A 72,089-nucleotide genomic window follows, 5' to 3' on the forward strand; every position below is an offset into this window, starting at 1 on the left:
AGCCAACAGGAAGCCCAACCCCCTGGCAGTATATATTAGCTCAAATATAAACATAATAGACAGGTCATGTGACTGACAGCTGCCGTATTTCCTATATGGTACATTTGTTGCTCTTGTAGTTTGTCTGCTTATTATTCAGATTTTTATTTTCGAAGGAAAATATCAGACTTGTGTGTTTTAGGGCGAGTTTCATGTGTCATATTGTGTGTGTCGAGTGTGGCGACATGCTTGTAGCGACTTTTGTGAGATGAGTTTTGTGTGGCGACATGCGTGTAGTAACTTTTTGTGTGGTGAGTTGCATGTGACAGGTTATGTAGCAAGTTATGTGCAACAAGTTTTGCGCATGGCGAGTTTTATGTGTGGTGCGGTTTGAGTATGTGCAAGGTTTGTGTGAGGCAACTTTTGCATGTGTTGCAACTTTTGTGCATGTGGCAATTTTTCCGCGTGTGCAAGTTTTGCGTGAGCCTAGTTTTCCATGAGGTGAGTTTTGCATGTGGCGAATGTTTCGCGGTGACTTTTGTGTTTCGACTTTTATGTGGCGAGGTTGGTGTATGTGTGGTGAAATGTGTGCTGAGGGTGGTATATGTGTTCAAGCATGTGGTAGTGTGTGTTGCATTTTGTGTGTGTTCATATCCCCGTGTGTGGGGAGTATCCTATGTCGGGGCCCCACCTTAGCAACTGTACGGTATATACTCTTTGGCGCCATCGCTCTCACTCTTTAAGTCCCCCTTGTTCACATCTGGCAGCTGTCAATTTGCCTCCAACACTTTTCGTTTCACTTTTTCCCCATTATGTAGATAGGGGCAAAATTGTTTGGTGAATTGGAAAGCGCAGGGTTAAAATTTCACCTCACAACATAGCCTATGATGCTCTCGGGGTCCAGCCGTGTGACTTTGCAAAATTTTGTGGCTGTAGCTGCGACGATGCAGATGCCAATCCCGGACATACACACATACATACACAAACACACACATATTCAGCTTTATATATTAGATATATTTTTAGTATATACTGTATATATCTTCTAACATATATTCTTTGATGGATCATCATGCACACCATGGTTTTATGATTAATATTTGGTGCTGTTTTTTTGTATGAATTTATATCCTTTTTTTTCTTCATTTTTTGTGTCCGTCCAGTTATCTTTATTATATTATATATTTTTTTTATATTTTTTGATGTATATGTATTTACAAATTCTCCAAGTACAGGCACATTATGCAGTGTCATTTTGCCAATAAATAAAGGCATTTTATACCCTAATATGCTTTGGCTTTAATCTTTTTATTATCTTATATTTAAGTGGTATATTTGATTAATTTCCATTTCTGTTTTTTTTTTTTTTGCTTTTTTAGCACCGTGAGAAAAACTCTGCTGCTCTGCATTGATGCTTTGCTGTGTTATATGTTACATGGGACATTGGTCCCTGGGATTATGTGTATACTGTATTTACTTGTCATGAATATGCATATGGCTGTTGTAGTCTGTTGTGACACATTTATTTGCATACACTAGGCACTTTATGTTATCTATTTAGACACATTAATGTGTGAGCACTAGGCACTTTATGCAACCTTTACTAATCACATGCATAAATTTGTATATACATTTAGCAGCTTCTATTCATAGCTCTAGTAGGTTCTGGCCTCTATTAGACTACTGATATATTTTTTATGATGACTATCAGATTTATAGTGTCACCTAGTTCTTTAGGAGTGTTTTATTCCTACTATATGTATGAATATATTATTTAATTTGTATATTCTGTACTGGATAGGCTTGTAATTTCCTGGCAAACATTAGGAACTGATATATGCCTCTGGTAGGCAGTTTTTTTGCAATTGTGTCTGTAATTTTATATTTATTTTAGAATCATTTTTGAATAAAGAATTTAGTATTATATATGGTTTATGCTTCCTTGCTCTGTTTTGGATTGTTACCAATTTTTTTTGCAAGGGTAACAGGAAAAAATGGACCCACAAATTTGTTCTGCAATTTCTCCTGAGCATACCAATACCCCATATGTTTGGGTGCACAGCAGAGCTTGGAAGGGAAGGAGCTCTATTTGATTTTTTGAATGTAAAATTTGCTGGAATAATTAGTGGATGCCATGTCGCATTTGGAGAGCCCTTGATGTGCCTAAACAGTGGAAACCCCCCACAAGTGACACCATTTTGGAAATTAAACTCCTCAGGGAACTTATCTAGATGTGTGGTGAGCACCTTTAACTCCCAGGTGCTTCACAGAAGCTTATAACGTTGAGGCATCAAAATTAAAAAAAAAAAATCACATTTTTCCCACAAAATGTTTTTTAGCCTTAAATTTTGCATTTTCACAAGGGCAAAGGGAAAAATTGCACCATAAAATTTTTTGTTCAATTTCTCCTGAATACGCCAATACCCCATATGATGGGTAAAACTACTGTTTGGGCAAAAGGCAGGTCCCAGAAAGGAAGGAGCTCCATTTGACTTTTTGAATTTAAAATTTGCTGGAATAATTAGCGGACGTCATGTTGTGTTTGGAGAGCCCCTGATGTGCCTAAATAGTGGAAACTCCTCAGAAGTGACACCATATTGGACCACTCAGGAACTAATCTAAATGTGTGGTGTGCACCTTGAACCACCAGGTGCATCACAGAAGTTTAAAACATTGAGCCAGGAAAATAAAAAATCATATTTTTCCCACAAAACTGTTCTTTTAGCTGGAAACATTGCATTACCACAAGGGTAAGAGAAAAAAATATAACCCAAAATCTGTTGTGCAATTTTTTTCTGATTACACCAATGCCCCATATGTGGGGAAAAACTACTGTTTGGGTGCACGGCAGAGCTCAGAAAAGAAGGAGTGATGTTTTGGAACACAGACTTTGATGGAATGGTCTGCGGGTGTCAAGTCGCGTTTGGAGAGCCCCTTGATGTGCCTAAACAGTGAAAAAAAGCACAAGTGACCTCATTTTGGAAATTAGACCACTCACGGAATTTATCTACATCTGTGGTGAGCACCTTGAACCCACAGGTGCTTCACAGAATTTTACAACATTGATCTGTGAAATTGAGAAAAAATATTTTTTCCCACACAAATGTTGTTTTAGCCCCAAATATTTTTCATTTTCACAAGGATAGCCGGAGAAAATGGACACGAAAATTTGTTGTGCAATTTCGCCTGAGTGCGCCGTTACCCCATGTGTGTTCAAAAACTACTTTTGAGGCACAGTAGATACAATCAAGTTTTACTTCTGGTAGGGTACAAAAAAGTATTAAATCAATGTTAATGATATACTATACTGGTGTTGAATTGGAGTACCCATATTGGACTGTAATACGTTCCACGCTATGGCATAGCAGGATCATATAAGAGAATACAAGCGCACAAGAAACTGATTGTATAAAAAAACAACAATTTTTATTTTTATTTACACATACAGACTAAAAATCTTCAGAGGGATACAGAGGGTGGATAGTGTCTGTGAGCCAAATGCATTGGGGAAAAAAAACAGGTATTTGTAGATTTGAAAACCATTTTGCATAGAATGAAGTCAGAATAGAAACAACTACAATATTCTTGGTAATACTGTGATATCAAAAGACTAAAAAATGGCAATAAGTATGAAATACAGTTGTGTGAAAAAGTGCCCCCTTTCCGATTTCCTATTCTTTTGCATGTATTGCAGCTACTGTTGCCCTGCAGACCATCTGTGAATTCGCTTTTTTTACACAGCCAAATTGAAATTCTAAAATAGGTCACATAAATGTTTTTGGTTGTGCAACTTGCCTAAGACTTCCCGACACTCGACCACAGTCCTAGCCTGACGTTGCATGATAAAAACTCAATTACGAGAATTGAAGCAAAGCATGAGCTGAATAGGGACAATGATTCATTTATCAAAATCTCTCAATTGCTGCCATTTTTCTTTTTGAAGTGTGACATTTGATCTGGGTCTACATCCTTGAGTGACATTGTTATTAAGGTCCCTTAGTTATGATTTTAGAAATGCTGGCATGCAATCAGTATGGCTGCCATCTTAGATTGCACAGTATTTTGCTAACGATTTGATTAATTTTCCTAATTATGCAAGAATGCTCCTCTGCTCTGACTACTGTATGGCACACATGAAAAGTATGATTTTTACATACAGGAAAAACTGGGTGATTGTGGTTCTATGGTGGCCATAATGGTTGGCAAGTTTTTTCAGAAAAATACAAGGATCGTAAAAATCGGAGAGGAGGAGGGGTTTGTCTCTATGTAAAGTCTTGTCTAAAGTCCACTTTAAGGGAGGATATTAGCGAAGGGAATGAGGATGTCGAGTCAATATGGGTCGAAATTCATGGAGGGAAAAATGGTAACAAAATTCTCATTGGGGTCTGTTACAAACCCCCAAATATAACAGAAACCATGGAAAGTCTACTTCTAAAGCAGATAGATGAAGCTGCAACCCATAATGAGGTCCTGGTTATGGGGGACTTTAACTACCCGGATATTAACTGGGAAACAGAAACCTGTGAAACCCATAAAGGCAACAGGTTTCTGCTAATAACCAAGAAAAATTATCTTTCACAATTGGTGCAGAATCCAACCAGAGGAGCAGCACTTTTAGACCTAATGCTATCTAATAGACCTGACAGAATAACAAATCTGCAGGTGGTCGGGCATCTAGGAAATAGCGACCACAATATTGTACAGTTTCACCTGTCTTTCACTAGGGGGACTTGTCAGGGAGTCACAAAAACACTGAACTTTAGGAAGGCAAAGTTTGACCAGCTTAGAGATGCCCTTAATCTGGTAGACTGGGACAATATCCTCAGAAATAAGAATACAGATAATAAATGGGAAATGTTTAAGAACATCCTAAATAGGCAGTGTAAGCGGTTTATACCTTGTGGGAATAAAAGGACTAGAAATAGGAAAAACCCAATGTGGCTAAACAAAGAAGTAAGACAGGCAATTAACAGTAAAAAGAAAGCATTTGCACTACTAAAGCAGGATGGCACCATTGAAGCTCTAAAAAACTATAGGGAGAAAAATACTTTATCTAAAAAACTAATTAAAGCTGCCAAAAAGGAAACAGAGAAGCACATTGCTAAGGAGAGTAAAACTAATCCCAGACTGTTCTTCAACTATATCAATAGTAAAAGAATAAAAACTGAAAATGTAGGCCCCTTAAAAAATAGTGAGGAAAGAATGGTAGTAGATGACGAGGAAAAAGCTAACATATTAAACACCTTCTTCTCCACGGTATTCACGGCGGAAAATGAAATGCTAGGTGAAACCCCAAGAAACAATGAAAACCCTATATTAAGGGTCACCAATCTAACCCAAGAAGAGGTGCGAAACCGGCTAAATAAGATCCTGCTTAACCCAGCAGGAAGTGCGGCGGCGTCTAAAAATCACTAAAATTGACAAATCTCCGGGCCCGGATGGGATACACCCTCGAGTACTGCAGGAATTAAGTACAGTCATTGATAGACCATTATTTTTAATCTTTAAAGACTCCATAATAACAGGGTCTGTGCCGCAGGACTGGCATATAGCAAATGTGGTGCCAATATTCAAAAAGGGAACAAAAACTGAACTCGGAAATTATAGGCCAATAAGCTTAACCTCTACTGTGGGTAAAATCCTGGAGGGCATTCTAAGGGACGCTATACTGGAGTATCTGAAAAGGAATAACCTCATGACCCAGTATCAGCACGGGTTTACTAGGGACCGTTCATGTCAGACTAATTTGATCAGTTTCTATGAAGAGGTAAGTTCCGGATTGGACCAAGGGAACCCAGTGGATGTAGTGTATATGGACTTTTCAAAAGCTTTTGATACGGTGCCACACAAAAGGTTGATACACAAAATGAGAATAATGGGGATAGGGGAAAATATGTGCAAGTGGGTTGAGAGCTGACTCAGGGATAGGAAACAAAGGGTGGTAATTAATGGAGCACACTCGGACTGGGTAGCGGTTAGCAGTGGGGTACCACAGGGGTCAGTATTGGGCCCTCTACTTTTTAACATATTTATTAATGACCTTGTAGGGGGCATTCAGAGTAGAATTTCAATATTTGCAGATGACACTAAACTCTGCAGGGTAATCAATACAGAGGAGGACAATTTTATATTACAGGATGATTTATGTAAACTAGAAGATTGGGCTGATAAATGGCAAATGAGCTTTAATGGGGATAAATGTAAGGTCATGCACTTGGGTAGAAGTAATAAGATGTATAATTATGTGCTTAATTCTAAAACTCTGGGCAAAACCGTCAATGAAAAAGACCTGGGTGTATGGGTGGATGACAAACTTAAATTCAGTGGCCAGTGTCAGGCAGCTGCTACAAAGGCAGATAAAATAATGGGATGCATTAAAAGAGGCATAGATGCTCATGAGGAGAACATAATTTTACCTCTATACAAGTCACTAGTTCGACCACACTTAGAATACTGTGCACAGTTCTGGTCTCCGGTGTTTAAGAAAGACATAGCTGAACTGGAGCGGGTGCAGAGAAGAGCCACCAATGTTATTAGAGGACTGGGGGGTCTGCAATACCAAGATAGGTTATTACACTTGGGGCTATTTAGTTTGGAAAAACGAAGACTAAGGGGTGATCTTATTTTAATGTATAAATATATGAGGGGACAGTACAAAGACCTTTCTGATGATCTTTTTAATCATAGACCTGAAACAGGGACAAGGGGGCATCCTCTGCGGTTGGAGGAAAAAAGGTTTAAGCATAATAACAGACGCGGATTCTTTACTGTAAGAGCAGTGAGACTATGGAACTCTCTGCCGTATGATGTTGTAATGAGTGATTCATTACTTAAATTTAAGAGGGGACTGGATACCTTTCTGGAAAAGTATAATGTTACAGGGTATATACACTAGATTCCTTGATAGGGGGAATTTTTTTCCCCAATGTGGAGCTTACTCTTTGCCACATGGGTTTTTTTGCCTTCCTCTGGATCAACATGTTAGGGCATGTTAGGTTAGGCTATGGGTTGAACTAGATGGACATATAGTCTTCCTTCAACCTTAATAACTATGTAACTATGTAACTATGTAAATCTCCGGGTCCGGATGGCATACACCCACGAGTACTAAGAGAACTAAGTAATGTAATAGATAAACCATTATTTCTTATTTTTAGAGACTCTATAGCGACGGGGTCTGTTCCGCAGGACTGGCGCATAGCAAATGTGGTGCCAATATTCAAAAAGGGCTCTAAAAGTGAACCCGGAAATTATAGGCCAGTAAGTCTAACCTCTATTGTTGGTAAAATATTTGAAGGGTTTCTGAGGGATGTTATTCTGGATTATCTCAATGAGAATAACTGTTTAACTCCATATCAGCATGGGTTTATGAGAAATCGCTCCTGTCAAACCAATCTAATCAGTTTTTAGGAAGAGGTAAGCTATAGGCTGGACCACGGTGAGTCATTGGACGTGGTATATCTCGATTTTTCCAAAGCATTTGATACCGTGCTGCACAAGAGGTTGGTACACAAAATGAGAATGCTTGGTCTGGGGGAAAATGTGTGTAAATGGGTTAGTAACTGGCTTAGTGATAGAAAGCAGAGGGTGGTTATAAATGGTATAGTCTCTAACTGGGTCGCTGTGACCAGTGGGGTACCGCAGGGGTCGGTATTGGGACCTGTTCTCTTCAACATATTCATTAATGATCTGGTAGAAGGTTTACACAGTAAAATATCGATATTTGCAGATGATACAAAACTATGTAAAGCAGTTAATACAAGAGAAGATAGTATTCTGCTACAGATGGATCTGGATAGGTTGGAAACTTGGGCTGAAAGGTGGCAGATGAGGTTTAACAATGATAAATGTAAGGTTATACACATGGGAAGAAGGAATCAATATCACCATTACACACTGAACGGGAAACCATTGGGTAAATCTGACAGGGAGAAGGACTTGGGGATCCTAGTTAATGATAAACTTACCTGGAGCAGCCAGTGCCAGGCAGCAGCTGCCAAGGCAAACAGGATCATGGGGTGCATTAAAAGAGGTCTGGATACACATAGTAACATAGTAACATAGTTAGTAAGGCCGAAAAAAGACATTTGTCCATCCAGTTCAGCCTGGATGGACAAATGTCTTTTTTCGGCCTTACTAACTATGTTACTATATTCCATCATAATAAATCCCCAGATCTACGTCCTTCTACAGAACCTAATTGTATGACACAATATTGTTCTGCTCCAGGAAGACATCCAGGCCTCTCTTGAACCCCTCGACTGAGTTCGCCATCACCACCTCATCAGGCAAGCAATTCCAGATTCTCACTGCCCTAACAGTAAAGAATCCTCTTCTATGTTGGTGGAAAAACCTTCTCTCCTCCAGACGCAAAGAATGCCCCCTTATGCCCGTCACCTTCCTTGGTATAAACAGATCCTCAGCGAGATATTTGTACAGAGGCAGTATAATGCTCTCATCATGTGTATCCAGACCTCTTTTAATGCACCCCATGATCCTGTTTGCCTTGGCAGCTGCTGCCTGGCACTGGCTGCTCCAGGTAAGTTTATCATTAACTAGGATCCCCAAGTCCTTCTCCCTGTCAGATTTACCCAGTGGTTTCCCATTCAGTGTGTAATGGTGACATTGATTCCTTCTTCCCATGTGTATAACATGATGAGAGCATTATACTGCCTCTGTACAAATCCCTAGTTAGACCGCATATGGAGTACTGTGTCCAGTTTTGGGCACCGGTGCTCAGGAAGGATATAATGGAACTAGAGAGAGTACAAAGGAGGGCAACAAAATTAATAAAGGGGATGGGAGAACTACAATACCTAGATAGATTAGCGAAATTAGGATTATTTAGTCTAGAAAAAAGACGACTGAGGGGCGATCTAATAACCATGTATAAGTATATAAGGGGACAAAACAAATATCTCACTGAGGATTTGTTTATACCAAGGAAGGTGACGGGCACAAGGGGGCATTCTTTGCGTCTGGAGGAGAGAAGGTTTTTCCACCAACATAGAAGAGGATTCTTTACTGTTAGGGCAGTGAGAATCTGGAATTGCTTGCCTGAGGAGGTGGTGATGGCGAACTCAGTCGAGGGGTTCAAGAGAGGCCTGGATGTCTTCCTGGAGAAGAACAATATTGCATCATACAATTATTAGGTTCTGTAGAAGGACGTAAATCTGGGGATTTATTATGATGGAATATAGGCTGAACTGGATGGACAAATGTCTTTTTTCGGCCTTACTAACTATGTTACTATGTTACTATGTTTTGTTGATAACAGCTCAGCAGCAGCAAACAGTGTTGGACAAGAGCCCACCAATAACATTGACTTTGGGGGGGGCACACTTTTTACCTGCATACAAATATTATACTACCTTTGTTCACAAATTTACCTATATCTCTATATAGTAATAAACTGGGTAGCGTGGTTAATGAATGATGAGATGCTGCTTTTTTTCTGTACAGAGTGAATCAAGTGAATTATGTGAAGCACTGCCCATACAGTGGGGTTGAGGGTCCAGATCTACACAGGGGCCCACCGGGGGATTCCCCTGTTACTCTATGGGCCAGTCCGAGCCTGTTTGTTACACGTGGAGGAAAGACAATTATGGCAGCTAAATAGGAAATGGTTCTTTACAGTAAGAGCAATCAGACTGGAATGCCAAGCACAAGAGCTAGTAATGGCAGTTACTATAACAACATTTAAAAAAGGTCTGGATGCTTTTTTAACAAAACATGACATTGTGAGTTATAAATAATCTAGCAATATAAAATATATAACTTTGAAGATAGGTTGAGCTTGATGGTCCTAGGTCTTTTTTCAACCTATGTAATTATGTGAACTGTACATTAGGTAAATGCTTGAAATGTAATTCCCTATAATATTATTTTACAAGTAATTTCCCGTTATTTTCTTAAGTGTAAAGTGCTAGCTATAAATCCAATCTCTGGATTTAAAAAGTGCAAAACACTCCTGAAACACTTGCACGTTTAATCTGTATTTCTTATTGTGCCTAAGGGAAGCCATAATGATAGGCGCCTGCTTGGTAACAAGTGCAGCTATTTGCCTCTATAATGAAGTGAATTACCAATGATGAAAGGGTTAATACTTGGGTCCTGCATCAGTAATAGCCCATGCAGTAACCATGACAACTGTTATGAGGTCATAAACAAGTGTGATAAAGAAGATTCCATAATAGAAGGCTGCGCTGCCACGATCAGTGCCATTACTGATGCGCCTAAGGAGGTTGAGCTTAACCACCCCACGTAATGTGCCGACCTTGGTGAAATTTGGAGGTTCTAGCAGGGAAAGGGTTTGTCTGCTTTAGACAACCCCCAGGGCATGGGAAGGTAACCGAGGGGGGTCCCCAGCACAGGATCCCCTTCTGTTACCCTCTACAAAGAGCTGCTCTCCTTTGGGAGTTCATGGAAGCACCTATGACTTTAATGGGTGATAAATTGGGATGGGAGAGGGGTGGAGGGATGTATTTCTTCTATTAGGAGTTATCCATTGTGATCAATTCCTGTAATCAAAAGTCTAAATTTATGAGAGGTGGACCTGGATCTGTAAGGAAGAAATGGTTCAACCATCTGGGCAATCAGATCATCTAAATTGGGTCTAACAACCAATGTGGTGACCGATATCGCAGCCAGATGTCTCCCACATCCGGTTTATCACATTTATAGTCTATATTTGTTATATCGTTCTCTGTAAATCTGGTAACATGTACAAATGTTAAAACTTGTTACATCTATTACATATCGGCACTAACTCTCTAAGCCCAAGGGAAGAGCGATCCTCCAGCCATGGTTTCCTAGAGGTTTCCACCACAGGGGGTTTTTCCTCTCCTGAGTGCTGGAGGGTGACTTTTTGTGAGTCGGAGGTTGTGACATTTTTAGTGTCATGTGAAAGTAAATAAAATTGAGAACGTTTGACATCTAATTACAATGCTTTGTGTATTTTGTGTGCGTCTGTGTGATTCATTTTGTTTGGGAGTCGGGGTCCATCACATGTCACTGTGTCATAGGGCCGGACATCTGCCGGTCACAGCTTTGCCCCAGGTGTTGCTTCTGTTCTGCTGAATATCATGGAGCAGAGAAGACAAGCAAATTGTGCACTCATCATTGGAATAAGGACTTGTATTACAGCAGGATTACAAGCAGCTTCCTCGCCTCATTCACACAGTGAGTATTTTGGCCAGTATTTTACATCAGAATTTGTCAGCTAAAAAAAACAGACAGGAGCAAATACAAGAAAAATAATAACTGAATGACTTTCACCTCTTCTGTGTTTTGGATCCGCTTCTGGAGTCTGTTAACAAATACTGATGCAAAATATCGCCATGTAAAAGTGCTGTAAATCCTTACTGACTTCATCATTACATCGATGACAGCGCTGCAGTCAGTAACTTAGCTCAGTGACTCTGAGCTAAGTTATTGAGCTCACTAATTATCTGCAGCGCTGTCGATGTGAAGTCAGCGCTGCAGACAATAAGAGATACCATGGGTGGCACCAGAGATTCAGCCCTGGAGAAGGGGAAAGTGTGTAAAGTACAAGGGAATAGAGATTTCACTTTCTGAATACCCTTCTTAAAAACCGACGCATTTCGAACCAGGACTAAGAACGTTGTAATGTTTGAAACGTGTTGGTTCTTATAGAAAGTGTTTCACTTCAACCTTTTGCAAAGTTTGTATATTTTTTCACTTTTTTAATGGAGTAAATAAAAAAATTATATTCTGGAAGCTGGATTTTTTACCGTTCTTGGACTTGTTTACTTTTTTTAATACTACAAAAATTGAGGTGTGTTGAATTTTTGAAATCTTGTGAATTATATGTGTTTTATTTGTGAGATTTCCCCACACATTTTAATGAGATGCCGAATATTTGCATATAAAAATTCATATGGGTTTTTATTACATTTCAGCAGTAAAAAAATGGATGTAATCCACATGCACACATAACATTATCAATAAAGCATTATCAAAGCTCACAGCAAACAGGAAGTTTACAAAACAAATTAATTTTAATTAAAAAATTATATTCAAAAAGAAGCAAGAGCAAAACTTGTAAAAAACAGTCAAAAGGCAATGAAGAATCACAAATAACCTAATCTGGCAAGCTGAAGAATGAAATTCTGCAGGAAATCTACATCGTCAAAATTTCACCAAGTACTCATCGTAGAAACATAGCCTAAGGCTATGTGCACACGTAGGTTCGGGTCCCTGCGGGTTCTCCCGCAGCGGATTTAATAAATCTGCAGGGCAAAACTGCTGCGGTTATCCCTGCAGATTTATCACGTTTTGTCTTGCGGTTTCCGCTGCGGGTTTTACTATTGATGCTGCATATGCAGCATCAATAGTAATGTTAAAAAAAAAAATGGTTTATACTCACCCTCTGACGTCCCGATCTCCTCGGTGCTGCAGGCGGCGGTCCGGTTCGAAAGATGCTGTGCGAGAAGGACCTTCGTGACGTCACGGTCATGTGACAGTGACGTCACAGTCATGTGACCGCGACGTCACCACAGGTCCTGCTCGCATAGCAAACCTGAGACCGGACGGCCGTGTGCAGCGCTGAGAGGTGAGTATATCATTATTTTTTATTTTAATTCTTTTTTTTTTACCACAAAAATGGTTCCCAGGGCCTGGAGGAGAGTCTCCTCTCCTCCACCCCGGGTAACAATCGCACATTATCCGCTTACTTCCCGCATGGTGGGCACAGCCCCATGCGGGAAGTAAGCGGATCAATGCATTTCTATGTGTACAGAATCGCTGCGATTCTGCACAAAGAAGTGACATGCTGCGGGTTGTAAATCGCTGCGTTTCTGCACGTTTTTTCCCGCAGCATGTGCACAGCGGTTTGTGGAAACTGCTGCGGACTCGCAGCATCAAAATCGCTGCGGTTCCGCTGTAAAAACCGCAACGTGTGCACATATTACCCAAAAAACCCCAAGAATATTATTCAGGGCACAGAATGTTTAGTTCAAAACATATACATTTTATTAATCCATAAGAACAACTCTAAAAGGACACATATAATACAAAACATTGTACAGGAACCTCTAATCCAAAAACAACCATTGATGTGTGCTTAATAATTACGCCTGACCTTAATGCTGACCTTAATTTAAGACCGTGTCTTGGGTCAGATTATTGCATAAAAAATGCTATGCAGGCCCTAATTTCTTATTATAAGGTGACTGCTTTAATATGAGCTTTCTAAAGTGCCAATGTGCTTAAGTAATAGTCTGCGTGCTGGGATTTGGCTGCCATGAAACCACTATGGTACTATCAATAATTATATACAAGAGTAGGATACAGCACTACTTCTATGGCTCATGCCCCAATAAAGCATCCCATTTTACTGCGCACATGCCTATTTTACAGTTTTTACAGATGGTAAATATAGGGCACAAAAAGCATATTCACCTTACTGGAGCACACTCAAGGAAACCCCTACGCGCGTTTCGATCGTATCTTCATCCGGGGGCGTATATTATGGAGAGGAGGCTGGGTCTATTTAAATCCACCACCGCCCAATCACCGCTGTACTACTATTATCCAATAGCCGTTCTTGTATTTAGAATTACACTCCATTTCCGGTATGTTGTATCAGTGTCTCAGGCAATATCCCTACTTTTTTAACATCATAGTTGCTTTTTAATATAATAGCTGCTGTATCCGCCGACTAGCCTCTATTTTAACACCGCACACCGATCATCATAATAACCAAGGGGACCGCTATATAGGTCGCAAATAGCTGAAACAAAACGTTGCTTAGCAACATGGTGTATAGAACTGCGCAATTCCGGAAGTATAAGCTAAGCTCGGCTCCGGTAATGAAATATTAAATATTAAACAGGCAGCCACTATATTCTAAAGGGGGACATAACCGCTGAATCCACCGACCGGCCTCCATTTTAACAACGCACACCGATCATGGTAATGGTCAGGGAGACCGCTAAGTGAATCGCAGTAGCTGAAACAAAACGTTGCTTAGCAACATGATATATAGAACTGCGCAATACCGGAAGTAAAGGTTCAGCTTCGGCAATGGAATATTAAGCAGGCAGCCACTATATCCCAAGAGAGGGAGGGCTTTTATAGTCATATTTGCCATACTAATCAATGTCTCCACTGTATCACATAGAGTAAGAAACAATCCATTCTATCCATAACAGAACCATACGTTGCTATTCAACTTGTCACATACAACTGCGCAGCCCCGGAGCTGGCAGGAAAGATTTATATCATACTCCTGGTGACAATAAATAGCGGTCACTACATATATAAAAGAAAAGAAAATATGTCAAATATAAAACTAATTGCCGCACTGGCTAACAGCTTCGGTAAGTCGCACCAAGTATGCATGTCATTTGCAGACAGATGGTTCCATACTGCACTGCAGGTGCATTGCCATGGTAACAAAAGCAGCGTACATGCAATCTGAGAATACATTACTCAACACATGTATCAATTCTGTACAACTTGATCAATTATGTTGCCATGTGTCTATTCTGTACAACTTGGTCGATTATATTGCCATAATAATGATTTACCTAATCTTATAATATATCAAATATAATTATGTCCTGGCATGGCTTTCAAAAATTAATCGGTGTACAGATATATGGCCCCTATATTATTTTATGGTCAGTTGTGACATATAGATGCAAATTATCGTGGCCGTGGGTGCAAAGTCAGTGCCACCATTGTAATGTGTGGCCCTATATTTATTCTACCGTCTATTGCAATATAAATAAAAATGTGACATATCATGCCGTAGCAACAGGGTCAACGTGATTAACGTGAATAATAAACATTATTGATTTTAGGTGCATAGGTGAAAGCGGCGCATGCCCAACGGTGTCCCAGGCTACAGGATCCGCACACCAGCGGCGATGGCCCGACCCATGACCTGACCCAAATGGGGGAGGTCAAGAGCCCAAACCCGTGCCACCAGCATGAAGACCCGCCCACGACCACGTGTGGCATGCGCACCACCCACTGTCGCCATCTACTGGATATTCAGGTGAGTAAGGTATCATTGGTAAAAACCACTATTGTGTGTCTTAATACATAATGTATGTGAAATACATGTGAACTTCAAGATATAATAATCTAATACAAGGTAAGAAGATTGACTACTATAATATGTGCAAATACACAAACACATGCAATTAATAAATACATATAAAAGTGACTGAGTGCTGTGATACAAGGCTGGAACAATTGACCATATTAATGGTGATTACTGGATTTCTTCATCTGTACTCATGAATCCTGGTTTGCGGTGATCTTGATACCGGATATTTCTCAATACAAAGTCCAAGAAAAAAGGAGGCTTTTCATTCTCCACATGGAGTGGTAGTGGCAATGGATGGAAGCTCTATTTGCGTGATATTGGCTAGTGTATAGACACAAATAGAAGAATAAAATTAATATCAAACAAACTTAGACATACATAATACAACCAACCTAACCCATAAAACTGTATCAGAGCAAGAAACGGATGATGACAAGACTCTAAGACTACTTAAAATCCCAAATATCCCTACAAAAAAGCCCCAAAACCAAGGCTTTCATTAAGCCCCTGTGGAGCCATCGTGCCCAGCCTGTAGATCCATCGGCTCTCTATTTGTGACAATGTTTGACAGATGTCGCCACCCCTTATGCCCATAGTGACAGAATCTATTCCCCTTACCTTCAGCCCCAGAGTACTGCAGGCGTGGTGTTTTCTGAAATGTCTAGGTAAGGTTTTGAGGGTTGTTTCGTCTTCGATGGTTTTTGCTTTTATGATGTCCCTGCAATGCTCTCTTACACGAATTTTTAATTCTCGGATGGTTAGGCCGATGTAAACTTTACCACAAGGGCACGTTGCATGATATATGACTCCTCTTGTTGAACAGGTGATGTATTTCCTGATACTATATTCTTTAGTACCATCAAAGTTTAAGAAGACCTTGGTTTTAACAGTATTGGCACATGCTTTGCACAGGCCACACGGATAGAAACCCACAATGTTGGCTCCCGTGGGCCTAGTGCTTGGATTATAAAAACTATGTACCAGTGTATCGGCCAAATTCCTAGATCTGCGTGCTGTGATTTGGGGTTTTTCTGGCAGTACTTTTTTCAAAATTGGATCGGTGAAAAGAACATTACAATATTTGTTTATGACCTCTCTGAATTTAGGCCACTTGTTATGGTAGGTGGTGATCATTCTTATCTCATATGGGTCTTTATTTTTAATGACCTGTTTGCCTCCATACAGTAAATCAACTCTATCACATTGCGTGACTCTTTTATATCCCCTCCTAATACTCCTCTTGCTGTACCCCCTTTCCTGAAAGCGTTCAGCTAGATCCCTAGACTGATCCTGGAAATCTTCTGATCTGGAGCATATTCTTTTGGCCCTCAAAAATTGGCCTACCGGGATACCCCTTATGGTGGCCTGCGGGTGAGAAGACGTGGCATACAGGAACGAATTTGTAGCGGTCGGTTTCCTATACAGGTTGGTATAAAGGTACCCGTCTTTATCCGCCCCAATACTGAGATCCAAAAATTCGACCTGTCTACCCACTGTGAATGTAAGTTTGGCGTTAACATTGGATATGTTTGAGTGGCCTCAATAAAAACAATCTGTCCCTGGGGCCTTCCCAAATGAACCATATGTCGTCAATATACCTCATCCAGCCTGAAACCAGGCCGGAATGAGGAATTGGCTCGCTGACAAAAATTTCACGTTCCCAGGCTCCCAGGAATAGATTGGCGTATGAGGGGGCACAACTGGCCCCTATGGCTGTACCTTGTGTTTGTAAGTATATGTAATTTTTTAAGACAAAAGCGTTGTGTGTCAAAACATATTCCAACAGTTGCATCCACAGATGCACCATATCCCTGTCCATATTACTGGCGTTTAGAAACCACCGTACCGCTCGGAGACCATCAGCATGTCGAATTGAGGTGTACAGCGCCTCCACGTCTGCTGTCACCATAACTGCTGTATCATTCAGTTGCACACCCTCAATTCTGCGTAATGCCGAATTTGTATCTTGAATGTAAGATGGTAATTCACTTACCAAGGGTTTTAAATAGTGGTCGATGATCTTAGTGACCATCTCACATCTTTTCTCCAGAAAGATGATCCTGAGAACGATGCATTACCGAGCTGATCTGGATGACCTACCCTCATCAAGTCAGGATAAAGAAACATTGGCCAACTTAGAAGCTCTTGCTGAGGAGAGCAGTTCCACATCGGTAAGCCAAAAATTTCCAACATCTCTATTGGGCAAATCAAAAAAATTTCCTCCTCTCAGTCTTTGTCCTGCAGTGGAAGTGTTTACGAAAATCCACTGAGATAGAAGAACTTAGCCAGCAAGGTTATGGCAGTTCAAACTGCAGCAAAGACGAGAGAGAGGTGATCAAGACATTATCAGAGCTTACCGATGTGGTGTTCAAACCCTCAGACAAGGGTGGAAATATAGTTATTTGGCCCAATGCCATGTATGAGAGGCAGGCCATGAAATTGCTAAATGACAAAAACTGTTATCGTAGATTGCCTAACAGCCCTATGCATTCTTTCCAGGACCAGCTGGTCGGGATATTGGAAGATGCTTTCTCCAAGGGCATTATCCCCAAAAAATTTGTTGATGTTGTCAAGGATATGCACCCGCGGTTCCCAACCCTGTATCTGATTCCGAAAACACACAAAGATATCACCGACCCGCCCGGCAGACCAATAATCTCCGGGAACGGAGGATTATGTGAGATGGTCACTAAGATCATCGACCACTATTTAAAACCCTTGGTAAGTGAATTACCATCTTACATTCAAGATACAAATTCGGCATTACGCAGAATTGAGGGTGTGCAACTGAATGATACAGCAGTTATGGTGACAACAGACGTGGAGGCGCTGTACACCTCAATTCGACATGCTGATGGTCTCCGAGCGGTACGGTGGTTTCTAAACGCCAGTAATATGGACAGGTATATGGTGCATCTGTTGATGCAACTATTGGAATATGTTTTGACACACAACGCTTTTGTCTTCAAAACTTACATATACTTACAAACACAAGGTACAGCCATGGGGGCCAGTTGTGCCCCCTCATACGCCAATCTGTTCCTGGGAGCCTGGGAACGTGAAATTTTTGTCAGCGAGCCAATACCTCATTCCGGCCTGGTTTCAGGCTGGATGAGGTATATTGACGACATATGGTTCATTTGGGAAGGCCCCAGGGACAGATTGGATATGTTTATGAGTGGCCTCAATAATAACAATGTTAACGTCAAACTTACATTCACAGTGGGTAGACAGGTCGAATTTTTGGATCTCAGTATTGGGGCGGATAAAGACGGGTACCTTTATACCAACCTGTATAGGAAACCGACCGCTACAAATTCGTTCCTGTATGGCACGTCTTCTCACCCGCAGGCCACCATAAGGGGTATCCCGGTAGGCCAATTTTTGAGGGCCAAAAGAATATGCTCCAGATCAGAAGATTTCCAGGATCAGTCTAGGGATCTAGCTGAACGCTTTCAGGAAAGGGGGTACAGCAAGAGGAGTATTAGGAGGGGATATAAAAGAGTCACGCAATGTGATAGAGTTGATTTACTGTATGGAGGCAAACAGGTCATTAAAAATAAAGACCCATATGAGATAAGAATGATCACCACCTACCATAACAAGTGGCCTAAATTCAGAGAGGTCATAAACAAATATTGTAATGTTCTTTTCACCGATCCAATTTTGAAAAAAGTACTGCCAGAAAAACCCCAAATCACAGCACGCAGATCTAGGAATTTGGCCGATACACTGGTACATAGTTTTTATAATCCAAGCACTAGGCCCACGGGAGCCAACATTGTGGGTTTCTATCCGTGTGGCCTGTGCAAAGCATGTGCCAATACTGTTAAAACCAAGGTCTTCTTAAACTTTGATGGTACTAAAGAATATAGTATCAGGAAATACATCACCTGTTCAACAAGAGGAGTCATATATCATGCAACGTGCCCTTGTGGTAAAGTTTACATCGGCCTAACCATCCGAGAATTAAAAATTTGTGTAAGAGAGCATTGCAGGGACATCATAAAAGCAAAAACCATCGAAGACGAAACAACCCTCAAAACCTTACCTAGACATTTCAGAAAACACCACGCCTGCAGTACTCTGGGGCTGAAGGTAAGGGGAATAGATTCTGTCACTATGGGCATAAGGGGTGGCGACATCTGTCAAACATTGTCACAAATAGAGAGCCGATGGATCTACAGGCTGGGCACGATGGCTCCACAGGGGCTTAATGAAAGCCTTGGTTTTGGGGCTTTTTTGTAGGGATATTTGGGATTTTAAGTAGTCTTAGAGTCTTGTCATCATCCGTTTCTTGCTCTGATACAGTTTTATGGGTTAGGTTGGTTGTATTATGTATGTCTAAGTTTGTTTGATATTAATTTTATTCTTCTATTTGTGTCTATACACTAGCCAATATCACGCAAATAGAGCTTCCATCCATTGCCACTACCACTCCATGTGGAGAATGAAAAGCCTCCTTTTTTCTTGGACTTTGTATTGAGAAATATCCGGTATCAAGATCACCGCAAACCAGGATTCATGAGTACAGATGAAGAAATCCAGTAATCACCATTAATATGGTCAATTGTTCCAGCCTTGTATCACAGCACTCAGTCACTTTTATATGTATTTATTAATTGCATGTGTTTGTGTATTTGCACATATTATAGTAGTCAATCTTCTTACCTTGTATTAGATTATTATATCTTGAAGTTCACATGTATTTCACATACATTATGTATTAAGACACACAATAGTGGTTTTTACCAATGATACCTTACTCACCTGAATATCCAGTAGATGGCGACAGTGGGTGGTGCGCATGCCACACGTGGTCGTGGGCGGGTCTTCATGCTGGTGGCACGGGTTTGGGCTCTTGACCTCCCCCATTTGGGTCAGGTCATGGGTCGGGCCATCGCCGCTGGTGTGCGGATCCTGTAGCCTGGGACACCGTTGGGCATGCGCCGCTTTCACCTATGCACCTAAAATCAATAATGTTTATTATTCACGTTAATCACGTTGACCCTGTTGCTACGGCATGATATGTCACATTTTTATTTATATAGCAATAGACGGTAGAATAAATATAGGGCCACACATTACAATGGTGGCACTGACTTTGCACCCACGGCCACGATAATTTGCATCTATATGTCACAACTGACCATAAAATAATATAGGGGCCATATATCTGTACACCGATTAATTTTTGAAAGCCATGCCAGGACATAATTATATTTGATATATTATAAGATTAGGTAAATCATTATTATGGCAATATAATCGACCAAGTTGTACAGAATAGACACATGGCAACATAATTGATCAAGTTGTACAGAATTGATACATGTGTTGAGTAATGTATTCTCAGATTGCATGTACGCTGCTTTTGTTACCATGGCAATGCACCTGCAGTGCAGTATGGAACCATCTGTCTGCAAATGACATGCATACTTGGTGCGACTTACCGAAGCTGTTAGCCAGTGCGGCAATTAGTTTTATATTTGACATATTTTCTTTTCTTTTATATATGTAGTGACCGCTATTTATTGTCACCAGGAGTATGATATAAATCTTTCCTGCCAGCTCCGGGGCTGCGCAGTTGTATGTGACAAGTTGAATAGCAACGTATGGTTCTGTTATGGATAGAATGGATTGTTTCTTACTCTATGTGATACAGTGGAGACATTGATTAGTATGGCAAATATGACTATAAAAGCCCTCCCTCTCTTGGGATATAGTGGCTGCCTGCTTAATATTCCATTGCCGAAGCTGAACCTTTACTTCCGGTATTGCGCAGTTTTATATATCATGTTGCTAAGCAACGTTTTGTTTCAGCTACTGCGATTCACTTAGCGGTCTCCCTGACCATTACCATGATCGGTGTGCGTTGTTAAAATGGAGGCCGGTCGGTGGATACAGCAGTTATGTCCCCCTTTAGAATATAGTGGCTGCCTGTTTAATCTAATATATAATTGCCTAGAATACTACTTCCTGCAATTTGTGCCAACTTCCGTGGCTTTGTCCGGAGCTAATGTCCGGAGCTAATGTCCGGAGCTAATGTCCGGAGATTAATTGCCTAGAATACTACTTCCTGCAATTTGTGCCAACTTCCGTGGCTTTGTCCGGAGCTAATGTCCGGAGCTAATGTCCGGAGCTAATGTGCGGAGATAATGTCCGGAGCTAATGTCCGGAGATAAGTGACGTCAACGGTGTCCAGTGTCTGATTGGTTGCCGCCTGCTGCGAGCGACCAATCAGAAACGTGCCGTACTGTGACACACTCCGCCCGCCATTTTGGTGTGATTTTTGAATTTTTACCTCACAGCAAGTTTCTACTGCGTGGAGGCGGGCCCAGTGACGTTGCTCTTCAAGCTCCTGCCGAATTTCGTCAAAAAAATGATAATACCATTTACCAAAACTATATATATTTAGTTGTGAAGTGGTTCAGTGACATTTTCACACCAATTTTGAACTTTTGTTTGGTGTTTTCTCCATATACTGCCTATTATTTTTGTTCTTTCTTACTATTATTTATTAATTGTATTATTCTTACATTTGAATAAATAAAGTATATATGGGTTCTAGACTCCCGATTCTTTAGAATCGGGCTGCCATCTAGTCTAATATATAATTGCCTAGAATACTACTTCCTGCAATTTGTGCCAACTTCTGTGGCTTTGTCCGGAGCTAATGTCCGGAGCTAATGTCCGGAGCTAATGTCCGGAGCTAATGTCCGGAGATTAATTGCCTAGAATACTACTTCCTGCAATTTGTGCCAACTTCCGTGGCTTTGTCCGGAGCTAATGTCCGGAGCTAATGTCCGGAGCTAATGTGCGGAGCTAATGTGCGGAGCTAATGTCCGGAGCTAATGTCCGGAGCTAATGTCCGGAGCTAATGTCCGGAGATAAGTGACGTCAACAGTGTCCAGTGTCTGATTGGTTGCCGCCTGCTGCGAGCGACCAATCAGAAACGTGCCGTACTGTGACACACTCCGCCCGCCATTTTGGTGTGATTTTTGAATTTTTACCTCACAGCAAGTTTCTACTGCGTGGAGGCGGGCCCAGTGACGTTGCTCTTCAAGCTCCTGCCGAATTTCGTCAAAAAAATGATAATACCATTTACCAAAACTATATATATTTAGTTGTGAAGTGGTTCAGTGACATTTTCACACCAATTTTGAACTTTTGTTTGGTGTTTTCTCCATATACTGCCTATTATTTTTGTTCTTTCTTACTATTATTTATTAATTGTATTATTCTTACATTTGAATAAATAAAGTATATATGGATTCTAGACTCCCGATTCTTTAGAATCGGGCTGCCATCTAGTCTAATATATAATTGCCTAGAATACTACTTCCTGCAATTTGTGCCAACTTCCGTGGCTTTGTCCGGAGCTAATGTCCGGAGCTAATGTCCGGAGCTAATGTCCGGAGCTAATGTCCGGAGCTAATGTCCGGAGATTAATTGCCTAGAATACTACTTCCTGCAATTTGTGCCAACTTCCGTGGCTTTGTCCGGAGCTAATGTCCGGAGCTAATGTGCGGAGATAATGTCCGGAGATAATGTCCGGAGCTAATGTCCGGAGCTAATGTCCGGAGATAAGTGACGTCAACAGTGTCCAGTGTCTGATTGGTTGCCGCCTGCTGCGAGCGACCAATCAGAAACTTGCCGTACTGTGACACACTCCGCCCGCCATTTTGGTGTGATTTTTGAATTTTTACCTCACAGCAAGTTTCTACTGCGTGGAGGCGGGCCCAGTGACGTTGCTCTTCAAGCTCCTGCCGAATTTCGTCAAAAAAATGATAATACCATTTACCAAAACTATATATATTTAGTTGTGAAGTGGTTCAGTGACATTTTCACACCAATTTTGAACTTTTGTTTGGTGTTTTCTCCATATACTGCCTATTATTCACTGACTGTTATACTGAGAGACTGCCGTTTATTAACCTCTTCTTTGCCACATTGGGTATATTGCTCTATTATTTGCCACATAAGGACATTGTCCATTATTGCCCAGCAATTTCTCTGCAATATAAACTGCCTATTTATTAATATCTGCATTCAAACACGCAAAGTTGTCATCTGATGTCTTTCATCCCTCCCCTCATAAGCATGTTCATGGATCCTGTGTAACTGTACCTTAAATAGCAAGAATTGTCAAGAGCTGGTGAGTGCAGCCATTTTTTGTTCTTTCTTACTATTATTTATTAATTGTATTATTCTTACATTTGAATAAATAAAGTATATATGGATTCTAGACTCCCGATTCTTTAGAATCGGGCTGCCATCTAGTATTTAATATTTCATTACCGGAGCCGAGCTTAGCTTATACTTCCGGAATTGCGCAGTTCTATACACCATGTTGCTAAGCAACGTTTTGTTTCAGCTATTTGCGACCTATATAGCGGTCCCCTTGGTTATTATGATGATCGGTGTGCGGTGTTAAAATAGAGGCCAGTCGGCGGATACAGCAGCTATTATATTAAAAAGCAACTATGATGTTAAAAAAGTAGGGATATTGCCTGAGACACTGATACAACATACCGGAAATGGAGTGTAATTCTGAATACAAGAACGGCTATTGGATAATAGTAGTACAGCGGTGATTGGGCGGTGGTGGATTTAAATAGACCCAGCCTCCTCTCCATAATATACGCCCCCGGATGAAGATACGATCGAAACGCGCGTAGGGGTTTCCTTGAGTGTGCTCCAGTAAGGTGAATATGCTTTTTGTGCCCTATATTTACCATCTGTAAAAACTGTAAAATAGGCATGTGCGCAGTAAAAAGGGATGCTTTATTGGGGCATGAGCCATAGAAGTAGTGCTGTATCCTACTCTTGTATATAATTATTGATAGTACCATAGTGGTTTCATGGCAGCCAAATCCCAGCACGCAGACTATTACTTAAGCACATTGGCACTTTAGAAAGCTCATATTAAAGCAGTCACCTTATAATAAGAAATTAGGGCCTGCATAGCATTTTTTATGCAATAATCTGACCCAAGACACGGTCTTAAATTAAGGTCAGCATTAAGGTCAGGCGTAATTATTAAGCACACATCAATGGTTGTTTTAGGATTAGAGGTTCCTGTACAATGTTTTGTATTATATGTGTCCTTTTAGAGTTGTTCTTATGGATTAATAAAATGTATATGTTTTGAACTAAACATTCTGTGCCCTGAATAATATTCTTGTTTTTTTTTGGGTAATATCAGATATTGAATGTGTTCTGGTAAAAATTAACGGACTAATATGTATAAACGTGTGCACATAGCCTTAGAGGGTAATTTCATGGATTGTGAGACGGGGGATGAGAGACAAGTCTGCTGTCAGTGGGAGAGAATTTGTGGTCTAAATTATGAGATTGTCCAGCTAAGAAAGAAGTGCACAAAAACCCCCAAAACAAAACATTTTGATATGGTATCTTGAAGAATACTAAGGAATATAGGGGTGTCCTATGTCCATGATCCTCGTGGTCAGTGTGGTTACAGAGAGCATCTTGCCCTTGCCTCCGGACGGCTGTTATTCATATCCGTGGATTGTCAGTTACTGCAGGGTATAAGAGCTGTATTGTGAGCGGCAGCCAGGGCCGTAGTCATGGCCCACATAGGTGTCTGCTCTAGAGTGCCCTGACCACCCGCATCACATATATACAGTCCCACTGTCTCACTTGCCTGGTTGTCAGAGGCCTCCCTTAGACGCAGAGACACTTCTTCACATAAAGAGACAGAGTCCATTTCCAACTTAAAACGTAGAACTTTGTTTGTTTCCAATCACGTCCACATCAGTTACAGCATCAACACAGAGTTCTGCACAGTTCACATCCTTCGCTTTCCCTGTGCTCTTCCCTATGTCCTTTAGGTTGTACCCGGTTTGTACCGTCTCGACTGGTACTGCAGCATGCTCCCTGTTCAGCTTCGTTACGTTCAGGTATTCCCTTGTCTGTTTCGCACCAGACATAAGGGCATCTGCACAAGCAGAAAGCTGTCACATTTTGGAGCGACCAACGTTTCTGTTCTGCGATGACTTCTGCTATCACCTCTGCTCTCACTTCTGCTGTTTCTGCTGCTCTGACTTCTTCTGTCCTGCTGCTCTCACTTCTGTTGTCCTGCTGCTCTCACTTCTGTTGTCCTGCTGCTCTCACTTCTGCTGTCCTGGATGACTGGGCTTCACACTTAATGTTACCTGGGCCACGGCTTAGTTGGGGGGCTCCAGGCCCAGCTGATCTGCCTGGGTTCCCTAGCCTGACTGACCCACAACCAGGAAATCCTCCTGTCTTACCCACAGTTGGCCCCTCCTAAGTTAACTGTTACTGTTCCTGAGTTCCTATCTCTAATCTCAGTGTGCTATAATGCCCCCCTCTAGTGGCTAACCCAGACTCTTAGAGCTGCTTAAAATGTACAGAAGCTTGCCAATACCCCATCACCATTTTTTTTTAAGACCAAAATTTTGAAAATTTACGGGAAGCGACAGTTTAATAAAGAGACACAAGTCTCCTTTAGGAGCTTCTAAAAGCCAGCAATGGACTTTGTCCAGCATCGGACAATGTAAAGTGCTAACAAATATACAGTGGGGCAAAAAAGTATTTAGTCAGTCAGCAATAGTGCAAGTTCCACCACTTAAAAAGATGAGAGGTGTCTGTAATTTACATCATAGGTAGACCTCAACTATGGGAGACAAACTGAGAAAAAAAAATCCAGAAAATCACATTGTCTGTTTTTTTAACAATTTATTTGCATATTATGGTGGAAAAAAAGTATTTGGTCAGAAACAAAATTTCATCTCAATACTTTGTAATATATCCTTTGTTGGCAATGACAGAGGTCAAACGTTTTCTGTAAGTCTTCACAAGGTTGCCACACACTGTTGTTGGTATGTTGGCCCATTCCTCCATGCAGATCTCCTCTAGAGCAGTGATGTTTTTGGCTTTTCGCTTGGCAACACGGACTTTCAAATCCCTCCAAAGGTTTTCTATAGGGTTGAGATCTGGAGACTGGCTAGGCCACTCCAAGACCTTGAAATGCTTCTTACGAAGCCACTCCTTCGTTGCCCTGGCGGTGTGCTTTGGATCATTGTCATGTTGAAAGACCCAGCCACGATTCATCTTCAATGCCCTTGCTGATGGAAGGAGGTTTGCACTCAAAATCTCACGATACATGGCCCCATTCATTCTTTCATGTACCCGGATCAGTCGTCCTGGCCCCTTTGCAGAGAAACAGCCCCAAAGCATGATGTTTCCACCACCATGCTTTACAGTAGGTATGGTGTTTGATGGATGCAACTCAGTATTCTTTTTCCTCCAAACACGACAAGTTGTGTTTCTACCAAACAGTTCCAGTTTGGTTTCATCAGACCATAGGACATTCTCCCAAAACTCCTCTGGATCATCCAAATGCTCTCTAGCAAACTTCAGACGGGCCCGGACATGTACTGGCTTAAGCAGTGGGACACGTCTGGCACTGCAGGATCTGAGTCTATGGTGGCGTAGTGTGTTACTTATGGTAGGCCTTGTTACATTGGTCCCAGCTCTCTGCAGCTCATTCACTAGGTCCCCCCGCGTGGTTCTGGGATTTTTGCTCACCGTTCTTGTGATCATTCTGACCCCACGGGGTGGGATTTTGCGTGGAGCCCCAGATCGAGGGAGATTATCAGTGGTCTTGTATGTCTTCCATTTTCTAATTATTGCTCCCACTGTTGATTTCTTCACTCCAAGCTGGTTGGCTATTGCAGATTCAGTCTTCCCAGCCTGGTGCAGGGCTACAATTTTGTTTCTGGTGTCCTTTGACAGCTCTTTGGTCTTCACCATAGTGGAGTTTGGAGTCAGACTGTTTGAGGGTGTGCACAGGTGTCTTTTTATACTGATAACAAGTTTAAACAGGTGCCATTACTACAGGTAATGAGTGGAGGAAAGAGGAGACTCTTAAAGAAGAAGTTACAGGTCTGTGAGAGCCAGAAATCTTGATTGTTTGTTTCTGACCAAATACTTATTTTCCACCATAATATGCAAATAAAATGTTAAAAAAAACAGACAATGTGATTCTCTGGATTTTTTTTTCTCAGTTTGTCTCCCATAGTTGAGGTCTACCTATGATGTAAATTACAGACGCCTCTCATCTTGTTAAGTGGTGGAACTTGCACTATTGCTGACTGACTAAATACTTTTTTGCCCCACTGTATATGCCCTATCTAACTAACAATTTGTGAACAGACATATATGCTGACAAGGGACAACTGAATGCTGGACTGGATGTGGTTGCTGACTGTTGTGTCTGTGCAACTTCAGGTTGTGGGCAAGAGGCATCAGCGCCTCCTTCCTGGACAGCAAATTGGGAAGTGTCTAACACAAGGGAATTGAATTACTCCATGCATTTAAATCAGGTACAGTACACAAAGCACCCATCCGGAATTACTTCAAGAAAAGCAATTTGTAAAACAGTAACAGACCTACATAGTGTCCTGATGGCACTGGAAAATGCTATGTTGACAGCATGGAATCTCATTTATTCAGGAAACTTTTTTGAAAGTTTTTTCCTCTTAATACAGTATATTGCAATCATCATATTGTATATCACTGTGTACTTACAATTGCTCATTTTGCTTTTCTACCCAGGTAATTCTTCTCTTTTCCATTAGCTCTATATCACGTGATGTAGAATTGTAGTCTAATGATGACTGATGCAGGGAAGAGAGGATTCCTGTTTCTACATAGAGCTTAGAAGGATTCAGCTAGTCTGTTTTTACTCACATGATGTCATAGACAGGGTTGAGCGAAACGGGTCGGTCATTTTCATAAGTCATCGACTTTTGGCAAAGTCGGGTTTCATGAAACCCGACCCGATCCCTGTGTAGAGTCGGCCATGCGGTACGCGACTTTCGCGCCAAAGTCGCGTTTCAATGACGCGAAAAGCGCCATTTCTCAGCCAATGAAGGTGGACGCAGAGTGTGGGCAGCGTGATGACATAGGTCTCAGTCCCCACCATCTTAGAGAAGGGCATTGCAGTGATTGGCTTGCTTTCTGCGGAGTCACAGAGGCTATAAAGGGGCATTCCCGCCGACCGCCATCTTACTGCTGCTGTAGCGATTTCCACTGTCCAACACCACCTTTTGTTTGCAGGGACAGTGGAGGCTACATTTTTTTTTCCTTAGCGCTGTAGCTCATTGGGCTGCCCTAGAAGGCTCCCTGATAGCTGCATTGCTGTTTGTACACCGTTGTGCAAACCAACTGCTTTTTTCAAAGCACAAATCCTATTGCTCCTTCCTTTCTGCACAGCTATCTTGTTTGTTTGTCCACACTTTTGACTTTTTTGTGCAGCAGTCCACTCCTTGTTATTGCTGCCTGCCATACATTGCTGAGATTACTGCAGGGAGATAGTAATTGTAGGACAGTCCCTTTTTTTTTGTTTGTTTCGTTATATCTCTTCAAGCCACTTTCTGCCACAGAAAATATACTCTAATACAGTGGCCCAGATTTATTCACTAGTCTCCCTGAAGAAAAAAAAAAAAAAAAAGGGTGCAGATTAAAATTGGCAAATCTGTATCAGTGGCAGTCCTGTGTGTGGCATCTGTGTCTCATTTTCTGGCACAGAAAACATACAGTCTAACAGTGGGCCTGATTTCTTGCCAATTCTCCCATAAATAAAAAAAAATAGTGGGAGATTAAGATTGGCAATTTTGCCTGAGTGCCAGTGCTGTGTGTGGCATCTGTGTCTAATTTTGTGCCACATTAAACCTAGTGTGTAATACCGAGCCAGATTTCTTTTAAATTCTCCCTGAAAAAAAAAATAGTGGGAGATTAAGATTGGCATTTCTGCTTCAGTGCCAGTCCTGTGTGTGCCACCTGTCTCAAATTTTGTGCCACATTAAACCTAGTGTGTAATACTGGGCCAGATTTCTTTTAAATTCTCTCTGAAAAAAAAAAATAGTGGGAGATTAAGATTGGCATTTCTGCTTCAGTGCCAGTCCTGTGTGTGCCACCTGTCTCAAATTGTGTGCCACATTAAACCTAGTGTGTAATACTGGGCCAGATTTCTTTTCAATTCTCCCTGAAAATAAAAATAGTGGGAGCTTAAGATTGGCAATTCTGCCTCATTGCCAGTGCTGTGTGTGGCATCTGTCTCTAATTTTGTGCCACAGAGCATATACTGTATAAGAGTGGGCCACATTTCTTCAATATTCTCCCAGAAAAAATAAAAAGGGGGAGATTTTTATTGGTAGTGTCTGCATCAGCGTCAGTCCTGTTAGTTGCATATTTGTCTGCCACTGAAGCTGTGTACTGTTATACATTGGGCCTGATTTTCCCTGCAGTCTCACCCACCTATAAAGGGATATATAAATCCAACAGAAGTTTGAGTTCACCTTGTAACTGGTTTTACAGTAACAAATACCGTTAGTTTGGTTACATTTTTGAAACAATGAGGAAGTCTGGTGGAAGAAGTCGTGGCCGTGGGCGGTCATTGCCAGCTGGTAATGATGGTAGTGGTGGTGGAGCATCAGGTGGTCGTGGGAAAAGCAATATAGCTCCTAAGTCTCAAGTTGTTGAGCCAGGTTCGTCGTCTGGCTACACAAGGCCTCGAACGCTCCCTTTTCTGGGAGTAGGAAAACCGCTTTTAAAGCCGGAGCAGCAAGAACAAGTTTTGGCTTTCCTTGCTGACTGTTATGACCTGGTGGTTAGGAGCACCCGGAATGACCTGATAGTTAAACCTCATACAGGACGAGCTCTGGGATGTGGGAGCTCTGCTGACCGCAAGCCCTAATCCTATCACACACACTAGAAATAGCCGTGGAGCGCTCCTGACCAGACCTAGGCGCCTCGTCACAGCCTAATAATTATCTAGCCCTAGAGATAGAAAATAAAGCCTACCTTGCCTCAGAGAAATTCCCCAAAGGTAAAGGAAGCCCCCCACATATATTGACTGTGAGTAAAGATGAAAGTCACAAACGCAGAAATGAAACAGGTTTCAGCAAAGGGAGGCCAGACTTACTAAATAGACAGAGGATAGGAAAGGTACTTTGCGATCAGCACAAAAACCTACAAAAGACCACGCAGAGTGTGCAAAAAGGACCTCCACATCGACTCACGGTGCGGAGGGGCCACTCTGCATCCCAGAGCTTCCAGCTAGCAAGACGAAATCATGATAACCAGCTGGACAAGAAAACAGTGAACAAATAATGACTATCAGGAACTTAGCTTCTGCAGGAGAAGGCAGGTCACCAGAGAGATCCAGGAGCGAACTGAACTAATGCAAAAACATTGACAGCTGGCATGGAGTAACGATCTGAGATGAGTTAAATAGAGCAGCCAACCAAAGGATAAACCACGTCACCTGTGTAAGGAACCTCAGAAGCAGCAGCTTCACTCATAGCCACCAGAAGGAGCCCATAGACAGAACTCGCCGAAGTACCATTCACGACCACAGGAGGGAGTTCGACAATAGAATTCACAACAGCTGACTCAGCCTCTAGCTCTTTCGCCTCCTCTTCTGAAACTGCTAAATGTAAAAGCAGCGCGTCGTTAGTGGATGTTCACGGTCAGGGACAAGTCGCTTCCTTGTCTTCTTCACCAAGAACAACAGAGAAGGATGCGTCAGGCGACACAACGGGTTACTCCATGGAGCTCTTTACACATACCGTTCCTGGGTTAGAAAGTGAAACAGTTAACAGGCCATGCCCATTACAAGTTGAATCGGACATGGAGTGCACAGATGCACAGCCACAGCCAGATTACTATGCTGTTCCTTTGACTCAGACCAGAACATTGCCCTCGCAGTGTACTGATCCAGAATCAGACCCTGATGAGACTATGGTGCCCCGTCATGAACGCTATACCACCGGCTTACACGGTGACACAGACAAAGTTGCACACGAGGTAGAAGAGGAGGTCATAGATGACCCAGTTGTTGACCCTGATTGGCAGCCATTGGGGGAACAGGGTGCAGGCGGCAGCAGCTCTGAAGCGGAGGAGGAGGAGCCGCAGCAGGCATCAACATCGCAACAGGTTCCATCTGCCAGGCCCGTATCTAGCCAAAAACGCGTGGCAAAACCAAAACCAGTTGTAGGACAGCGTAGACATCCGGTTAAAGAAGCTCAGTCTGCAATGCCTGAAAAGGTATCCGATAGTAGAAAGAGTGCAGTCTGGCATTTTTTTAAACAACATCCAATTGATCAGCGCAAAGTCATCTGTCAAAAATGTTCAACTACCTTAAGCAGAGGTCAGAATCTTAAAAGTCTAAATACAAGTTGCATGCGTAGACATTTAACCACCATGCATTTGCAAGCCTGGACTAACTACCAAACGTCCCTTAAGGTTGTAGCACCCTCGGCCAATGAAGCTAGTCAGCAACGCTACATGCCTTCCCTCACTGTAAGCCCACCATTTCCCGCACCACCTGCAGTAAATGTGCAGGTTTCGTCGCCAGGCCAAAGCAGTCAGGGAATCACCAGTTTCGTAGTAGGAAACACTGCATGTAGGGCACCAGCAAGAATACCATCTCCAACCCTCTCTCAGTCTGCCATGTCCACCGGCACCCCCGCTAGTTCCACGATCTGCAGCTCTCCAGTTCAGCTCACCCTACATGAGACTCTCGTTAGGAAAAGGAAGTACTCATCCTCGCATCCGCGTACACAGGGTTTGAACGCCCACATTGCTAGACTAATCTCATTAGAGATGTTGCCCTACCGGTTAGTTGAAAGCGAAGCTTTCAAAGCCCTGATGGACTACGCTGAACCACGCTACGAGCTACCCAGTCGACACTTCTTTTTGAGAAAAGCCATCCCAGCCCTCCACCAGCATGTAAAAGACCACATCGTCCATGCACTCAGGCAATCTGTGAGTACAAAGGTGCACCTGACAACAGATGCATGGACCAGTAGGCATGGCCAGGGACGTTACGTGTCCATCACGGCACACTGGGTTAATGTGGTGGATGCAGGGTCCACAGGGGACAGCAATATTGGGACAGTTCTGCCTAGCCCACGGTCTAGGAAACAGTTGGCTGTAGGCGTTCGCCCCCCCTCCTCCTCCTCTTCGTCCTCCTGCAGAAGCGAGAGCTCGTCCACAGACCGCAGTCGCACAACCACTCCATCCGCAGCTGCCACTGTTGCACACGAGGTGTCCCATTATGAGACAGCTAGTGGCAAGCGTCAGCAGGCTGTATTGGCAATGAAGTGTTTGGGCGACAACAGACACACCGCGGAAGTTCTGTCCGAGTTCTTGCAGAAAGAAACTCAGTCATGGCTGGTGTTATGAACAGGTAATTCAGAACCACAATGGACATTGAAGTTCAGAGCACACAAAGTGACCTGACAATTACCAAAAACAAAGGACGAGCTCTGAGACGTGGAAACTCTGCTGACCGCAATCCCTAATCCTAACACACCACACTAGAGGTAGCCGTGGATTGCGCCTAACGCTCCCTATGCAACTCGGCACAGCCTGAGAAACTAACTAGCCCTGAAGATAGAAAAATAAGCCTACCTTGCCTCAGAGAAATTCCCCAAAGGAAAAGGCAGCCCCCCACATATAATGACTGTGAGTAAGATGAAAATACAAACACAGAGATGAAATAGATTTAGCAAAGTGAGGCCCGACTTACTGAATAGACCGAGGATAGGAAAGATAGCTTTGCGGTCAACACAAAAACCTACAAACAACCACACAGAGGGGCAAAAAGACCCTCCGCACCGACTAACGGTACGGAGGTGCTCCCTCTGCGTCTCAGAGCTTCCAGCAAGCAAGAAAAACCAATATAGCAAGCTGGACAGAAAAAATAGCAAACAAAAATAACACAAGCAAAACTTAGCTTATGCAGGAGAGATAGGCCACAGGAACAATCCAGGAGGAAGCAAGACCAATACTAGAACATTGACTGGAGGCCAGGATCAAAGCACCAGGTGGAGTTAAATAGAGCAGCACCTAATGACTTTACCTCATCACCTGAGGAAGGAAACTCAGAAGCCGCAGTACCACTCTCATCCACCAAAGGAAGCTCATAGACAGAACCAGCCGAAGTACCACTCTCGACCACAGGAGGGAGCTTGGCCACAGAATTCACAACAGGCTGGGCACTGTACATCTTGAGGCAGGCAAGATAGTGAGTGATAACGGAAGGAATTTTATGGCTGCCATAGCCCTTTCCCAACTGAAACACATTCCTTACCTGGCTCACACCTTAAACCTGGTGGTGCAGTGCTTCCTGAAAAGTTATGCGGGGTTACCCGACCTGCTCCTCAAAGTGCGCAGACTTTGCACGCGTATCCGCCGTTCGCCCGTACACTCCAGCCGTATGCAGAACCATCAGCGGTTTTTGAACCTTCCCCTGCATCGCCTAATCATCGACGTTGCAACAAGGTGGAACTCCACACTGCACATGCTTCAGAGACTGTGCGAACAGAGGCGTGCTGTTATGTATTTGTAGGAGGATACACATACACGGGCAGGCAGTTGGATGGCAGACATGGAGTTGTCAGGTGTGCAGTGGTCGAAGGTACAAGACCTGTGTCAAGTCCTTCAGTGTTTTGAGGAATGCACACGGCTGGTTAGTGCAGACAACACCATAATAAGCATGAGCATCCCCCTAATGCGTCTGCTGATGCAAAGTTTGACGCACATAAAGGAGCAGGCGTCTGCAGCCGAGGAAGAGGATAGCCTTGATGACAGTCAGCCATTGTCTGGTCAGGGCAATGTACAGGACGAGGTAGCGGGCGAAGAGGAGGAGGACGAGGAGGATGATGGGGATGAGTATTTTTTGAATGAGGAAGCTTCTCCGGGGCCAATAGAAACTGGTGGTGTTGCAAGGCCGGGTTCAGGTTTTTTGAGGGAGACAAGTGACGTAGATTTGCCTGAAACTGCCCCTCAACCCAGCACAAGCGCAGATTTGACAACTGGAACTTTGGCCCACATGGCGGATTATGCTTTACGTATCCTCAAAAGGGACCCACACATTATTAAAATGATGACCGATGACGATTACTGGTTGGCCTGCCTCCTTGATCCTCGCTATAAAGGCAAATTGCAAAATATCATGCCACATGAGAACCTCGAACAAATATTAGCAACCAAACAAGCAACTCTTGTAGACCGTTTGATTCAAGCATTCCCAGCACACAGCGCCGGTGATGGTTCTCACACGAGCTGCAGGGGGCAACAGGGCAGAGGTGTTAGAGTTGCACAAATCAGAAGTGGCGTTGGACAGAGGGGTTTTCTGACCAGGTTGTGAAGTGATTTCGCAATGACCGCAGACAGGACAGGTACTGCAGCATCAATTCAAAGTGACAGGAGACAACATTTGTCCAGTATGGTTACTAACTATTTTTCATCCCTTATCGATGTTCTCCCTCAACCGTCATTCCCATTTGATTACTGGGCATCCAAAATAGACACCTAGCCTGAATTGGCAGAATATGCATTGCAGGAGCTTGCTTGCCCAGCAGCTAGTGTGCTATCAGAAAGAGTATTCAGTGCTGCTGGTTCAATATTGACCGAAAAAAGGACTCGTCTGGCTACCCAAAATGTTGAGGATCTAACCTTCATTAAAATGAACCACTCATGGATTTCAAATTATTTTGCCCCACCTTTCCCGACTGACACCTAGCTTTCCTATAAAAATGTCTCGCTTGTGGACTGGTCTTACTGACTGTTCCAATCTCTTAATTTGCAGCAGCTGTTTGTCCAGCATACGTGGACACAGCGGTGGATGCCGCGGTATTGGCAGCTCGCATAGGCTGCACTAGGATCCATTCCTCGAATCTACATATTAGCGCTGTTTCCAGAACGCTATCGAGACAGTGCTTATAGCCATTTAAGCTTATCCTGTATCCCAGTGCTTGTTACTGACGAAGGTCCTGTGTATGACCGAAACGTCTTTTTTTGGGATATAATAAACCACCTATTTTTCCTACTCACCATACAAAGTTGAGTGCTGGGTATTTTTACTTATTTGTTTGTCCAGCATACGACATGTTTACACCTCCCTAAATGGGCTAACTCCCCCCCACGGGGCCGTGGTCTCGCCACTTGGCGCAAGCACCCGTGAGAGTGCCGTTTGTCTGAAGAGGTGGGTGTGCCCATTTTTGGTCGACGGCACTGCCACTGGGTCCCTCATAGTACAATAAAGTGTCTCTGGCGGTGGTGGCGCGCAACCAACGTCAGACACACCATTGTAACATGAGGGGCCCTTGGCCTGTACCGCCGGCCACAAGAGAGTTTTCCCCCCCAGCTCAAACACTGTTCTACCACTTGCAAAATTATCTCTCACAGCTCCACCAATGTTTAGTCTATGCGCTGACATCCCTCAATGCCTGGCACTGACAATACCAATTTGTTGACATGTATGATACTAGTTAAAATAGTCAGGGTCAGTGTCCTATATTGACACCAGTAAATACTTAGCGCCAAATTACTATGTCTGAAACTCAGCAGAGGAGCCCACCCCTGTACCTAAGTATGCCACCCTTTTGTTTTTTGGTTTTGTTGTTTTGCGAGACATTAACATCTATTTATTTTTTGGGAGTACTAACTGTGTCAGACACTCCTTCCAATCGTCCTCCGCTGACCACACCAATGCTGCCTGTGTACCTCTGCAAGATAACTCAAACTGCATTGAGCCTAATTTTTTTTTTTTTAGGCCTACTAAATTTGTCTGCGGTCCCTCCTTCCAATTGTTCTCCGCTGACCACACCAATGCTGCCTGTGTACCCCTGCAAGATAATTCAAACTGCTTTGAGCCTATTTTTTAAAATTTTAGGCCTACTAAGTCTGTCTGCGGTCCCTCCTTCCATTTGTCCTCTGCTGAGCACACTAATGCCGACCGTGTACCCATGTAACTTTTTTTCATCCTGCAGTGAGCCTACTTTGTGGTGTAAGGCCTACTAGCAGTGTCTGTCTGCGCCACTTAATACAGCTGTCCTCCTATAAAAAAAAAAAAGGCTGATTTTCAGCTTGTCAGAATTATAAAACTGCATTGGGGCCACAAGTTTCGTTGTGGTCTACAAACTGAGTCTTCCGCTCCAAGGTGTTCTCTCTGTTGCCTCTCCCTCGCTTCTATCTTGAAGCTCTTGTTAAGTAGTTGTTGAAACAACACTGCATTAGGCCTACAAGTTGAGTCTGGGTTGTAGAGACGGTGTCTGCCGCTCCAAGGTGTTCTCTTAGTTGCCTTTCCTGAGCTTCAATCTTCAGGCTCTTGTTAAATAGTTTTTTAATCGAACAACTGCAGTGGGGCTACTAGTTTGGTTGGGGCCTACTAACAGTGTCTGCCGCTCCAAGGTGTTCTCCTGGTTGCCTTTCCTGAGCTTCAATCTTCAGGCTCTTGTTAAATAGTTTTTTTATCAAACAACTGCAATGGGGCTACTAGTTTGGTTGGGGCCTACTAACAGTGTCTGCCGCTCCAAGGTGTTCTCCTGGTTGCCTTTCCTAAGCTTTAATCTTCAGACTCTTGTTAAATAGTTTTTTAATCAAACAACTGCAGTGGGGCTACTAGTTTGGTTGGGGCCTACTAACAGTGTCTGCCGCTCCAAGGTGTTCTCCTGGTTGCCTTTCCTGAGCTTCAATCTTCAGGCTCTTGTTAAATAGTTTTTTTTATCAAACAACTGCAATGGGGCTACTAGTTTGGTTGGGGCCTACTAACAGTGTCTGCCGCTCCAAGGTGTTCTCCTGGTTGCCTTTCCTAAGCTTTAATCTTCAGACTCTTGTTAAATAGTTTTTTAATAAAACAACTGCAGTGGGGCTACTAGTTTGGTTGGGGCCTACTAACAGTGTCTGCCGCTCCAAGGTGTTCTCCTGGTTGCCTTTCCTAAGCTTTAATCTTCAGACTCTTGTTAAATAGTTTTTTAATCAAACAACTGCAGTGGAGCTACTAGTTTGATTGGGGCCTACTAATGGTGTATGCCGCTCCGTGCTGTTCTCCAGGTTTCCTGTCCTGAAATTCCATTTTCAGGCTCTCGTTAAGTAGTTGTTGAAACAACACTGCATTAGGCCTACAAGTTGGGTCTGGGTTGTAGAGACGGTGTCTGCCGCTCCAAGGTGTTCTCCAGGTTGCCTCTCCCTAGGTTCTATCTTGAAGCTCTCGTTAAGTAGTTGTTGAAACAACACTGCATTAGGCCTACAAGTTGGGTCTGGGTTGTAGAGACGGTGTCTGCCGCTCCAAGGTGTTCTCCAGGGTGCCTCTCCCTAGCTTCTATCTTCAAGCTCTTGTTAAGTAGTTGTTGAAACAACACTGCATTTGGCCTACAAGTTGGGTCTGGGTTGTAGGGACGGTGTCTGCCGCTCCAAGGTGTTCTCCAGGTTGCCTCTCCCTAGCTTCTATCTTCAAGCTCTTGTTAAGTAGTTGTTGAAACAACACTGCATTTGGCCTACAAGTTGGGTCTGGGTTGTAAGGACGGTGTCTGCCACTCCAAGGTGTTCTCAAGGTTGCCTCTCCCTAGCTTCTATCTTTGAAGCTCTCGTTAAGTAGTTGTTGAAACAACACTGCATTAGGCCTACAAGTTGGGTCTGGGTTCTACAAACGGTGTCTTCCGCTCCAAGGTGTTCTCCAGGTTGCCTTTCCCTAGCTTCTATCTTCAGGCTCTCGTTAAATTGTTTTTAATATAACACTGCATTTGGCCTACTTGTTTTGTTGGCCCTACTAACGGTGTCTGCCGCTCCTTGATGTTCTCCTACACTGAACAAACCAGTGCCGCCTGTTTACTTCTGTTACCAATTTTGAACTGCATTTAGCCTACTTACTGATTTGGGCCTACTCACTGTGTCAGCCTCTCATTACAGTTGTACTCCACTGAACAAAGCAATGCCCCCTGGTTAGTCTTGTTACCAATTTTGAACTGCATTTAGCCCACTTTATTATTTGGGCCTATACAGCGTCGGACTGGAGTACCTTGGGCCCACCAGAGAAAAATCATTCTTGGGGCCCACCACACAGTTTAAAAATACCACCCAGGATAGATCCTATGTACCACACCACACACGAGAGCTGACAGATCCTCTATATACTACACCACACGGGAGAGGGGGCAGATCCTCTGTATACTACACCACACGGGAGAGCTGACAGATCCTCTATATACTACACCACACGGGAGAGCTGACAGATCCTCTATATACTACACCACACAGGAGAGCTGACAGATCCTCTATATACTACACCACACAGGAGAGCTGACAGATCCTCTATATACTGCACCACACAGGAGAGCTGACAGATCCTCTATATACTACACCACACAGGAGAGCTGACAGATCCTCTATATACTACACCACACAGGAGAGCTGACGGATCCTCTATATACTACACCACACAGGAGAGCTGACAGATCCTCTATATACTACACCACACAGGAGAGCTGACAGATCCTCTATACACTGCACCACACAGGAGAGCTGACGGATCCTCTATATACTACACCACACAGGAGAGCTGACGGATCCTCTATATACTACACCACACAGGAGAGCTGACGGATCCTCTATATACTACACCACACAGGAGAGCTGACGGATCCTCTATATACTACACCACACAGGAGAGCTGACGGATCCTCTATATACTACACCACACAGGAGAGCTGACGGATCCTCTATATACTACACCACACAGGAGAGCTGACGGATCCTCTATATACTACACCACACAGGAGAGCTGACAGATCCTCTATATACTACACCACACAGGAGAGCTGACAGATCCTCTATATACTACACCACAGAGGAGAGCTGACAGATCCTCTATATACTACACCACAGAGGAGAGCTGACAGATCCTCTATATACTACACCACAGAGGAGAGCTGACAGATCCTCTATATACTACACCACACAGGAGAGCTGATGGATCCTCTATATACTACACCGCACAGGAGAGCTGACAGATCCTCTATATGCTACACCACACAGGAGAGCTGACAGATCCTCTATATACTACACCACACAGGAGAGCTGACAGATCCTCTATATACTACACCACACGGGAGAGCTGACAGATCCTCTATATACTACACCACACAGGAGAGCAGTAATGTAGGTCCAGTGTGTGTAGTAAAATACTTACCGGTAGCCATATTCCACTGCAATGAAGACACAAGCAACGACGCAGCGGCAGAAGACGGCGACTGCTGCGTATTTTATTACACACAGGGAAGCTTTCTGTTGGGGGCGAGACATTGTTTTTGTTAGTACGATTTTGGGATAGATGTAATGTTTTCATCATTTGTTTTAGTTTTTTTGTGGAATTGTGGTGAACAGAAAAAGGGACATTTGGCATTTGTTTCTTTTTACGGTGTTTTCTGATCAAGCTAATTGTTTTTTATAGTTTTATCGATCTGACTTTTCTGAACCCAGCAATACCAAATATTTGTTGTTTTTTATTTTTAAAATATATTTATTTTCAATGGGATAAAAAGGGTGATTTGAACTTTTAGGAATTTTTTTATTTTCTTTTTACCTTTCACTGGTACAGTTAGCCCCCTTAGGCTATGTGCACACGTTGCGGATTCTCTGCGGATCCGCAGCATTTTTTGCGGTGCAGAAACGCTGCAGATCCGCAATTGATTGACAGTACAATGTAAATCAATGAGAAAAAAAATGCTGTGCACACTTTGTGGAAAATCCGCTGCGGAAACGCTGCGGTTTAAAAGAAGTAGCATGTCACCTCTTTTTCGTGAACCTGCAGCGTTTTTGTACCCATTCCATTATAGAAAACCGCAGGGGTAAAAAGCACAGCAAATCCGCAAGAAAACCGCAGCAAAAACGCACAAAAAACGCTGCGGAATTGCACAAAAAAATGCGACAAATCCACAGGTGCGTTTTCTGCCAGGAGAGGCAGAATCCGCACCAGAAATTCCTAAGCCTAATCCGCAACGTGTGCACATAGCCTTCGAGGACATGAAGATGCGATCATCCGATCACATGTGCTATTATATACAGTGATGCCACATCATCCCTGCATATAGAAGAAATTATGGTCTCCTTTAAAGCTCAGCTACAGGAAGAAGACCCCTGGCTGTCATTAAAACCCATCGGCGACCCACGATCACATCATGGGCACCAATGGGTGAGAGAATGATACGCACGCATGCTGGCATGTGTTATATGCTGCAGTCAGAGATTGACACTGGCATTTAACACGCGCCATACATGTAAGGCAGATGTCGTAAGGGTGTTAATCACCTGAGGACCCCCTTCACCACTGTGTCACCCAGTATCCTATGGGCCCCCTCCCCCACTGTGTCACCCAATATCCTCCTCCCCCACTGTGTCACCTCTATTTTCCTGTGGGCCTGCTCAGAGAGTGAAAGGGAAGCCACAGTAAGGGTATGTGCACACGATGCGGATTTTGCTGCGGATCCGCAGTATTTCCGCAGCTGTGGATCCGCAGCAGTTTCCCATGCGTTTACAGTACCATGTAAACCTATGGGAAACAGAAAACGCTGCGCCCATGCTGTGGAAAAAAACCGTGTAGAAACGCAGCGGTTTACATTCCGCAGCATGTCACTACTTTCTGCGTTTTCCGCAGCGGTTTTACAACTGCCCTTACGGAAAACCGCAGTTGTAAAACCACAGTGGAAAATGCAGAAAAACCGCGGTGAATCCGCAGCGGTTTTCCACTGCGGATTTATCAAATCCGCTGCAGAAAAATCCGCAGTGGACCCAGAATACGTGTGCACATAGCCTAAAATAGAGGTAGGGGAATGGGCCCACAAGAAAATTAGAATATCACTGTGGGCCCCCTCCCCTGTGTCACCTATAGGATGCATGGGGCCCCCTCCCCTAACTGCCTCTGTGGCCGGAGATCTACTCAGGGTGCCGGCATCATATAGTTATTACTTACAGTCACACTGACTGCAGCCATCAGACTCCCTCTGCTCCACTGCCATGCTGTATGCTGCCTGCTTGGGTAGGACTGCTGACCAATCACAGCACAGCTCCTTGCCTGAGCTGTGCTGTGAGCTCACGCAAAGAAAACTAACGCTGATTGGCTGAATTGCAGCCAATCAGCATTTACACTGCTGCCCAGGGCATTTTTGAAGAGGAGCAGAGGGACAGAGCACAGGAAACAGGTGACTGCGGGTGAGCTGTGTGCTGTCTGCTCTCAGCCTCACAGTCAGCTGTTCTGCTGACTGCTGGCTGTATTGAGGGTCGGCACTCTGCACACACAGCTCTCCTGGCAGAGGAATGGCAGCGGCAGCAGGTGATGTGAAGGAGCTGCTCCTGCACTTCCCACCACCTGTGCAGTCTGCCAGCTGCTGCGGTGCCGTCTATACAATGCGGTGCCGGCTGGGTTTACACTAGGAGCATAATGCAGGGGCCGGGCAGGCACAAATGAGGGAGGCAGGAGCTGGGGGCGGGGCCCACCAGAGGATTGTCCGGTGTCCCGGTGCCCCAGTCCGACCCTGGGCCTATATCTGTGTTTCCTCCTCATCCTGCCCATTGCCCAGCCAGTGATAGATGAGTCTGCTGGTACATTGACCCAGAACGTTAAATTCCCTGTGCACGCTACACAGCCAGAATGTGACCCTGCTGAAAGTCAGGTTCCCATTCCCGCATACCATACCACCTTACACGGGGACAAAGAGGAAGGTGCAGATGAAAGTGCAGTTTCCTTTATCAGGTAAGGGGGGGGGGAATACTCGTTGGCGACGTCACTGGCACAGGGCCCCTCATAGTACGCAAAAATGTCGCTGCCGGTGGGAGGTGCCCCCGCTGTGCAAACACAGCGCTGTACTTTGAGGGGCCCTGTGCCAGTGCCAATGCCAACGAGTGGGCCCCCCCTGCTTGCTCAGGATCACAGCACTTGCAAAGTTTAAATACTTACCTATCCCTGCTCCACTGCCGTGACATGGTCCAGATTTCCTGGGCCCACTAATTACTTGAACCAGCCCTACCCCCCACAACTTTAGCCAAATGACCCCCAATTTCCAATGCCTTACTATTATTATAAGGTAACTTAAGATTGACAAGCTTCAGTAACAAGAATGGATGTTTTCATTAAAATGGGCACTGTAGGTGTTTTCCTGGCCTCCACTCACTGCCGACTATGCTCCCCCATTGACTTGCATTGGGTTTTGTGTTTCGGTCGATCCCCGACTTTTCGCGATAATCGGCCGATTCCACTCGACTCGACTTTTGAGATAGTCGGGTTTCGCGAAACCCGACTCGACCCAAAAAAACTAAAAGTCGCTCAACCCTAGTCATAGACCCAATAGAAAAGAAAATAACTGGGAAGAAGGGAAAAATGAAGGGCAGAAGGGAAAAATGAGCAATTGTAAGTACCCAGTGCCGTATAATATGATGATTGTGATATATTAAGAGGAGTGCGTTTTAAAATTTAGTTTCCTTCAGTTGACACATTTTGTGATGCCATCAGATATTATAGCTTTTCTTCTAGAGTTTATTTAGGTGTTTGGTTCATTTAGGAAACTGGGCTCATAAGATGTGTTTCTCTTCAAGAACTGCAATGAGAAATCATATCTATCCCCTTATATGGATACATTTTGGTCAATGATTTTTAAACGATTTTTGTCCTTTCTTTGGTCACGATGTACATTTTTACCATATGTGTGGTTTTTGTTTGAAGGGATTGAAAAAGATCAACATTTTCCAACTTCTACCTATTTAATAATGAAAAGTGGACATCATTATGATGCCACATGGATGGCGTCAATTTATGTATAAAAAAGCTGGACATGTGAGCATGCCCATAGACTATAATGAGTACTTGTTTATAATGGACAGAACACTGTGATAATATTGGATGAGTGAAAATGATCTAATATTTCTTTACTCTATCTTATACTCATCATCGATTTCGTGGTTAATAGCCAACAGCTGCATTCACAATTTTACTGAATAAATAGCAGTAATCTGCCAGCAGTAATTTCTGACTCTGTGCTTTGAGGTTTAGATTATTGATACTTAACTCTTCACACCCCATAAAGATCAGCACAAGTGCTGATAGACTGAGTCACAGCACTTGTGCAAGCACTACAACCAGTGTGGGACTGGGGTGACAAGGGCCCACCAATAGCATTGACTTTGGGGGGCCCTCTTTTCACCTGCATGCAAGTATTATACTACTTTCGTTCACAAATTTACCTATATCTCTATATAATAATAAACTGGATAGTTTGGGTAATGAATGATGAGATGCTGCTTTTTTTTGTACAGAGTGAATCAAGTGAATTATGCCAAGTACTGCCCATACAGTGGGGTTGGGGGCCAAGATCTACACAGGTGCCCACCAGGGGATTCCCCTGTTACCATGTGGGCCAGTCCAAGCCTGGCTGCAAATAACTCAAGGACTTACATACTTTATTTTCTTGCAATATGCTAAAAAAGAGAAAGGACAGCATCTACAAAAATCATAGACTGATCTACTGTTGCCAGGCAAAAATATATATAACCGAACATGAGGTTCCTAGGATAACATTTTGATCAGACTGTATGAAACCCACTATCACGTCATGGTGAACCTCTCAGTGGGTCCTAATTTTTATCGTCTATGCGACTGTTGTTAGCGCACAATGCCACTCCTTTAAGGAGATAAAAGTTAGGAGAGACTGAGAGGTTTGCCGTGACATGGCAGTGGGCTTCAGGTAGTCTGATCAGAATGTTAAACTAAGAACCTTATGTTCGGTTAAATATATTGTTGCCTAGCGGCATTAGATTGATGTATGATTTTTTGGAGGTGCTGTACATTCTCTTTTTTACCGTATTATATTTTCATGAAGTTTGCTTTCTAAAATGGTATATTTGCTTTCTTGTTGTCTACCCCCAAACCCACAATCTGAAACCTTTAACAGTATAATAGTTTATCAGCCTTGTGCACAAGAAAATATACATCTAAATTTTGACATTCACAAAAGTAAATAGCTTGTACTTTCTTTCTAAGTTTTGCAGCCTGTCTCAGAAATGTTCACATGAAATGCTAAAACAATTTTGGCCATAAGGCCCATAAAAGTAGAGCACATGGGAAGCCTGGCACCAAAACACCCCATCTGCATGCACTTATTTTTTCTTTTGACTTTAGAGGCAATAATTAAATTAATTATTCAGGCGTATTTGTTAGGCAATCCCCGCATGTGTTGAGGCTTTCTAACAACTGCAAATCATGCAGCCGTGGGGCCTCAATCATAATACACGAGCACGCCCAAGACACTCGAGTAACACCCGAGCATGGACGAATAACACCTTATCTGAGCACGTTCACTCATCACTAGTAGGCATGTTACATATCAACCTAAGATAAAAACAAAATGAGCAAATACCATGCAGTAAATAAATAAACAGCAATAGTGCATGAAAATATTATAGGGTACTTAGCATAATTTTGATTTAAAGAAAAACGTGAAAGCCATCCTTCCACATCAAGGTGACTTTATTAGGGATGGTCCTAACTTCTAGTATTAAAACCTTACCATATGTCAAGTGACATTATGTGAAAAAGGCTAACAAGGACTGAGACCCGGCTAATGGACACCCAGCTATGGGGAACTATATGATTTACACTATATGTTTAGTGGCCAGTGTGAATATTCGCCTACACACAGCATGCACATCAAGTTATATTCCAGTTCATGGACCAGCCCTGCAGTCATATACCGTACTTTGAGATAAAGGTGGGCAAGAGCTACACAGAATATTGAAGCGCATCCAGTAGCATAGCTACTGGGGTGGCAGAGGGAGCAGTTGCCAGAGCCCCTGATCTGCAGGGGCTAACCCAGAGATACTGCTACCCTTAAAACACCACTGGAGCATTTTTTTTATCAGCGCTGGAGTGGCGCTTTAAATGTAAATTCCCTGCCCATGTTCTTATACTCACTTTCTGTCGGCTTCACCTTTTACCAATGCTGCTCCGGTCCCACAGCGCAATCTTGTCCTCGCAACTTTTGATTGACGTAAAAGAGCTCATTGCAAGTCTATGAAAGCCAGAACGAGGCCTCCATAGAAATGTATTTAAAAATGACTTCTGGTGCACTCCATGAAACACTGGAGCTTCTGGCAGGCCTCTTTTTGCCGAAGACCGATGGGAAGGATGCTGGAAAAGGATGAAGGCGCCAGGTGAGTATGAGACAGGGAGCAGGGGAATTACATTTAACCCCTTCATGACCCAGCCTATTTTGACCTTAATGACCTGGCCGTTTTTTGCAATTCTGACGAGTGTCCCTTTATGAGGTAATAACTCAGGAACGCTTCATCAGATCCTAGCGGTTCTGAGATTGTTTTTTCGGGACATATTGTTCTTCACGTTAGTGGTAAATTTAGGTCGATAATTTTTTAGTTTATTTGTAAAAAAAATGGAAATTTTGCTAAAATTTTGAAAATTTCACAATTTTCAAACTTTGAATTTTTATTCTGTTAAACAAGAGAGTTATGTGACACAAAATAGTTAATAAATAACATTAACCACATGTCTACTTTACATCAGTGCAATTTTGGAAACACATTTTTTTTTTGCTAGGAAGTTATAAGGGTTAAAATTTGACTAGCGATTTCTCATTTTTACAGCGAAATTTACAAACAAATTTTTAGGGACCACCTCACATTTGAAGTCAGTTTGAGGGGTCTATATGGCTGAAAATACCCAAAAGTGACACCATTCTAAAAACTGCACCCCTCAAGGTGCTCAAAACCACATTCAAGAAGTTTATTAACCCTTCAGGTGCTTCACAGCAGCAGAAGCAACATGGAAGGAAAAAATGAACATTTAACTTTTTAGTCATAAAAATAATCTTTTACCAACAATTTTTTTATTTTCCCAAGGGTAAAAAGAGAAACTGGACCACAAAAGTTATTGCACAATTTGTCCTGAGTATGCCGATACCCCATATGTGGGGGGGAACCATTGTTTGGGCGCATGACAGGGCTCGGAAGGGAAGGAGCGCCATTTGACTTTTTCAATGAAAAATTGGCTCCAATCTTTAGCGGACACCATGTCGTGTTTGGAGAGCCCCTGTGTGCCTAAACATTGGAGCTCCCCCACAAGTGATCCCATTTCGGAAACTAGACCCCCCAAGGAACTTATCTAGATGCATAGTGAGCACTTTGAACCCCCAGGTGCTTCACAAATTGATCCGTGAAAATGAAAAAGTACTTTTTTTTTCACAATACATTTCTTTTAGCATCAATTTGTTCATTTCCACATAAGCAACAGGATAAAATGGATCGTAAAATGTGTTGGAAAATTTCTCCTGAGTACACCGATACCTCATATGTGGGGGTAAACCACTGTTTGTGCACACCGCAGGGCTCGGAAGGGAAGGAGCGCCATTTGACTTTTGAATGAAAAATTAGCTACAATCGTTAGTGGACACCATGTCGCATTTGAAGAGCCCCTGTGTGCCTAAACATTGGAGCTCCCCCACATGTGACCCCATTTTGGAAATTAGACCATCAAGGAACTTATCTAGATGCATAGTGAGCACTTAGAACCCTCAGGTGCTTCACAAATTGATCCGTAAAAATGAAAAAGTACTTTGTTTTTCACAAAAAATTTCTTTTAGCCTCAATTTTTTCATTTCCACATGAGCAACAGGATAAAATGGATCCTCTCCTGAGTTCACTGATACCTCACATGTGGGGGTAAACCACTGTTTGGGCACACGTTAGGGCTCGGAAGGGAAGGAGTGCCATTTGACTTTTTGAATGAAAAATTAGCTCCAATCGATAGAGGACACCATGTCGCATTTGGAGAGCCCCTGTGTGCCTAAACATTAACATTGGAGCTCCCCCACATGTGAGCCCATTTTGGAAACTAGACCTCCCGTGGAACTAATCTAGATGTGTGGTGCCCACTTTAAACCCCCAAGTGCTTCACAGAAGTTTATAACGCTGAGCCGTGAAAATAAAAAATAATTTTTCTTTCCTCAAAAATTATTTTTTAGCCCGCAATTTTTTTTTTACAAGAGTAACAGGATAAATTGGACCCCAAAAGTTGTTGTCCAGTTTGTCATGAGTACGCTGATGCCCCATATGTGGGGGGAGGGGGACCACTGTTTGGGCACACATCGGGGCTCGGAAGGGAAGTAGTAACATTTTGGAATGCAGACTTTGATGGAATGGTCTGCGGGCATCATTTTACATTTGCAGAGCCCCTGATGTGCCTAAGCAGTAAAAAAAAAACACAAGTGACCCATTTTGGAAACTAGACCCCCCAAGGAACTTATCTAGATATGTGGTGAGCACTTTGAACCCCCAAGTGCTTCACAGAAGTTTACAACGCAGAGCCGTGAAAATAAAAAATCTTTTTTCTTTCCTCAAAAATGATGTTTTAGCAAGCAATTTTTTATTTTCGCAAGGGTAGCAGGAGAAATTTGACCACAATAGTTAGTGCCCTGTTTGTCCTGAGTATGCTGGTACCCCATATGTGGGGGTAAACCACTGTTTGGGTGCACGTTGGGGCTCGGAAGGGAGGGAGCACCATTTGATTTTTTGAACGCAAGATTGGCTGGTATCAATGGTGGCACCATGTTGTGTTTGGAGACCCCTGATGTGCCTAAACAGTGGAAACCTCTCAATTCTAAATCCAACACTAACCCAAACACACTCCTAACCCTAATCCCAACTCTAGCCATAACCCTAATCACGACCCTAACCCCAACACACTCCTAACCACAATCCTAACCCCAACACACCCCTAACCCTAATCCCAACCCTAACCCCAACACACCCTTAACCCTAACCATAACCCTAACCACAAGCGTAATCTTATCCCTATTTCCAACTATAACTTTAATTCCAACCCTAACCCTAAGGCTATGTGTCCACGTTGCAGATTCGTGTGAGATTTTTCCGCACCATTTTTGAAAAATCCGCAGGGAAAAGGCACTGGGTTTTACCGCCGGATTTACAACGGATTTCCAGTGTTTTTTGTGCAGATTTCACCTGCGGATTCCTATTGAGGAACAGGTGTAAAACGCTGCGGAATCCGCTCAAAGAATTGACATGCTGTGGAAAATACAATGCAGCAATTCCGCGCTGTATTTTCCGCACCATGGGCACAGCGGATTTAGTTTTCCATAGGCTTACATGGTACTGCAAACCTGAAGGAAAACTGCTACGAATCCGCAACGGCCAATCCGCTGTGGATCCGCAGCCAAATCCGCACTGTGTGCACATAGCCTAATTCTAAGGGTATGTGCACACGCTGCGGAAAACGCTGCGGAAAACGCTGCGGATCCGCAGCATTTCCACAGCTGCGGGTCCGCAGCAGTTTCCCATGAGTTTACAGTTCAATGTAAACCTATGGGAAACAAAAACGCAGTGCATGTCACTTCTTTCTGCAGATTCTGCAGCGGTTTTACAGCTGCTCCTATAGAAAACTGCGGTTGTAAAACCGCAGTGAAATCCGCAGAAAAACCGCGGTAAATCCGTGATAAATCGGCAGCGGTTTTGCACTGCGGATTTATCAATCCGCTGCGGAAAAACCCGCAGAGGACCAAAATACGTGTGCACATAGCCTTACCCTAACCCTTATTCTAACCCTAACCTTATCCCTAGCCCTAACCCTAGTGGAAAAATAAAAGTAAATATATTTTCTTTACTTTATTAATGTCCCTACCTATGGGGGTGATAAAGGGGGGGGGGGTTAATTTACTATTTTTTTATTTTGATCACTGTGAAAGGTTTTATCACAGTGATCAAAATGTACATCGAACGAATCTGCCGGCCGGCAGATTCGGCGGGCGCACTGCGCATGCGCCAACCATTTTGGAAGATGGCAACGCCCATGAAACAGATGGACGGACACCGGGAGGCTCGGTAAGTATGTGGGGGGATCGGAGCACAGGGGGTGTATCGGAGCACGGGGGGGCGGACAGGAGGATGGGGGAGCGGACAGGAGGACGGAGGGAGTGGACAGGAGGACGGAGGGGTGCGGACCACAGAACGGAGGACTGGGGAGGAGATCGGTGGCGGTGGCAGAGGGCAGCTTAGGGTTTCCAGCCATGGCAGATGGTTTTGCAGCATCGGCCATGGCTGGATTGTAATATTTCACTTTTCATAGGTGAAATATTACAAATTGCTCTGATTGGCTGTTGAAAGTGCAACAGCCAATCAGAGCGATCGTAGCCACGTGGGGGCAAAGCCACCCCCCTGGGCTAAAGTACCACTCCCCCTGTCTCTGCAGATCGGGTGAAGTTAACCCTTTCACCCGATATGCAGGGACGCGATCCCTCCATGACGCCGCATAGGCGTCACAGGTCGGATTGGCACCGACTTTCATGACGCCTACGTCATGACGCCTACAGGTCGGGAAGGGGTTAAAGCACCACTCCAGCAGTGCAGTAAAAAAAACACTGGAGTGGTGCTTTAACTGGATTAGCGTGTAAGGTGAAAGTGGTAGCTGTGTACGAACTGCTGCTCCATAATGCCCTTGCACCTTACAGAAAAATCGTGTCCCAGACTCAATTTGCTGTCACGTGTGGGGTGCATCACACTGACTTGTAGGCTGAAGGTCTCCATCTTCCGGAGCTGCCACACATAAGTCAGGGGACACCCAGTTCGTTCCAACACACAAGTTTACTGCACGGTTCAAGTTCATCAGATTGTAACATGTTTCCTTAATATAGCACATTTTCAGCATTACTATCCATTCCTCATGGACTATCCCTTTGTTTACTGGCTCTGCCAGCCCAAGGAATTTCCCGTTCAGTTCCGCAGTAGACCCGGGATCCATTATTTTCCTTTCACACAGTTCCACATCCATCTCCCCCTGTATGCCAGAGGATAAACCACTCTTTGCATTTTCTGTATCGAGCATTGAGGTCCAGAAGTTGCAGGAATATACTCAAGTACTCACAGAAAGGCTTTCCATTGTCAGAACAATAGATCCATACTTCTACTACCAGACAGACAACTGCAACTTTAACTTGGTTACCAAACTTCCCTCTCTGACTCCTATTGTTAGGGATCTGCAACACAGGACTAAGGTAGAAGGGGGAAAACTGACCCTGCACTATGACTAGGCTGAAACCCTACGATGGAGTGGGCGACCCATTCCTTGCGAATAGACCCACCGATGATCCTAGGTTAATCTCAAGCGAAGACCTATAGATAAGAGGAAGGGGTTCCCTAAAGGAACTAAGGACTGGGTACAAAAACGGGTCACCTCCTAATAGAAAATACAGAGAAGGCTGCAGAAACCAATAGAAAATAGAAACCAAGGCTAGCAGAACCAGAGTTACCAGCACTGCACAAATAACATACACAGAAGACAAAGCAAAGCACCAAGCTAGAGCTCAAGCAGATTAACACTTCTGTCCAGCAAGGACTGGGAGGCAGGTGCTGGTTAATAAAGAGTGATACAAACACCTGACCCAAGACAAACCCAGCACCAGAGGAAAAAGACCAACAGCCAGAAGCCACAAGAAAAAGGCGGATAGTCACAAACTAAACAGATTCTAACACCTATCAGGAAGCAATCCCTTTTTACTGAAGCTTCCTCCTCCCACTTTGGGCTAGTCCCGAACTTTAACTATGTCTGTCCTTACGTCTGTAGCTGAGAAATGAACTTGGAAATTATAGGCCAGTAAGCTTAACCTCTACTGTGGGTAAAATCCTGGAGGGCATTCTAAGAGATGCTATACTGGAGTATTTGATGAAGAATAACCTCATGACCCAATATCAACATGGGTTTACGAGGGACCGTTCCTGTCAGACTAATCTGATAAGCTTCTATGAAGAGATAAGTTCCGGACTGGACCAAGGAAACGCAGTGGACGTGGTGTATATGGACTTTTCAACAGCTTTTGATACGGTGTCAAACAAAAGATTGATACATAAAATAAGAACAATGGGATAGGGGAAAATATGTGTAAGTGGGTCAACAGCTGGCTCAGTGATCGGAAATAAAAGGTGGTTATTAATGGAACACACTCGGACTGGGTTGCGGTTAGCAGTGGGGTACCGCAGGGGTCAGTATTAGGCCCACTTCTTTTTAACATATTTATTAATGACCTTGTAGGGGGCATACAGAGTAAAATTTCAAAATTTGTAGATGACACTAAACTCTGCAGGGTAATCAATACAGAGGAGGACAATTTAATATTACAGAAAGATTTATCTAAACTAGAAGCTTGGGCTGATAAATGGCAAATGAGCTTTAATGGGGATACATGTAAGGTCATGCATTTGGGCAGAAGAAAGAAGATGTATAATTATGTGCTTATGGGCTCATACTCACTTGCGTGAAGTACGGCCGAGTCTCACATGGTAACACCCGGCTCTGCAGCTGGCACTTAGGAGCGGAGCATGCAGCTCCATGTATTGCTATGCGGCCACATGCTCCCAAGTGCCGGCGGCAGAGCCAGGTTTTAACATGCAAGACTCGGCCGTATTTCACGCAAGTGAATATGAGCCCTAATTGTAAAACACTGGGCAAAACGGTCACTGAAATTACCTGGGCATATGGGTGGACAACAAACTCACATTTAGTGGCCAGTGTCAGGCAGCTGCTGCAAAGGCAAATGAAATAATGGGATGCATTCAAAGAGACATAGCTGCTCATGAGGAGAACATAATTTTGCCTCTATACAAGTCACTAGTTCGACCACACTTCGAATACTGTGCACAGTTCTGGTCTCCGGTGTATAAGAAAGACATAGCTGAACTAGAGCGGGTGCAGAGAAGAGCGACCAAGGTTATTAGAGGACTGGGGGGTCTGCAATACCAAGATAGGTTATTACACTTGGGGCTATTTAGTTTGCAAAAACGAAGGTTTAGGGATGATCTTATTACTATGTATAAATATATGAGGGGACAGTACAAAGACCTTTCTAATGATCTTTTTACTCTTAGACCTGAGACAGGGACAAGGGGGCATCCTCTACGTCTGGAGGAAAGAAGGTTTAATCATAATCACAGACACGGATTCTTTACTGTAAGAGCAGTGAGACTATGGAACTCTTTGTCGTATGATGTTGTAATGAGTGATTCACTACTAAAATTTAAGAAGGAACTGGATGCCTTTCTTGAAAAGTATAATGTTACAGGTTATATACACTAGTTTCCTTGATAGGGCGTTGATCCAGGGAACTAGTCTGATTGTCGTATGTGGAGTTGGGAAGGAATTTTTTTCCCCAATGTGGAGCTTAATGTTTGCCGCATGGTTTTTTTTTTGCCTTCCTCTGGATCAACATGTTAGTGCATGTTAGGTTAGGCTATGGGTTGAACAAGATGGACTTAAAAGTCTTCCTTTAACCTTAAATACTACGTTACTACATACTTTTACAAACATTATGAATAACATTTGCATGCACCAAACATATTACACTTATAATGTTTACCAAAGTCTATCTTACCCAATAGTTTTTATTATGTCCTGAAACGTAAAATATTTCTTGCTCTATACATTATATATTACTATATCACACAATATGCTGAAAAGAGGATGAAGAGCACCTACAAAATCATACATTAAAGGGAACCTGTCACCCCCAAAATCGATGGTGACGTAAGCTAACCGTCATCAGGGGCTTATCTACAGCATTCGGTAATGCTGTAGATAAGCCACCGATGTTAACTGAAAGAGGATAAAAAGACGTTAGATTATACTCAACCAGGGGCGGTCCTGCTCCGATGGGTGTCTCAGGTCCGCTCCGGCGCCTGTTGAGGGCAGAGCAAAGTACTGCAGTGCGCAGGCCTCTCTGACCTTTCCGGCACCTGCGCACTGCAGTACTTTCCTCTGCCCTCAACAGGGAAGACAAATTATGCCTGCGCCGGAGCCGCGGCGTGGAGACCAGAAGAGGACGTCATGGAATGAAGATGGGAGGCGCCGGAGCAGACCTGAGACACCCATCGGAGCAGGACCGCCCCTGGGTGAGTATAATCTAACGTCTTTTTCTCCTCTTTCAGGTAACATCGGTGGCTTATCTACAGCATTACTGAATGCTGTAGATAAGCCCCTGATGACGGTGAGCTTACCTCACCATCGATTTTGGGGGTGACAGGTTCCCTTTAATCTAATGCCGCTAAGCAAAAATATATATACACTGTGTGCAGAATTATTAGGCAAGTTGTATTTTGATCACATGATACTTTTTATACATGTTGTTCTACCCAAGCTGTTCAGGCTTGAGAGCCAACTACCAAGTAAGTAAATCAGGTGATGTGCATCTCTGTAATGAGCAGGGGTGTTGTCTAATGACATCAAATCCCTATAAAAGGTGTGCTTAATTATTAGGCAACTTCCTTTCCTTTGGCAAAATGGGTCAGAAGAGAGATTTGACGGGCTCTGAAAAGTCCAAAATTGTGAGATATCTTGCAGAGGGATGCAGCAGTCTTGAAATTGCCAAACTTTTGAAGCGTGATCACTGAACAATCAAGCGTTTCATGGCAAATAGCAAACAGGGTCGCAAGAAATATGTTGGGCAAAAAAGGCGCAAAATAACTGCCCATGAATTGAGGAAAATCAAACGTGAAGCTGCCAAGATGTCATTTGCCACCAGTTTTGCCACATTTCAGAGCTGCAACGTTACTGGAGTAACAAAAAGCACAAGGTGTGCGATACTCAGGGACATGGCCACGGTAAGGAAGGCTGAAAAACGACCACCTTTGAACAAGAAATATTAGATAAAACGTCAAAACTGGGCCAAGAAATATCTTAAGACTGACTTTTCAAAGGTTTTATGGACTGATGAAATGAGAGTGACTCTTGATGCGCCAGATGGATTGGCCAGAGGCTGGATCAGTAAAGGGCAGAGAGCTCCACTCCGACTCAGATGCCAGCAAGGTGGAGGTGGGGTACTGGTATGGGCTGGTATCAGTAAAGATGAACTTGTGGGACCTTTTTGGGTTGAGGATGGAGTGAAGTAAACTCCCAGACCTACTGACAACTTCTTCAAGCAGTGGTACAGTAAGAAGTTGGTATCGATCAAGAAAAACATGATTTTCATGCAGGACGACAATGGTCACATGCCTCCAACTACTCCACAGCGTGGCTGGCCAGTAAAGGTCTCAAAGAAGAAAAAATAATGACATGGCCCCCTTGTTCACGTGATCTGAACCCCATAGAGAACCTGTGGTCCCTCATAAAATGTGAGTTCTACAGGTAGGGAAAACAGTACACCTCTCGGAACAGTGTCTGGGAGGCTGTGGTGGCTGCTGCACGCAATGTTGATCGTAAACAACTCAAGTAACTGACAGAATCTATGGATGGAAGGCTGTTGAGTGTCATCATAAAGAAAGGTGGCTATACTGGTTACTAATTTTGGGGGGTTTTGTTGTTGCATGTCAGAAATGTATATTTCTAAATTTTGTGCAGTGATATTGGTTTACCTGGTGAAAATAAACAAGTGAGATGGGAATATATTTGGTTTTTACTAAGTTGCCTAATAATTCTGCACAGTAATAGTTACCTGCACAAACAGATATCCTCCTAAGATAGCCAAATCTAAAAAAAAAAAAACACTCCAACTTCCAAAAATATTAAGCTTTGATATGTATGAGTCTTTTGGGTTGATTGAGAACATAGTTGTTGATCAATAATAAAAATAATCCTCTAAAATACAACTTGCCTAATAATTCTGCACACAGTGTATAACTGAGCATGAGGTTCTTAATTTAACATTCTGATCAGACTGTATGAAGCCCACTGCCACTTTACAGCAAACCTCTAAGTGGGTCACTATCGCCCTAGCAGTGCGGAGCCATGTGCCGCCCACCGCCACAGCGACAATGCACTGGAAGGGCAGACGGCCTGGTGCCTCACAGCGCCAATGCTGCAAGACAAATCCTCATGACTCCAGACTGCGCTGCCTCACCAGCACAAAACCACAACAAAAATGGCCGCCACATAACTCCTACACCAAATGAAAGGAGCATTGAAACTTACCTTCCTGATGCTCTCCAGTGAGAGCAAAAATAGGCTAGACCCTTTCCTTTGCAGTCTTCTGCTAATTTAAAATCACCTGTAACAAATGGGAGGAGTGCACAACATCGAAAGAAAAAGGACAGATCATGCAATATACTGAAAAAGAGAATGGACAGCGCCTCCAAAAAACATACATTAATCTAATGCCGCTAGGTAAAAATATATATAACTGAACATAAAGTTCTTAATTTAACATTCCGATCAGACTGTATGAAGCCCACTGCCAAGTCACGGCAAACCTCTCAGTGGGTCACTATCACCCTAAGGGAGCGTAGCCGTGCGCCAACCACTGCCACAGTGACAATGCACCGGCACAGCGGATGGCCTGGTGCCTCACAGCGCCTATACTGCAAGACAAAGTCCCAATAACTCCAGACCGCTCTGCCCCACCAGCACGAAACCATAGCAACAATGGCCGCCACATAGCTCCAACACCAAATGAAAGGAGCATTGAAACGCACCTTCCTCAAGCTCTCCAGTGACCGCAAAAATATTGCCTAGCGGCATTAGATCAGTGTATGATTTTTGGAGATGCTGTCTATTCTCTTTTTCAGCATATTACCATATCACAGTCTGTCACAATACGCACTAAAAACCAGAGGACATAGTTCACATAACACAATTGGTTTTTTCAGGTGTTCAAGTCAACCACTCTTATGCCTGTACACATGTACACAGCGCTCCGATATAGGTAAACTCTGCTACAGAGCACAGAGAAATGGTCTCCATGCACTGACACTCTTCGTTCTGTAGGCCACAAGTCATGCTACGCATGAGGCCTTCAGAACAGTAGATCCAGGTCCAGGTGGACAAACGTGATGACATCACTGTGCCGCGCCACGTACCGCATGTCAGAGTCCCAGTGCAATTATGTCACCAAGTTTAGGTGAGTATATGATTTTTGTTTTTTATTTTAAAGTTGTGGAATTGTATCATTATGTATGGGGGTTATTAGGGGCGTTGTCACGGAGTTACCACGACAGAGCAGTGTCAGAAGTCCACGGCGTCTGATGGCTTCTGCTTCATCGCTGAGAAGAAGCACTTCTCCTGTGTATTGAAGGTGCTTTGTTTTCTTTCAGCAGGACAGGGGTTAATAGGCCATGTGCAAATTCCTGCTTTCAGCTGTGCTTGGTTAGCCACTCATCTCTCCTATAAAAGCTAGGCCTTCTGGTCAGATCCTTGTCTGAGATAGCACTTGCTTGAGAGACCTGGTGTAGTGAGGAGCTGGAGTTTGGAGAGCTGGAGGAATTTATTGTGCGACAGTTGTACGGTTTGTTCGCTTGGAAAATTCCTCATCCCTTACCTGCTTTATTTACATTCCCCGTCCTTCACACCCTGGTGGATACCTCTGTTATTTGTGAGAGCATATTTTGTGTGAGTGGAGTTTTCTTTTTACCCCTGTCTTTGTTCCCGTTAGTCGGGTTGGTGTACTGTTGTACACAGTAGCGCCTCTCTTCCCAGGGTGGGGGAGGGGGACAGACGCAGGGCGGCAGTCAGGAGACAGGGCGAGGGCGGAGGCCCCGGCATCCTCGCCATCTGAGGTATCCCGGGGAACAGGGCGAGTTAGGGCGGCCCCTAGAGCTAGGGCCAGGAAAGGTGCCCCTGGTCCCAGTTTACTCGCCAGTCCAATCGTGACATTATCTCAGACCCGTAAGCATTTTCCGATCCGCTATGGATCCTATTACAGCGCTGACAGGGCAGTTGCAGCAGCTAAGTCTGGAGGTGGCGGATTTACGCACGGTGGTTTCACAGCACTCTAACGTCTGGTGTGGGGATTTCACTTTCCAAACCAACCATTGTGGAGCCCAAGGTCGCACTGCCAGACAGGTTCTCCGGAGGGCGGGACAAGTTTGTTGTGTTCCGGGAGGCCTGCAAACTTTATTTCCGGCTGCGTCCGGTATCCTCTGGTACGGAGGAGCAAAGGGTGGGGATTATCTCGCTCCTACAGGGGGACCCGCAAGCATGGGCATTCTCTCTTCCGTCTGACTCACAGTCACATCAGTCAGTAGAGGGCTTCTTCCAGGCTTTGGGCTTAGTGTATGATGACCCAGATCGTGTCTCCTGGGCTGAGTCATCTCTGCGCCAACTTCAGCAAGGAGACCGTCAGGCGGAGGAATACTGCTCCGAGTTCCGGCGGTGGGCCACTGACACTAGGTGGAATGACCCGGCCCTCCATAGTCAGTTCTGCGAGGGTCTCTCCGTAAGAGTAAAGGATGCTTTAGCTCTCTATGAGACTCCGGATTCCCTTGAGGCGGCCATGTCTCTGGTGATCCGGGTTATTCGTCGTCTTCGCCAGAGGCATAGGGAGACACCTCTGGGGACAGGAGGTCCGAGTTTGAGCGTGACCAGTACTGATTCTATTGTGGAGCCCATGCAAGTAGGTGCAACGTCCTAACCTAGCAAACTTGCTTTGATTCGACATAAGGGGGGAGTGTGTTTTTGTTGTTTCAAGAAAGGTCATTTTGTGAGCACATGTCCTACCTGTCACTTGTTTAAACAACTGCCGGAAAACTAGAGAGCCCGGGTTGCGGGGAGGTAAGCAACCCGGGTGTACTAAGTTTTATTGGGGACTGACTAGCGGTACTCCGTTCCCTCCCTATGTAGGGCCTATTGCTAGGGTCAGGCAGGGATTAGGTTTCTGCTCGACGATAGGTGCAGAACCTATATAGGGATGAGGTGAATCTGCATAACTAATCATATACTAAATAGTTGCAAGTCAAATTTATGTATGAGATAGCCAAGATGATTGTTTATAAAATCATAGTAGTCTCACATTCGTAGTAGTGGATGGTGAAATATGGAGGCTGAAAGTCACAAGTTCAAAACATTGTTTACCCTTTTGCTCATCAGTGTATCTGGTGTGTGTGTGTGTGTGTGTGTGTGTGTGTGTGTGTGTGTGTGTGTGTGTGTGTGTGTGAAGACAGTCTTCCTTTGGCCTTCTCCAAACATAACACACTCAGTCACTACCAAAAATTGATATTCTCTTTTCATCGCTCCAGATTACTTTTTTCCAGTCTTCAGTTGTCCAGCTATGATATTCTGTGGCCCAGGAAATTCTCTTACTTCTCTGTTTAAGATTTAGGAATGGCTTTTTCCTTGGAGCTCATGCATTCAGACCAGCATCAAGTAATCAGCGACGTACTGTTCTATCCGACACCGAAACTCCTCTATCATGCAAGAACTGGTCGAGTTCCTTGGCTGATGCTCTTCTGTTTTGGAAGGCTAACCTAACAATTCTTCTGTCTGTTTTTGGAGTTGTTGTCTTTTTCCTTCCTCATCCACTCTCAGTTTTGATGCAGCAACTATCAGCAAAACGTGAACATAGCTTTTGCACTCCAGAAGCAGTGACTTCACCACCCATCTTCCTAGCAATTTCTCTGAAACTGTATCCCTCCTCCCGCAAAACAATAGCCGTAACTCTCTTTTTTGGAGACCAATCAGCAGACCACTTTGTGGCTGGCATGATTAAAATCTAAAAAAAAACAATCATTGGGTGTGTGTGCCTGGGCTATAAATATAATTACGTAATCAAGCAAGTAAGATTGCCGAAAGTTCCAGAAGCCTAGAAAATGTTTAAAAACTTCAAGTGCATCGACAATTTTGGTCACTAGTGTATGGCGATGTTCGGGTATAGAGACACATAGATCAATTCATCAAGTGTTTTCAAACAGAAATCTGACTTAAAACGCTTTGATAAGTCTCAAAAATGTTTGCACAGTTCAAGGTTGTACAAAAATATTGCAACTTTTGGCATTTTCACACAAGTTTCATTCAGCTTTCCCAATGTGGGCACTGTGTGAGTGGTGACTGAAGCTGCGCCGGCTGCTCCTCAATGACTGAAAATTGGAGCTCTCTGGGACAAATAAATTTCACATTAACCTTATATCTGTAGGGTTAATAGCATTTTGAGAGGTGACCGGTTTGCTTCAAAGTGGTTGTGCCCCCAGTGTGTACAAGTGTACTTACTTTCGGAGAGTGCATATGTCATGACATTGTTTATGGCACAAGAGCAGCCCGTTATCATTAAGCTGGACTATGAAGACTGCAGATCATCAACGTCCTCTGATAGTCTGCAGCACTTATGTCACAAAAACAATATCATGAGAATGCTAGGAGACACAGCGCTCGGAGTGGAGGAGTCATCGGTCCAGTTGTAAGAATGCATTTTTTATTTTATTGCATAAACCAGGAGCATTCAACAGCGGTGGTCTTCTGGTGAACAGCTCTTTAATGTGGATACAAAGTGTTTTGTCTGATCAGTGCTTTTTGGTCCCAGTCCGGCCCTGATCAGCACACTCACACAGGTGGCGCGCTTATGTCATTGCATTGCACCATTCTGCAGATCCGAGGAGACAGAGGCTGCGGTGCCAGTAATCAGGATTAGGCGAGTATGATCCATGTTTTAGATAGCTAGATAGAAAGCAGTGGGGCCATCATACTATAGATACAGGGCCTTGCGGCCATCATACTGTTTAAAAGGTGCTGTGGGTGCCATATATTATATACTAGCTGTTTCCAGCCAGCTAACGCTCGGCACGCTCATTGCTATCTAATATAAACCTTGTGAGATCTCTCTCTGTCCTTATCAATCTGCTCAGGTGTTCGTTGTTGATAACCAATCCTATGATTTTCTCGATATTGTTTTTGTCAATCAGCTACTGCATCGTTGTCCGGATTTTCCTGCGGCCTGTGAGATGGACCTGGCGACTTTTCTTGGCTCATTTTGTTTGGGAGAATGCGGATGCAATTAAATGTACGTTTACCTTGGCTGAAGTGATTGGGCAGGATTATGGGTGGTGATGGGGTGGGGGGTATTATGGGTGGTGATGGGGTGGGGGGGGCGGTATTATGGGTGGTGATGGGGTGGGGGGGCGGTATTATGGGTGGTGATGGGGTGGGGGGGCGGTATTATGGGTGGTGATGGGGTGGGGGGGCGGTATTATGGGTGGTGATGGGGTGGGGGGGCGGTATTATGGGTGGTGATGGGGTGGGGCGCGGTATTATGGGTGGTGATGGGGTGGGGGGGCGGTATTATGGGTGGTGATGGGGTGGGGGGGCGATATTATGGGTGGTGATGGGGTGGGGGGGCGGTATTATGGGTGGTGATGGGGTGGGGGGGCGGTATTATGGGTGGTGATGGGGTGGGGGGCGGTATTATGGGTGGTGATTGGGTGGGGGGCGGGATTATGGGTGGTGATTGGGTGGGGGGGCGGTATTATGGGTGGTGATTGGGTGGGGGGGCGGTGATTTATTATGGGTGGTGATGGTGTGCGGGGCGGGATTATGGGTGGTGAAAGGGTGGGGGGGCGGGATTATGGGTGGTGGGGGGGCGGGTTTATGGGTGGTGGGGGGCCGGATTATGGGTGGTGAAGGGGGGGCGGGATTATGGGTGGTGAAGGGGCAGGGGGGCGGGATTACGGGTGGTGAAAGGGGCAGGGGTGGGATTATGGGTGGTGAAGGGGTGGGGCGGGATTATGGGGGGTGAAGGGGCGGGGGGACGTGATTATGGGTGGTGAAGGGGGGTGGGGCGGGTTTATGGGTGGTGAAGGGGTGGGGGGGCAGGATTATGGGTGGTGAAGGGGTGGGAGGGTGTTATTATGGGTGGTGATGGGGTGGGGGGACAGGATTACGGGTGGTGATGGGGTGGGGGGCGGGATTATGGGTGGTGATGGGGTGGGGAGCAGGATTATGGGTGGTCATGGGGTGGAGGGATTATCGGTGATGTGTTGGGGGTGGGATTGTGTGTGGTGATGTGTTGGGGGGCGGGATTGTGTGTGGTGATGTGTTGGGGGGCGGGATTGTGTGTGGTGATGGGCTGGGGGGCGGGATTGTGTGTGGTGATGGGTTGGGGGGCGAGATTGTGTGTGGTAATGTGGTGGGGGTGTGGGATTGTGTGTGGTGATGGGTTGGGGGGCGAGATTGTGTGTAGTGATGTGGTGGGAGGCAGAGCTACTGTGCAGGGGGTGGGATTAGCGAGTAATCACGATGCCTCATATATATATACTAGCTGAAGAGCCCGGCGTTGCCTGGGCATAGTAAATATCTGTGGTTAGTTATAGCACCTCACTTCTCTTATTTTCCCATCACGCCTCTCATTTTCCCAATCACATCTCTCATTTTCTCCCTCACACCTCTCATTTTCTCCCTCACTCCTCTCATTCCCCCCTAACACTTGTCATTTCAACCTCACATCTGTCATTTTCTGATCACTCCGCTATTTTTCCTCACTCCTCTCATTTTGCACTCACACCTTTTCATTTTCACCTCACACCTCTCATTTTCACCTCATCACCTCAGTATATACATGTTTGTCATCTCCCTTATATATAGTATACATCTGTATGTCATCTCCTGTGTATATAGTATATACCTGTATGTCATCTCCCCTGTGTATAGTATATACCTGCTGTGTGTCATCTCCCCTGTATATAGTATATAGCTGTGTGTCATCTCCTCCTGTATATAGTATATACCTGTATGTCATCTCCTCCTATATATAGAAACAGGAACACATGGGCTACCTGCACAGAGAACAAGTCTGTAAGAACATGTTCACACACCACCAAGAAACCCGAAGACACAAAAGAGAATGGTAAAACCAAAAACACTCAGTTTGAAAAAATGTTTGCAGTAATCCGCAAGTGCTATTAAAAGATGTAAATAACAGGGTATTTGGTTGATACGTTTTTTGCAAAAAAATGTATACTAAGCTGCTCTACCAATCTTCACAGTATACCCTTATCAGAGCAGTCCTAACTAATGTATGCAATCCCTATCTGATGTATTTAAAAACCTGATCATCTGTACATTACCTGTGTGAACAGGGTTCAGAGAGGAAAAATCCATGTGTGCATATATAGTATATACCTGTAGGTCATCTGCTCCTGTATATAGTATATACCTGGGTGTCATCTCCTCCTGTATATAGTATATACCTGTATGTCATCTCCCCTGTATATAGTATATACCTGCTGTGTGTCATCTCCCCTATATATAGTATATACCTGAATGTCATCTCCTTCTATATATAGTATATACCTGTATGTCATCTCCTCCTGTATATAGTATATACCTGTGTCATCTCCCCTGTATACAGTATATATCTGAGTGTCATCTCCTCCTGCATATAGTATATACCTGCATGTCATCTTCTATATATAGCATATACCTGTATGTCATCTCCTCCTGTATATAGTATATACCTGTATGTCATCTCCTCCTGTATATATATATATATATATATATATATGTACCTATATGTCATCTCCTCCTCTATATAGTATATACCTGTGTGTCATCTCTCCTGTATATAGTATATATCTGTGTGTCATCTCCCCTGTATATAGTATATACCTGTGTGTCATCTCCTCCTGTATTAGACCTCGTTCACACGTTATTTGCTCAGTATTTTTACCTCAGTATTTGTAAGCTAAATTGGCAGCCTGATAAATCCCCAGCCAACAGGAAGCCCTCCCCCTGGCAGTATATATTAGCTCACATATACACATAATAGACAGGTCATGTGACTGACAGCTGCCGTATTTCCTATATGGTGCAATTGTTGTAGTTTGTCTGCTTATTAATCAGATTTTTATTTTTGAAAGATAATACCAGACTTGTGTGTGTTTTAGGGCGAGTTTCGTTTGTCAAGTTGTGTGTGTTGAGTTGCGTGTGGCGACATGCATGTAGCGACTTTTGTGAGATGAGTTTTGTGTAGCAACATGCGTGTAGCAACTTTTTGTGTGTCGAGTTACATGTGACAGGTTAGTGTAGCAAGTTATGTGCAGCAAGTTTTGTGCATGGCGAGTTTTGCGCATTGCGAGTATTATGTGTGGTGCCTTTTGAGTATGTGCAAGTTTTGTGTGAGGCAACTTTTGCATGTGTTGCAACTTTTGTGCATGTGGCAATTTTTCCGCGTGTGCAAGTTTTGCGTGTGGCGAGTTTTTCATGAGGAGAATTTTGCACTTGTGGCGAGTTTTGCAAGAGCCTAGTTTTTGCATGTGGCGAGTTCTGCGCGTGGCGAGTTTTGAGTGGCGACTTTTGTGTTTTGACTTTTATCTGGCGAGGTTGGTGTATGTGTGGTGAAATGTGTGCTGAGGGTAATATGTGTTCAAGCACGTGGTAGTGTGTGGCGCATTTTGTGTGTGTTCATATCCCCGTGTGTGGTGAGTATACCATGTCGAGGCCCCACCTTAGCAACTGTACGGTATATACTCTTTGGCGCCATCGCTCTCATTCTTTAAGTCCCCCTTGTTCACATCTGGCAGCTGTCAATTTGCCTCCTACACTTTTCCTTTCATTTTTTCCCATTATGTAGATAGGGGCAAAATTGTTTGGTGAATTGGAAAGCGCGGGGTTAAAATTTCACCTCACAACATAGCCTATGACGCTCTTGGGGTCCAGACGTGTGACTGTGCAAAATTTTGTTGCTGTAGCTGCGACGCTTCCAACACTATTCCTTTCACTTTTTCCCATTATGTAGATGGGGGCAAAATTGTTTGGTGAATTGGAACGCGCGGGGTTAAAATTTCACCTCACAACGAAGCCTATGACGCTCTCAGGGTCCCGACGTGTGACTGTGCATAATTTTGTTTCTGTAGCTGCGACGCCTCCAACACTTTTCCTTTCACTTTTTTCCCCATTATGTAGATAGGGGCAAAATTGTTTGGTGAATTGGAACGCGCGGGGTTAAAATTTCACCTCACAACATAGCCTATGACGCTCTCGGGGTCCAGATGTGTGACTGTGCAAAATTTTGTTGCTGTAGCTGCGACGCCTCCAACACTTTTCCTTTCACTTTTTTCCCCATTATGTAGATAGGGGCAAAATTGTTTGGTGAATTGGAAAGTGCGGGGTTAATATTTCACCTCACAACATAGCCTATGACGCTCTCGGGGTCCAGATGTGTGACTGTGCAAAATTTTGTTTCTGTAGCTGCGACGCCTCCAACACTTTTCCTTTCACTTTTTTCCCCATTATGTAGATAGGGGCAAAATTGTTTGGTGAATTGGAACGCGCGGGGTTAAAATTTCACCTCACAACATAGCCTATGACGCTCTCAGGGTCCAGACGTGTGACTGTGCAAAATTTTGTTGCTGTAGCTGCGACGCTTCCAACACTTTTCCTTTCACTTTTTTCCCCATTATGTAGATAGGGGCAAAATTGTTTGGTGAATTGGAACGCGCGGGGTTAAAATTTCACCTCACAACATAGCCTATGACGCTCTCAGGGTCCAGACGTGTGACTGTGCAAAATTTTGTTGCTGTAGCTGCGACGCTTCCAACACTTTTCCTTTCACTTTTTTCCCCATTATGTAGATAGGGGCAAAATTGTTTGGTGAATTGGAACGCGCGGGGTTAAAATTTCGCCTCACAATATAGCATATGACGCTCTCAGGGTCCAGACGTGTGACTGTGCAAAATTTTATGGCTGTAGCTGCGACGGTGCGGATGCCAATCCCGGACATACACACATACACACACACACACATTCAGCTTTATATAGTAGATAGATAGATAGATAGATAGATAGATAGATAGATAGATAGATAGATAGATAGATAGATAGATAGATAGATAGATAGATACTCAGTCGAGGGGTTCAAGAGAGGCCTGGATGTCTTCCTGGAGCAGAACAATATTGTATCATACAATTATTAGGTTCTGTAGAAGGACGTAGATCTGGGGATTTATTATGATGGAATATAGGCTGAACTGGATGGACAAATGTCTTTTTTCTGCCTTACTATGTTACTATCGATAGATAGATAAGGGGAAGTGGGAGACATAATATAGTGTATAAGGGGCTATGGAGCCCATCATACAGTATATACTGGGCTTTAGGGGCCACCATAAAATATGCATGGGCTACGGGTCATTATAAAAGGGAGTTGTAAGGGTCATTATATTGGTTATAGTGACCTGTGGGTGCCATAATACCGGACATAGGAAGCTGTGGAGACCATCATACAGTGTTTTAGTTAGCTGTGAGGACCATCATACAGTGTATAGAGAGCTGTGAGGACCATCATACAGTGTATAGGGAGCTGTGAGGACCATCATACAGTGTATAGGGAGCTGTGAGGACTATCATACGGTGTATAGGGAGCAGTGAGGACCATCATACCGTGTATCGGGAGCTGTGATGACCATCATGAAATACAAAAAACCTTCCCCTGACAAAGCCCTCTTGAGAAGGGCGACACGCGTTGGGCGTTTTCTCTTGTTTGGCACGCATTTTTGTCTGCGCTTGGAGTCGGCGTGTTTGCCCTTCCCACCTCGGGTATGTTACAGCCCGCTTGTTCTATTAGAGACATGGGGCTTGCTGAGATTCCATTAGTCCTCAGTTCCTGAGCCACTGCATTTGGTGGGCTCTGCCCTATAGGTGGGTGTCTATATTATAGTGGCTCTCCCAGTTTGGGGGATAGATTGCGGCTGCTATAGGTGTGCACGCTTGCCCAGCTACTGGCTATTAGCTCCATGAGCCATAGGGTTATTTTTCCTGTATATATGCCGGTTTCTTGCAGACTTGTATTTTGTATTTTGTACATGTTATTTGCATATATGTGCCAATTGTACCTTGTACTGTTTTTAATTATGTTTTATGTGTTTTGAAGTTGCTGTGTGCTAATAAAACTCCTTTTGGTATTATATTTATATTTTTGCTTTATTATTTTGCTATGGGTGTGCATCCTTTGGAGCAGCTTCTTTTTCCCTTCTTTTTGCTGTGATGACCATCATACAGTGCAAAAGGAGCTGTGGGGGCCAACAAATGGTGTATAGGGAGCTGTGAGGACCATCATACGGTGTATAGGGAGCTGTGATGACTATCATACAGTGCATAGGTAGCTGTGGGGACCATCACACAGTGCATATGGAGCTGTGGGAACCATCATAACATATTTCATTTAAATGGGTGCACATTGTCTATGCAGCATTAATTTGTGGAGGGGTAATCATAGTAATGACATTTCAATTATTGGGGTCACTGTTCCATGCCGGCAGAGCAGGCAGCATGGGGAGTTTGTGCAGGTTTGGGAATAGATGGGGACAGGGCTGGAAATGTGAGAAGTCAGATGTATCTTTGTTGTACTTTTTGCAGACGAGTCCTGACTGGAAGAAAAGGTTATGGTGGTCTGGGCCAGATGGAAAAGACGCGAAAAGTAAACCATCAGAAATAATGTTGTTTGTAAGTTAATATACTGTATATATCTGTACAGTAATTTCTGTAATATGGTCGGCAGGACTGGTATCTGCCACTACATGTTCACCGTATGGAGGTAATATCCGTCTTTTCAACAGAGTTTTCTTTTCTTTAATTTAAGCTTAATGCATTTAAGTCATTCAGTGGTAGGCGTATGGCAATATTATTGGTCTTTGTACAGGTTAGCAACAGTAGTATACTGTAATTATATATGTATAGATCCTCTTAAGTGACGAGGAGGTTGCATAGGGAAACATTTACTTTGGGGCTACTGCTAAGGTGGTCATAATAGGGTGTCGGCTACTACTAAGGGGGCCACTACTAAATGGGCCATAATAGTGTGGAGGCTATTAAAGGTACAATAATAGTGTGAAGTCTAATAATAATAGTGTGAGAGCTACTAAAAGGAACCATCATAGTAGTGTGAGGGCTACTAAGGGGGCCATCATAATATTGGGGGGCTACTAAGGTCACAATCAAAACATTGTGGGGGCTACTTAGGGGGCCATCATACAGCGTTAAGGCAACTAAGGGGGTCATCATACAGTGTGAGGGCTACTAAGGGGGCAATTAACTTTTTCATACGGAAACAAACTTAAAAGGGGTTGTCCCACAAACAAAGTACATTTTAATTAATAGAACTTAACATATTATATTATTCTAATATTTTATTATATGTAAAAGCAATAAGAAGCATATTGCCCAATAGGCTAATTTAAATATGTAATAATAAAGGATAAAAAACCCTTGAATTACACAGTATAAAGTATGATGAAAACAAAAGTGACCCCCAAACACAGTATGATACCACCTCAGTGCATTCTACACAGTACCCTCAACAAATACAGTATGATGACCGTACTGTACCCCTCCCTCAATCCCCCACCCCCCGACAAAGAATAAACCCATCACAGTAGGATTCTCCAACTATAATCCCCACACAGCCCTACATACAGTGTAATGGCCACAAAAATTGCTCCATACAATATAATGTGCCCCACATAGTCCTCTATACAGTATAATGGGGCCATGCATTGCTTTCCATACAGTAAAATGGCCCATATAGTGCTCCATACAGCATAATTGCCCCACATAGTCCTCCATACAGTACAAAGGGCCCTGCATCTATACAGTATAATGGCCCCACATAGTGCTCCATACAGTATAATGTGCCCCAAATAGTGCTCCATACAGTATAACAGGCCCCACATAAAAATATGAATACTCACCTCTGCCCCTTCCCGCGCTGCTCCAGTCTCTTCATGGGGTCTTCAGTTCCTCCAAACAGTTCGATACAGCTGGCACATTGTAAAGACATCATCTCGCCTGCTGGTCTGAGACGTCAGATGCAGAGGGGCAATGATGGGAGACGAGCGACAGCTGACGCTTCCTCCTCCATCGTTATTTTCACCTGTATCAGCATCTAGGATGTATTTTCATGTATATGGAATGTTTGGCTGGACATGGGGAATCTATGGGGGGTCTCATGCTGGACATGGGGCGGCTATGGCAGCCTCATGCTGGACATGGGGTGGCTATGGCGGCCTCATCCTGGACATGGGGAGGCTATGGGGATCTCATGATGGACATGGGGAGACTATGGGGGCCTAATACTGAACATGGGGAGGCTATGGGGGTCTCATGCTAGACATGGGGAGGCTATGGGGGTCTCATGCTGAACATGGGGAAACTATGGGGGTTCATGCTGGACATGGGGAGGCTATGGGGGCCTCATCCTTTATATGGGGAGACTATGGGGGTCTCAAGCTGAACATGGGTAGGCTATGGGGGTCTCATCCTGGACATAGGGTGGCTGTGGGGCTCTCATGCTGGACATGTGGAGGCATAGGGGTCTTATGCAGGGCATGGGGAGGCTGTGGGGGTCTTATCCTGTATATGGGGAGGCTAGGTGGGGCTCATGCAGTATATAGGAAGGCTGTGTGGGGCTCATGCTGTATATAAGGAGGCTGTGTAGGGCTCATTCAGTATATAGGAAGGCTGTTTGGGGCTCATGCTGTATATAGAGAGGCTGTGTGGGGATCATGCTGTATGTGGGCTGTTTGGGGCTCATACTGTATATAGGGAGGCTGTGTGAGGCTGATGCTGTATATAGTGAGGCTGTGGGAGGTTCATGCTGTATATAGTGAGGCTGTGTGGGGCTGATGCTGTATATAGCGAGGCTGTGGGGGGTTCATGCTGTATATAGGGAGGCTGTGTAAGGCTCATGCTGTATATGGGGTGTGTGGGGCTCATGCTGTATATGGGGGAGACTGTGTGGGGCTCATGCTGTATATAGGGAGGCTGTGTGGGGCTCATGTTTTATATAGGAAGGCTGTGTGGGGCTCATGCTGTATGTGGGCTGTTTGGGGCTCATGCTGTATATGGGGGAGGCTGTGTTGGAATCATGCTGCATATTGGGTAGCTGTGCGGGGATCACATTGCATATGGGGAGGCTGTGTGGGGCTCATGCTTTACATGGGGAGGCTGTGTGGGGCTCATGCTGTATACAGGGAGGCTGTGTGGTGCTCATGCCGTATATAAAGAGGCTGTGTGGGGCTCATGAAGTATGTAGGGAGGCTGTGTGTGGCTCATGCTGTGTGGGGATCATACTGCATATGGGGAGGCTGTGTGGTGCTCATGTTGTATATAGGAAGGCTGTGTGGGGCTCATGCAGTATATGGGGAGGCTGTGTGGTGCTCATGTTGTATATAGGAAGGCTGTGTGGGGCTCATGCAGTATATGGGGAGGCTGGGTGGGGCTCATGTTGTATATAGGAAGGCTGTGTGGGGCTCATGCAGTATCTGGGGAGGCTGGGTGGCGCTCATGTTGTATATAGGAAGGCTGTGTGGGGCTCATGCAGTATCTGGGGAGGCTGGGTGGGGCTCATGTTGTATATAGGAAGGCTGTGTGGGGCTCATGCAGTATATGGGGAGGCTGGGTGGGGCTCATGCTGTTTATGAGGAGGCTGGGTGGAGCCTCTTATAGTGTATAAGGGGCTGTGAGGAGGTTCATACTATATATAGAAGGGGCTGTATTGGGTTTCAAACGATATATTGGGGAATGTCAGTATACTTAATTCTGCTCAATATTAAGTGAAACTATTAATACTCATATAATTATCAATAATATAATAATTATAATATATTGATAATATTGAGCACACTGAGGCCTCTGGGGAAAATTGATTGCCCACCCCTGCTCTAAAGCATTAATGATGCCCCTTACCTACTGTAGGTAAGGACCACTGTGACCTCACAAGTTGACCAGTAAGCAGGGAAGGCTAACAAAGATTGATATGTGACAAAAAGGTGTAGATAAACAGCTAACTTACAAAAAACCCTTATAAAATGTAACTTTTATAAGACAGTAGGTTTTATTAATTATACTACTGCAGTGGTCAGAAATTTCTAGGGTTAATTCCTTATACATCATACTAGCCCACTTCCTGTTCTCACTAGCCATTGTTATATATCTAGTAATCTATTGGATATATTTGTTGCATATTATTAACAGTATTACTAAAAACCCTGTGTTATTTAGATGTACTTTTCAATTTTTACTTATTTACAGCAGTGTAAATCTTGTAGGTTTTATATATTTGTTGCACTTTCACCTTTGGGTTGGGTATATACCGTATATTTTTATGAATTACTTAGTAAAAGTTATATTTTATAAGGTTTTTTGTAAGTTAGCAGTAAGTAGGGCAACAAGCTGTAAACTAGAACATAAAAAATCCATATATTCTTGAGAATAGAGAGGATTTTTAATATCAGGCAAATTGTTTTTAGAAGCACTTTGCAATTTTACACATGCAAGAACTTGCGAAAATCTCTTTAACTGTTCTACATCTTCATTTCAGGAGTTGTGTTTGCTGTATTGTGTAACATGCTGCACAGTGTAGAGCACTTTGGAGTCAGAATCACCTGTTCTGTGAATGGGGACAGCGCAGGGAATAAAGTGCACGCAGAGCAAGCGTGATCTGTGCATCTTCTCCGCATGCTTCTTACACACCTAGGGACTGTGACAATAGTTGGAGGCAGGCGTGCTGTTTTTCTATCACTCCACTTTGACCTGATGCTTATCCTGCTCTACTAGGGAGATGTCTATGAGGCAATGCTGACTGTGCATTGTAGCAGCCACTCTAGTATGTCATGTAGATTTATTCTTTACAAGATGGGTGCTCTTATTTATTTAGGCGCACTTATTCTTTACTGTAAAATGTAATAGAAAATCCGCTAGTATGTTTCTGGAATGAGGGAGACAACGTTAGAAAAACTCTTCAATCATATGGTTAGATTAGTTCCTTTTTTGCAAAAGAATGCAACGTATATTAGATAGATGGTCTCCCCACTAAGGACTGCCCATAAGAGTCAGTGTCACGATTCCTACTCTAAGTGTGTCTTGGAAGCAGTGAGTGACAGCTGAGTCATCCAATCTAATGCAGGGACGTGCTGAGCTGTTGGTATTTTGATAGACAGCTCAGCCATCCAATCTGAGACTGGAAGGTGCTACGCTTCCTTCAAGTGTTCCCTGTCAAAGTGATTACCCAGCTATGTAGCTAGGTTGTCAGTCCCAGAACTCTCTGACAGTCGTAGTATTTGCTCAGTGGTGCATGTTTGCCTTGTATTCCTGTGCTCTGTTTGTTAATCTATTGCTGCCAAACCTTGCTCTTTGTTCTGACCATCCATTTGCTTAGCCCCTTTTCTCTGATCTGCTATCTTCCCGGTATTCTGACTTCTAACCATGACCTGACGACGCCCTTTCTTTCCCCTTTAGTTTACAATGTTCTCTCTTGGTATCTGACCCCGGAACGTTTGACTATTCTGCCTCATGGATTGTCCGTGAGTAGTGATAAGGGAGCACTAAAATGCTCGGGTACTCGTTACTCGAGTAGAGCAAATCGTAATGCTCGACCCGAGCAACGAGTATAATGGAGGTCAATTGGAAACTCAAGCATTTTTCCAATGCTCCCCCTTGGAGATCTTGAGGGGGTCTAAAAATAGTTGAAAACAATGGAAACAGCTCTGAAATGGCATAGGAACAGCATAGAGAAGACCACTGGAAGCATCTCTGGATCCCAGATCGCTGCTGGGAACAATGTCAGAGTATTACACCACTTTTACAGACTGACAATAAAACATACAAAATCGCAGTTAGAATGGATTTAACTGGAAAAAATGTTAAGGAAAAGGCAAAATAAAAAATAAAAATGCTCCTCCACACCTTGGGCTATGTTCACACGTAGTGTAGTGTTTTTGCACGTTTGATTTTTTGACCATTGAAAACAATGAATTCTACAGGAAATGTAATTTTAGCATTTGAATATCTTATCTGTCCATGTGGTGTGTGAGACATGATCAGACATATCTTGTTTAATTTATGAAGGCGGGACTCAAAGTCACAATTTTTTTTTTCAGGGCCATTAGGCGGCCATCACTATTTGCATAGGGCCATCAGGCTGCCCTTACTACCTTACTATTGTTAGAGAGCTAGGAAGTGGTGTATAATATTTCTCTGCTCAGAACAATTTTCAGGATTATGAGCAAAAAAGAATATTAGCCTTGAGAAGGCGTTTTGGTATGAGTCGCAGGCTGCAGTATACAGGATGTACAATTCACCCTATCCTGTCCTACACGATCCCTTCAGCACAAGCTCTCGTTAACTATTGCTAACATCAGTATTACTGTTGATTATCATTAGCCCTAAGAAGAGCTACTGTTGTACTTAAAAGAAATAAAATTGTGGCTGTATTTCTGGGTAATAACACGCAGCTACAATTCTGCCCCTCTTTCAGCAGCACCTCTCCCTACTCTGCCTGTGTCCGGAGTACAGTGTAACGAGCATAGCTACATAGTACTAGCAACAGCTAAATTGATCTGAAAAATTGTCTTGTCAATATGGTCTCCGGTAACAAACTATCAAAATGGGGCCCACCTATTTATTCTTAAACACCTAGTCCACATAGGTGAAATGCTGGAAAACAAA

This window comes from Ranitomeya imitator, chromosome 2 (assembly GCF_032444005.1).
Source record: "Ranitomeya imitator isolate aRanImi1 chromosome 2, aRanImi1.pri, whole genome shotgun sequence".
In the NCBI taxonomy this organism is placed as follows: Eukaryota; Metazoa; Chordata; class Amphibia; order Anura; family Dendrobatidae; genus Ranitomeya; species Ranitomeya imitator.